The sequence below is a fragment of the Nanorana parkeri genome, unplaced genomic scaffold (genome assembly GCF_000935625.1).
Source record: "Nanorana parkeri isolate BGI_ZX_2015 unplaced genomic scaffold, ASM93562v1 scaffold88, whole genome shotgun sequence".
Taxonomy (NCBI): Eukaryota; Metazoa; Chordata; class Amphibia; order Anura; family Dicroglossidae; genus Nanorana; species Nanorana parkeri.
The window spans coordinates 1,475,853-1,532,636 of NW_017306356.1; the positions used below are offsets into that span (position 1 = coordinate 1,475,853).

At 41.1% G+C, this 56,784-nt stretch overlaps 3 protein-coding genes across 3 annotated transcripts in view; 2 read left to right on the top strand and 1 right to left on the bottom strand.

The window, feature by feature from the left end:
• Positions 1 to 4,845: 4,845 nt before the first annotated feature.
• Positions 4,846 to 17,560, bottom strand: LOC108783783 (myoneurin-like). The gene is made up of 5 exons (XM_018552432.1): positions 16,488 to 17,560; positions 14,197 to 14,366; positions 10,525 to 10,651; positions 6,581 to 6,689; positions 4,846 to 5,249 (listed from the first exon to the last, which is right to left on the bottom strand). Exons 1-5 carry the CDS (start codon positions 17,558 to 17,560, stop codon positions 4,905 to 4,907), a joined length of 1,824 nt encoding a protein of 607 aa, XP_018407934.1. The 3' UTR covers positions 4,846 to 4,904.
• Positions 17,561 to 21,984: 4,424 nt separating this feature from the next.
• LOC108783782 (THAP domain-containing protein 2-like) lies at positions 21,985 to 37,639 on the top strand. The gene is made up of 4 exons (XM_018552431.1): positions 21,985 to 22,131; positions 32,670 to 32,761; positions 36,166 to 36,361; positions 37,323 to 37,639. The coding sequence occupies exons 2-4, from the start codon at positions 32,694 to 32,696 to the stop codon at positions 37,611 to 37,613; spliced, it is 555 nt and encodes a 184-aa protein (XP_018407933.1). The 5' UTR covers positions 21,985 to 22,131; positions 32,670 to 32,693; the 3' UTR covers positions 37,614 to 37,639.
• Positions 37,640 to 50,025: 12,386 nt separating this feature from the next.
• The window catches only part of LOC108783787 (glyoxylate reductase/hydroxypyruvate reductase-like), a 20,006-nt gene continuing 13,247 nt past the window's right edge, over positions 50,026 to 56,784 (top strand). The window contains exons 1-2 of the mRNA XM_018552444.1: positions 50,026 to 50,236; positions 54,844 to 54,974. Coding sequence (XP_018407946.1) covers positions 50,070 to 50,236; positions 54,844 to 54,974 — 298 coding nt within the window. The 5' untranslated portion in view covers positions 50,026 to 50,069. The remainder of the gene's footprint in view (positions 50,237 to 54,843; positions 54,975 to 56,784) is intronic.

Here is a 56,784-nt window from a genome sequence, read left to right on the forward strand (position 1 = left end):
CCACCCCCCAGCTGCACATAAACAAAGGGGCGGAATTTGCTTGTGCTGACGTCATTGACTTTATATGGCCACATGGCCATATTAGGTCAACATCATTGACCCAATATAGCCATGTGGCTAGATAAGGTTAATGATGTCATTGCATCCTGCCCCTTTGCTTATGTGCAGCTGTGGGCGGGGAATTACCCGGCCATAGCTGATTGGGCGGCAGCAAAAGGAGCACCCTACTGTGTTTGGAGGATCTTAAGGTTGAGCCAGGTTCGGTCTGAACCTAAGCTCATCCCTATTTCTAAATAAAGCTGGTGTAGGAATGTCTGAACAATAAATTACATGTTTGTTCTATAATATTTTAATCTATTGGACTTTAAGAGTCCTTAGATGTGGTGGTTGCATTCATTTTCTTTTTTCAACATTTTCTGTAGGTACAGAAAAATACCTGTTGATCTTACAGAATGGAGATGAGATGAGGTGAGGCGTTTGTAGCCCAAACTAGAAGAGCAGCCTAGGATGATAGCACTGCTCCTCCATATCATACAGCGAGTGTTGCCACACTAGGACAGGAGGTGTGTTGCTGGCAGGATTCAAAAGTGGAAGAAAATGAAATCTAATGCAGCCACCTCATATAAAAACTAGTAAACTGCAGTATATTATCATTTTGCTTTAGGTATAAACATGCATACTTAGCCCATACTAGGTATGCGTTTTACATACCATGTTTCCCCGAAAATAAGACACTGTCTTATATTTTTTTTGGCTCAAAAAAAAAAACACACTAGGTCTCATTTGCGGGGTAGGTCTTATTTTTTTTTTACTGTATAACAATCCAAAGTTAATGCAAATCCAAATTAAATAATCCAAAATGGCAAAGTTAAGAATAGGGTGATCAGGGCAATCAGGGGTTTCGTAGCTTTCCAAGAGCAATTTGATAACCAGAATGAGCGAAGCGCACATTTACTATCGATACCTCACAGGCGGAGTGCATTTGGTATCACTCCGCCTGTGACAGGAGCTGGCGCTATAGAGGAAACATCGGCTTATGCGGCTGTGTTCCCTGCGCTGCCGCCTCGCTTCCTCTAGCGCTGGCTTCGTTGGCATGGCTGATTATCTTCCGCGACTCTTCAAGTTCCCCCTTATGCCACCACCGGACCTGGGAATGGTCACAACTAGGTCTTATTTTCGGGGTAGGTCTTATATTTTAGCAATTCCCAAAAATGGTACTAGGTCTTAATTTCAGGGTAGGTCTTATTTTGTTCTCACAAGTGATTATGCAGTGGTTGGATCTTCCAACTGCTATCTTCTGTCTCAGACACCTTTTGCACAAATCTGCTTCCTAAAATAATTGAAAATTGACCTCTATTACATGAGTCTTCTAGATGACAGCAAAAGTTCATAGACATCTCACTTTCAACTTATTTACGATCTGAAAAAAAGCCGACTCTTCTTCGCAAGGCAGAAACACGCACTACCAATTTTAAAGAAGGGGTTTCAAAGATCACCTCCTGCCAATTACTGCATTTAATTTGGACACTGGTAAATTACCCATGAAGCTGACCATGTACAAGCAAAGTGAAACAAGCAGCTAATTAATAGACTGGCCTGTCAAAACATTTCCATGTCTCTATATGAAATAAGATAAATGAATTGGGACACAGCAGCTTGGCATTATGCCACTGAACTAGACAAAACAATACTATAGTTTGGTTGAAGCACAGTCCCTGTAATTTATAAAGAAAAGTTATAGGGGAGCATTAGAAATCTGTCTCCCGTCAATGCAACTTGTGACTGATTCATGTAACTGTTAGTAAGGTGTATATGAATCTGTCGCTTTTCATTAATTTGGCACAGAACTAATAAGGCCATGGCACCAGAAAAGTCTTGCAAATACTTTATTAAATCGCCCCCTGCATACAGTATTTATCTTGTATATTGCACCACAGGTTTATTTTTGGTATAAAACAATCACTGCTTATATGAAGTATGTCAAAATTGGTTTGTAGAAAAAAAAGTTTTAAATTTTTCAAAAACATTTTTTTTTTAAGAGACATCCAAAATTGTGGACATTTACAAAAGCCTTTATAAAAGGGCCTTGCAGCATTGGCATCCCTGGTTCAAATCCCGGCCAGGACACTATCTGTGTGTTCTCGCTGTGCATGCGTGGGTTTCCTCCCATGCTCTAAAGACATGCTGGTAGGTTATTTGGTTCCTGTCAAAAGTATGTGTGTGTGAGAAAGGGACCTTAGATTGTAAGCTCCTTGAGAGCAGGGACTGATGTGCATTTACATTATGCAAAGCACTGCGTAAATTCTTAGCACTATATAAATACCAATAATAAATAAACTGCACCATGAAACTGAACAGGTCAAAAGGTGCAAAGTGGTTACAGAAAGTCACACTACTCTTCATACCACTTTTCATTATCCCGAACATGGGACTAACATTCTTCATTTATACCAATACCAATAATCTACCCGACAGTAAAAAAAACACAAAACAGATCTCAGATGTCCAGCACTGTATATTAACAGTATATGCCAACAGACAGCAACTTTCACTGTAAAACGGAACACTAATACAGCACACATAATTGCAAACACCAGAAAATAAATGTGCACTCGAACACACACAGGGCCCACAGTTGCTACACCAACCACCTCTGGCGTTGTAAAATTTAGAACAGTACTGTGCTAGAACTCCTGTATTGGAGGTGACAGGTTCAATAAAGAGAACCTGTCACCTCCAAATGCTATCACACATGGGGCTTGTTAGTTGTTTTAAGTAAATTAAAGTGAAGAAGAAAAAAAATGTAAAAAATAGGGATAACATTGGGGAACTTGGCCTTGGTGCAGCAGAGAGAGTAAATCCAGCCCTGCCTACCTGCCCTGCTTGAAACCCTCTTTTTAATGTACACTGTAAGAAATTATGCAATTTTAATACATAAGATGTGTCAGGCTGTAAGGCTCCCATACAGACTGTACTATTTACTGTCTAGCTGATGACAGACAGTAAATAGAACGAATAAGCTGATATGGATACATGAAAGAAAATAGGATTGGTAATTTGCAGTTGTACCCTCCTTCAACATACCAGACAAACTTCAAATTTTAGCAGTGAGCACATACAGCAACAAGATGCCTCTATGAGGCTTTTATAGCCTGACACTGAGCAAACAATTCTGATGGGACTGAGAGAGAACATAAGTGATTAACATTACATATGCCTATCTCTAGGAATTTGAGGTTACACTATTGTAACAGTGGAGTCGAAATTTACATTTTTACAAATGCCCAATCCTGATGGGTACTCTTTAACCACTAGCTGCCCAGAGCAATTTCTTACATTTGCACACACATGATAAAATCTTAATTTTTGGCTAGAAAACAGCTTCAGACCTCCAAACAATGATATATTTTCTGAAAGCAGAGGCCCTGTAGAATAAAAAAAATACTAGTTGCAATTTTTTATGTCGCCCGGTATTTGCGCAAATGTTTATCAAACCAATATTTTTAGGATAAAATACACTAAAATTAAATGTAGTGCACAGAAACAGAATGTAATACCCAATTTTTTGGTAAAATATAAACGATGGGGAAACTACAGTACTGTGTTTCACACATTAACAAAAGTTAACACAATAGTCAAAAGAGAATATGGAATGGGTTGGCAATTTTGGTAGGACTGCAAAAACTGGTCACCTGCTGGACAATATTCAGCGCTGTTCAGTGGTCATGCTACAACTTCACGCCTTGGCCCAGGCAATACTTTTTATTTGGGATCTGAGCACTCTAGTGCTGCAACAACTAATCGACATAATCGATTATAATCGATTTTGAAAATAATCGTTAGCTGCAGCTCTAGAGCACTCAGGACGTGTTCAAGAGTACCTGTATCTTGACCTGTCAAGCTCCATTGATGAACTTCAGAAATGTTTTCCTGGCATGGCTTTGCATTAGGCATCTGTCTCATGATGCATCCTTGGAATCTGGTATTTCTGGTTGCCCCTGCTTATGCCTTCCACCTAGCCTGATCTTCTGCTTGTCTACACTTGTCTTCTGCCAGCTCTGATCTTTAGCCTCTCCTGATCCCATCTCTGCTTAAAAATCTAGTACCTTGTGCTGGTATTTCATTAGCAGTCATTCTAGGCAATCCCAAGGGTAGTATCTGTCTGCAGTACTGTCAGCAACTCTAAAGAAGACCACAAAATGCAGGCGCTTGCGCCTTGGCGAAAGGCTCATGCTGACAAAGAGGATCAACCTAATCCATGGCAGCAGCACCATTGCAGGTTGGGAAAAGGACAAAGTTATTACCTCTCTCATTGGACTTCAGCAACATCTGTTCAAACTGGTGCATATATCAGGCACTGCTGAAGCATAGCTAAGTGGCTAATGCATGCCAGTGTTTAAAGCACTATTATGAAACCATTTTAAGGAGGGCGAATGTGTGGGTAGGGTGCCTTCTAATGTGCTTGTAAGCACCCCTGGGTCTTTGGCTGTCTTGTTCCTATATGTGATCTTTAATGATAGATCATACAAACTTTAACTATATATGTTTCCGGACCTACTATGTTCTTCAAACATACCTCCCCATGTGGTTAGGGCAGAGAATATGAATTCTAACAGCTTTATCTTGTTGTGAATGTATAGATTGAATTCAGCAATACAAAGAGAATTAAGGCTTATGCTGTAATACCCTGACTTACCCTTTTTGCTGTGTATTCCTAACGATCCAGGGTAGTGATCTGATTAATCTTCTTGGGGGCATGGTAGCATTTTTTTCCTCTTGTTTTGTCTTCCTGTGGACTATAGCTGCAAGGCTGAACTTAGTTAACATTAGTCTTTTTTTCAGTCTTATTAGATAGATAACATAACAATAACAAAATCACAATTCATTTTCAAATAAAGTCTTTGTTACACTGATCTGACAGTCTCAGATGATGCACTCTGAGTGTCATATAGGGTAAAATCATTGGCTGACTGTTCATCACCAGTAAAGATGGAGATGTAGGAAAGAGATAATGGAGACGCAGAAGAGTCTGTTTGCATCACTTGATCTACAGCTATACCAGACACTGGAATGGAGTGGTCAGCAGGCAGCACTTGCGCTTGACTAGAAAATTTAGAAGCTGGCCTCCTGTTCTTGGAGAATCTAGGGGATGCATGTTCTCTATTGATCTGCACTCGCATGTCTGCTTTGTGAACGGTACGTATGTGTTTCTTCATGTTACTCGGATGCCTGCAGCCCTTCCCACAGATCTGCAACACATAAATAACTTTCAGAAACCTAGCAAAAATTAGCAGAAATACATTCTATGGTTATTTGATAAAACAGTAAAAGAAAAGAAAACAATACTGTATGCATGTGAAAATCAGCAAGAACTGCAGAAGGAAACAAAAACTTGTTTTTAAGGTGAAGCTCCAAACCCTTTAACTTTGTGGGCAGAGGAGGCCCGGGTTCAGAGCTAAGCCTGCTTACCACTACCCTCCTATTCAGTGAGGTGGGAAAAAGCAGACGTTAGGACTTGGTGCTTAGAAGTGAACTATGGGCTAAGTGTTTTTCCCCATAGTTCTCTTGAGGGTCACAGGAGGACATATACTAGCGTCCTCCCGTGACCCAAAGCTCAGTATATAGCGAGCTGCAGCTTGCGGTATACTGAGACCGCCACAGCCGGGACGGATCCCAATATTACTGTCGAGATCCACCCAGCTGCGTGAGTGACAGCTGGCTCTGCCTATCTAAAGGCAGAGCCAGCTGTACCCGCCCCCTCTCCCGTCCGTTCCTCCAGTCAGCGCTGGAGGATCAGAGAGGGGAGGGAATCCTTGCGGGGAGCGGTGACTGACAATCAATGCTCTCTGCAGGGAGATGATCGAGAAGTGAGCGAGCGACGGTATGCGTTCACTCACTCCCCAAACTATTGAGCCGACGTGTGACAGTTTCATTGTCACATGTCGGCTCGAACTATGAGGATGAGTGATTTTTTACTCACCTCATAGTTCTCCTTTAAGTCACCAATTGGGTACCTGGTAATATTATGCTAAAGGTCTCAGATTTCTGTAAATACATTTGGAGTTAGAGAACTATAATCAATTACTTCAGTAAAATAAGAAGGGAAGTCTGGAGTTGAGAGACATAGTAAATCATCTGTATATACTATACACAGTCTGTGAAATTTGTTACCAACCTGTTCACCTGATCAGAGGGGGTTCTAGTTACAAAAATTATCTGTAATTTAAAAGCACCTGGATAATGTGCCCATGTGCTATGGGTGTAGAATGGATGCAGGAAAGCATGTGAGGTGGCAAGACAATATGTGATAGGGTGAGCCTCATGGATTCCCATTTCACCCAGTCGCAGGTCTTCTCTATATTCACAGAAAGCAGGAATAGTGGACAGGCCCCCGACTGGACACAAGAGCTCAGGCTTAAGACTCATGTCTCTCTTATGGGCATGAGGCCAGCATGATCTAAATGGCTGAGTTTCTGTTGGAATGGTATCATCCTGCTGGTCACATTTAAGCAAACAACTTGACATCACATTTCAGGACAGAGATAAGCCTATAGACGACACAATTGGTAATTGCACTTACTTTGCAACGATATGGAAGTTCTCCAGTATGTGTCCATGTGTGCCTCTTGAGTTCTGAAATCCGGTGGAAAGACTGAACACAGAATTCACATTTAAACTTCTTCACTCCACTGGCAAACACAGTAAGATATAGGGAAACAAAAATGATTACATTAAATGTGTTCAAATTGCAAAATCTACTTTGCTATTTTGGTGAAACTAGCACAAATAACCAAGCTAAGAACTGTTGGCCAACACACTTTTCCACATCCTGGTGTCTGAAAGAAGATGCATTGCCAGAAACATTTCAGTTCTTCCTGTCCCCCAGGGGACAAAGTGCATGTAGCACTTTGTGCAATTTTAATAGGTGCAGTGGATGCAGAGCTAGTATGGTGGAGTGTGTGTTCCCCTTTCCCCCAACCTGTGTCTGAACCGGCTACTCCGGAGACAAATTATTAATAAACTCTGATGAGTGGCAGCACACAGCAGAGGCGGCAGTGAGAGACGAATCACAACACAGAACACGACAATCTGCCAGCTGCTAGTAAACATGGTACAGTGATTTATGTGATCAGAGCTGCTCTGCTATATCAGCATTCAGTGCGGTGGCTGTGAAAGACAAATCATGTATCTAAATTCATATAAATGTCTTAAAGGAGAACTATGAGGTGAGTGCTTTTCACTCACCTCATAGTTCTAGCAGACCTGTGACAATGAGACTGTCACAGGTCGGCTCAGTAGATCGGGAGGTGAGCGAGCACATACCGGCGTTCGCTCAGCTCTCGATCTGGATTCCCCCCTCCCCGCTCAGATTCCCCGCTCCGATCCGCCAGCGCTGACTGGCGGAACGGACGGGGGAGGGGGCGGGTACAGCTGGCTCTGCCTCTAGATAGGCAGAGCCAGCTGTCAGTCACGCAGCTGGGCGGATCCCGGCACAATTGTCGGGATCCGCTTCTGGTGCGGCGTCTCAGTATATCGCGGTATACTGAGCCTAGGGTGACGGGAGGACGCTAGTTTGTGTCCTCCCGTTACCCTAAGGAGAACTATGGGGAAAAGCCTTAACCCCATAGTTCTCCTTTAAAACTCCAGATTAAAAAAAATGTTGAGAAGAAAAAAAAACCTGTTTATATATAGTGAGAGAATATTAACAAGCATGAATGGAGATGCCTACTTGCTTTTGTAAATACTAAGATATACCATTCCTTAACTACTTCAGGATTCTAAACATAGAATATACAGTGGTACTTCGGTTCACAAACTTATTGATTAATATTGTACAGCACTGTCTGTGCTAAAAAACACAAAAAATGCTTCACAGCAAGTGTGCACAGGTCTGTCCGCGACCGTGATCTCGACTAGAGGAAGCCACGACCACGTGTCAGAGCGGGGGAAGATGGCGCGGTCCTGTTTGTCACCCGATTTGGAGTTTGTGAACGGAACCAAAATTTTGCCGAAGCGTTCGTGAAACAAGGTATTACTGTACTTCCTAAAAAACTTGAAGTTGAAGTTTGTAGGACATATCTCCACCATTCAGCTCCTCTCTCACTGCTGCCACTTCTCTCACTGCCACTACAGCCGGGAACTGCTGTGTATTACATAGCAGGAGCTTCCGTCAAAATGCAACCTATTACATAGACAATATTGTCAACAGAAAGCATATTCTGTCCTCAAAAAACAATGTATGTATTACTTTGTTATCTTAAGTAATGTCAAAGTTATCACCGAATAAACAGGCTCATAGTGGAAATCAAATCCGTAAGGGGTATAAAAAGGTACAAGAGCTGAAATAGTTACACTGAGTGCCGAGTAGGAGGGACTGCCTCCTTTCATTACATCAAATCATCCATAGGGCATGAGGGTTAATCACCTGAACTGGAATTTTAGGGTGTCCTGTACACATAGTACTGTAGTTATGGTTACAAGTAAATGAAATTATTTTTGTCAATGAGAGAAAATCATAGCTGTGTCTCAATTGAAATGGAAAGGTGATTTTCACAACGTTACACTGCAATACGGCTATATATCAGGGGTGGACAAGTTGATATGGAATTCAGGAATTAGTCTGTCCAGTCCAGGAGCCAGCAGCAATTTGCCATGCGTTTCTTTAACTATAATTTCCACCTTCCTCATTCATTGCACCTATACATTATACACCAAGCTTTTTTTTTTGTACAAAATGGGCTTTAATTTGATTGCATATAAAAAAAAAAGAAAAAAAAACCAAACTAATTTTTCACAGTTTTGGCAATAATAATGTGTACATAATTAGTGTATCTAACAAAGTAATTCATAATACATTCTTTTATTTGTCCTGATGGGATTTCAGTTTATTTTGATATTTTGGGAGTTATAGGTCACAATATACTATTTTAATGTGGAACAATTTTAGAATATGGTATGTTTGTCTCCTAACTTTAATAACCACCTCGGCACTATCTTTTCCTATTTTTTTATTAAACATATTTGTTTTTTTCTTTTATTAAACTTTTTACAAACTTGAACACTGTAATCTCCTCAGAGATACTTTGTAGCACACTGATCCACAACAAAGAAAGCTGCATGGCGGATCAGTGGCTGTAACAGCACTGTGATCACTGCAATTGGCTATCACAGTGCTGGGACCCCTGATTTGCTGTTAAGGGTCTGCCTCAGACACAGAGGGACCCAGCAACAGCATTAACCCAATTAACGCTGGTCCCTCCACGGACCAGCACTCATTTTCCCGTATGACGGAATTAGCAAAGATTTTGAAGGAATTTTTCCATCATCGGTCGGGAAGGGGTTAACAACTAAAGAAGGCCTCAAAGGTGCCAGATGTAATTTTAAGAAGCATTTGCTCCTGGGATATATATATTAAAGCTGCAACTAATGATTAGTTTCCTAAACGATCAGTTGGCCGATTATTTTTTCAATTACGTGATCGGATAAAAACAACATTTTGAATAAATATCATCCTTTAATTAAAATGAAATACACAAATGCAGTGCTACAAACAAAGTTTACTTCAGAATAAAACTGTGTGCACAATTTTTTGCAATCACTCTGCACTGGAACGCACGGCATTGCGGTGCCATGCGTTCCAGTGCGGGCGATCACATTGTGGGTGGGAGGCACATTTGGGGTGCCATTGAAATGAATGGCTCTGCAACACACCTCCCGCAACAGAATTTGTCAGCCCGATATATATATATATTATACATACTATAGTTACTAATGCAGAATACGTTTGGTTTTCCTGTATTAACATTTACATTGTCCAATAATAATGATATTAATCACATTGCTAGCAAAAACTAGGTCGATTTGGTGCAGTTATACTGTAGTCCCTCCCCCCACAAGTCATATCTTCACCTGCCCCCATTACAATGGAATATCACCAACGAAGCCGCACACACTAGTTTGTCTAAATTGTTCAGGTCAGGACTCTTCATGTGCTCTGCACTCTAATTCAGGCATTTTGAGAACTGGACTATCTCTACATAGGAATGAATGGGAGAACAGTGCGTGTGTAGACCTGACTGGGAAGACAAGCTGCTCTGCGGCCCCACTGGGGATATCTCGCTGGATGGAAGACAAGTGAAGAAGAGACTAGCAGGGGGCTGGGGCAGGACAAGATATAATACAGATGCTCCTCGGGTTGCGAATGCTTGGTTTACAATTTTTCAACTTTACGATCATATCCGATAGCAGCGCACATCTACTGTATGCAGATGCTTCGTTTTGGGTTGTGTATATACTGTACTGTATATAGCCTACCTTAAACTTGGCTAAAACACTTATATGCACCTACAGATGGACAAAAGCCTACTGTATTTGATAATAAAGTGTTGAATATCTTTGCGATACAATCTCTTTACGATGGGTTTATCGGAACGTAACCCCATCGTATAACGAGGAGTGTCTGTATAAATGTAATTGCACCAAGCTGCACCAATCTTAAACATCAAAACAATGCTTTATCTGTACCTGCAAAAGATTTTATGGCTTTTGTAGTGCTTTACTGCTTGACCACAAAATTCACACAACTGGAGCAGTGGTGGTTTTCCTGTGGCGGCTTCTATGTGTTTTACTCTGACATGCTGAGTAAGATCACCTGCAACAAACAAATGCTCAATAACACCATTTTATAATGTCCATAACTCATATACATGCATGCTCATATCCTGTGAATGTGTAAGTTCTGTGACATGTGGCAATGGCTCCACACATTGGGTTGTTATGCCATATGTCTTCTGGTTTCTGGATTGTACTTTGGCTTCAACAATAATTTGAATGCCTGTAAAATACATCTTCAGTATTGTGTAGGTTGTAAAAGATCAACCTTACGTCTTTTACTTGTTATGCCATTTAACTGCATGATGAGTGATGAATACAGCTTCATTTTATTAAAATGTTTCCAATGTGTGTGTTTAGTACACTGAAAACTGTCAGGAAGCATAAATGCTATTGGTTGTAGCACTGTGCAGGGGGAATGGAGGACTGCTGCAAACTTTGTGAGCAGTGGTCCGACTGTCTAGTGTACTACCCATACAGAGCAGCTTTCACTCTACTACACACACATTGAAAGAATGAAGAAAAAAACTAAAACATATTCTTTTTTGGAGCCTGACTGTTAAAGGAGAACTATGAGGCGAGCGATTTCCACTCATCCTCATAGTTAGAGGCGACCTGTAACAACGAAGCTGTCACGGGTCGGCTCTATATATCGGGAAGTGAGCAGAAACATGCACGATCTGCTCACTTCTCGATCGTCTCCCTGCGGACAGCAGTGTCTGTCAGTCACCGCTGCCTGCAGGGACTCCCCCCTCCCCTCTCCGATCCTCCAGCGCTGAGTGGAGGAACAGACAGGGGAGGGGGCGGGGACACAGCCAGCTCTGCCTCTCGATAGGCAGAGCCACCTGTCACTCACACAGCTGGGTGGATCTCTACAGTAATGTCGGGATCCGTCCCGGGTGCGGCGCTTACAGTATATCGCGGGCTACTGAGCTTTGGGTCACGGGAGGACGCTAGTATATGTCCTCCCATGACCCTAAAGAGAACTATGGGGAAAAACGCTTACCCCATAGTTCTCTATTAAATACAAGTGGGAAAAAAACAAGGCTTTAACTGGGTTTTAAATCTAGTATCGGGCACATTTTTTTATTGGAAATTTCATTACATGGCATGTTCAAATTAGTCTCAACAACAGTCAAAAAACATACAAGGGTTTATTTGGTGGCAGCTGCCCAATATTTGTAGGTCAATGGGTAGGCAGCCTTCCAAGTGTTATTTTAGCATTTCCAATGTATTCAAGTGAGAAAATAAACAAGCACTTGCTATTTTATCTAGTAGTAGTAGGTTGGGATTTTTTCCTATCTGGGAGAATGTAAACAATAGTCTTGATTTCTAATATGGGAAGAGGCTGTCACATAGGTCCCATGGGAGGCCAAAGTAAGGGTAAAGAGAGGGGGACTCATGTAAATTCTTCCTTCTTTTTACAATTCACACTGAATTTCACAGAGGAAGCAGATTCTTTACTATGCCAAACAAGATTCCAGGTTTAAAAAAAAAAACTAGCATTCATGACAAGAGAATATCCCACGGAATTGACAAATGGAGGGGGAGGGGTAGATGCTTCCTTTGTCTTCGTGACTAAATAATGTCTGTAACAAAACCCTTTTTTATTTCTAATTAGAATTCACCCTTTCACCTACCAAATGTTCTTCTTAGACATCTGCAGTACTCAGATGAACTCCGACACTAAACATCTTGACAGCCTGTAATTGCCTTTTTTTTGCAAAGCAAAACGATTATTAACTTCTCAGTTCATTACCAAAGCAAATTTAATTCCTAAATATCAAAAAGCAGGCTTGCATATAACAATGAATTATTGTTTAAATAGGCAAGGAAAAAATAGATTATACTATGACAGATGTGGAAAAATAAATAGTCTTTAACCTGGACAATATTTGACTGTATCTAATTGCCCTTTGCCATGTAAATCTAGGCCGCATTTCCTGAGCAAAGTGAAAGACTTTTTTTTTTTTGTGTGTGAATCTATTACAATTCCGCATCCTGGGAGAAGAGAACAAATGCGGAGGCATTAATTCAATATCACAGGGTGTTCTAGAGGAAGTCATTTATGTTTTATCCGATTAACCGATTAATCGAACTTAATAATCGGCTAACTAATCGATTTTGAAAATAATCGTTAGCTGCAGCTCTAATATGCGCATGTACACACACACACTTAAATATATATATTTAAATATTACCTATCATCCACAAAAGTGTATAAACTAAATTGCTGGTAATTTGCAGGCTCTTTGTGTTCTCTTCAAATACCTCTGCCTGTCTGAAAATCAGTTCTATTGTGTCTGAAAAGGACCCTGTATACAGAGCCTCGTCTTTTTTCCAAGTTGAGATTATTAAATATTTATGTCACATGGTAAGTGACAGGTTCTCTTGAAAGTAGAATTCCCTCACTCACCATTCCCGTTGCTCTGTTGCTGCAACACAGCCTGCGTAAGCTCCCTGATTATTCAAGAGCCTATACAGGTCACCTTGTTCCACCTTCTCCTTAGGCCTAAGTACTGCATTCTGGGAGGAAGTCACATGCTCCTCCATACCCAGGAGAACTGGATATTTACAGAGGGCTCCGATAAGTCAGCTTAAAATAGTGCTAAAGGCCAGGCATTCTTTTTTTTTAACCTAAATGCATTCTCTGCATTAAAGTAAAAAAGGCCCAGCACCTTTCCAAGTTCCCCTGTCCCCCCCATTCACTTGTCACCTCTGCGGGGTCTGTGAAGTCTTCTTTGGCCCCTCTCTTTATTTACTTGCAATATGCGAGTTAGACACTTACCAGTGTATATGTATAACACTAAGGGCCCATAAACACTGGGGCAATCAGTTGTGGTATGTTTAAAGCACTTGCACTAATGTGCATTGTGTTACGACAGCCCATTCTTTTGAAAACCAAATGCATTGCAGCAGTTTATAAATCTGACTGCTGCATTTCTAGTTAGCGCAGCCCATAGCAATGCTATGCATAGCAACTGCATTACCGCAAAGCAATGGTGCGAATGGGCCTTCAAGGTGAACTGGTCACACAGGCTGCAATGCAAAATCCCCGGGTATTGGTCTATTTCGTTCATACTCCAGAGAATATATCAGAAGAAAAAAATAAACCCCGTAATCTAAAACTGAGGGATGAGGGGGGTGGGAGGCGCTTTTACACCTGTGTTTCCTGTAGATGGGATAGCCAATCATCTCTTAGGTTGCTGTCCTGGAAGATGATTGGGGAAAATAAATCCCTGTATTCCAGGTTTCAGCACTTTTTCTTGTTTATTAAATAGCAGCAGGGGTCATCTGTGACATGTCTCGTGCTGAAAACCCCCGGATTCTTTTTATCTTTTAGCAAAAACAAGTCCAGAAAACAGACAAAATCCACATACTGTATAAGCCTCTCTGGATTAGAACAAAGCACAGGCAGCAGTAATGTTCAGAAGAGATTGTAACCACAATTCTACCATTTCATGACCAAGAAAAGCATAACAGTAGTTGTTGGCAACATTTGTACAAAGTGTACGTTTCTACTCTGCAGGACAGCACATATATGAACACAACGTAGGATCAGGAAGCATTATTATGTATACATACTTTTCACTTTATAGGCCTTGTCACACAGATGGCATTTGTGAGGTCTGGCTTCGGAATGGTATGCAATGTGATCATGCAGCTTTTTCAGTGTACTCAGTCCTTTCCCACACTGACTGCACTGGTAAAACTTCTTATCATGCTGGGTTGACTGGTGTAAGGCCAGCTGACAACTGAAATGTATGTGAGAATAGAAACATAAGACTTTACAAAAAACAAAACTATACAAGTTTTAACACAATACCACTTTTTTATTACATCAAAATGACACCTGTTTCATGTAAGTGACCCAAAAATGCACAGCTCAGCATGACAGCCAGGAAATCAGTGTTTTCACAGGAGTCAACAATGACAGCCGCTATACTTTCTTAACCACGTGAAGACTGGGTGTTAAACCCCCTTCCGGCCCAGGCCATTTTTCTGTATTTAGCGCTGCGGTACTTTGACATTTATTCCGTCATGCAACGCTGTACTGAAATTAATTTTATTAATTTTTTGGGGGACAGATAGAGATTTCTTGTGGTGGTATTTAATCACAACTGGGGGTTTTATTTTTTACTATATAACAAAAAAAGTAACAACATTTTTTTTTTGAAACCTGTTTTGTTATGAAACATTTATTATCACCCCAATTTTTCTGTAAAATAAAAAAGACCGGGTCACGTCGGGTAAATAGGAATCAACTGAAGAAAAGTCACCAGCACACCAAAAATCCTTTCAGGATAACCATGTATTAATTTAATAAGAACCATGTCAAGTAAAAATAAGCACTTTTGGGGCCACGCAGGGTCCCTTCATCAGGCTTAACATTTATGACATCGTCAAAGTTAAGCCTGTTGAATGGACCCTGTGTGGCCCTGAAAAGTGCTTGTTTTTACTTGGCATGGTTCTTATTAAATGAACACATGGTTATCCTGACAGGATTTTTGGTGTGCTGGTGACATTTCTTCAGTTGATTCCTGTAACCAGAGGTGCCATCCGCAGTTACTACAAGCACCCTCCTCTGTCGATGGGGCACTCCGGTAAGGAGTGCAACAAGTTTGTTTCTATATTCTGACGTCAAGTAAACAGACACCAAACATGTCAAGCCTGAAAATTGCGCGCGCCTGCAAATATCGCAAAAAACTACCATACCCAAAATTGGCCATAGATGACGCTTTAAAAGCTTTTACTGCTCTTGAGTTTAGTGTTATCAGTGATTAATGGGCCTACAATTATTACTCTCACTTTGACATTCCCGGTGATATGTAATATGTGCGGCAAAATGGGTGCAATCGTCATTTTCGCACGTGGGCGCACCTGATACAGGTTTGCATGTGTGCATATAGGGGAGGAGACTGTCAAATTTTTTTACGTTTTTTTTTTTTTTATACGACTAATTTTTTTAATGCTTACATTTTTAAAAAAACTTTATTTTTGTTTTTTTTTACATTTAACTTTCTTGCTTTCACATAGAGGGCTAAGAAGCCACTATGTGATAGCCAATGTATGCAACAGGTCCTCTTTATGAAGACATCAGGGGTCTAATGTCACCTAGAGACCCCCAGAGAAGCTGGTGAAGCATCTGCTTCACTAGCTTCTCTCCGGCTTCTGTAGCCGGGAATGACAGTTGAATGCAGAAGTGATGAAATATACATCACTTTCTGCATTCTGACACCGGAGAGGAGATCTAAAGACAGATCGTGCACTGATCCCCCTCTGATCTCCGGTGACAGAGCCGCTGTGCCGGTCCCGGCCCACACCGAGCACAGCTGATCTCACAGCCGGTGGTGGTACAAGCGATCGTGCGTCTCTACAGACGCTGGAACAATTATATTGAAACAGCCATCGCTGGCTGTTTACATTTTAGACAGTTTCCTCACTCGTGCGCACGTTAAAGAAGAGCTCTGGGTAGAGAAAAAAACTGCACTGCAAGGGTTAAGTGCTAGTTTTTCCTAGGGGGTTCAGATAAAGCTGTATTACTCACCTGATCCTCTGTCCCACCAGCTCCCTCTAAGCTGCTAGACTTGTTCCCACAGCCTCTTCTCCCCTGCGCTCCGACGGTCTAAGGACCACTGAGGTCATCATGTCTAATACAGGTCTATTGGACTCTCATTGGGCCATACACAACATGTCTGTTCTCTACAAAATTAAAAAATCTGATTCGATGGGGGGAAAAACTGTAGTTGAACTCCACATAAACACTAACTGTAAAATAATAAAAGTTACTTTAAGAAAAACACTATTGAAAAAATTAATTAAATGCACCAATCCATATAAATGTTGGCCAGTTACCAGCAGTATATGGCTCTCACCTGTAATTGAATTGTTGATCACACAAGATGCAATGGAGAAGGTTTATTCCTGGATCGTCCTGGTGATTAAGAAATTCCGGATAGGGCAATAGCAGTTCACACCTATCACACTTGTGTACAACATCAGTAATGTTTCCATCACCATTCACTCTCTCCACCACGCCACCTCCCTGCAAGCCAACAATGGTGGTGTAAATCTTAGGTTTAATGGACTCCTCATGTAATCTTAAATCATTGAGCGCAATGGGCTCTAAACTATCTGGAGTGTCTGGCTCATCACATAGATTAATGCAGATATCCGTAGCATCATCATCTGCTTCTTCTGAAGAACCATCATTGTGGATTGTAATAGGCATTTGCCTGGTAAAACCAGGACCAAGAAAGGAGTTATCTCTAGGTTCCTCCACCGGACTTGTCCTACCCAGTCGTCCGCTTTTAGCAGATTGGTTATTCTTGAAAAATCCAGGGTTCTGAACCGCAAATGTGTCCGTATAAAAGGAAGGTCGTTTGTGAATCCTGGCTTTGTCTTTTAGCTGGCCCACTCCCTCAAACCTTCTTCTGTCCTCACTAAAGAATCTGTTGTTGATGTTTGGAGGGTTATCACTGTGGTGGCTTCTTAAAGACGAGCTGTTAACCTCTGTCAACTCTGACTCCTGGTCAGGTACCTCGTAATCATCATCGGGAATACAGATTTCCTCCTTAGTATTATTATTTGGTGGGCTGCTGGAAACAGAGACCACCTGACTAGTGAGAGGAAGACTAACTTGTAGCTGATGGCCAGCCTGCATAAAGTCCTGTACATGACAAGTTGGAATCTTGTAGGTATATATAAAATCAAGAAGATGACTAAAGCCCTCCAAGCTAACATTGTCGAGAACCAAGAACTGTTGCTGCTCATTTCTTTTCAGAGCTGCATAGAAGTATTCACTGCAAGCAGAGAGGACATTTTTGTGAGCTAAGAAAATTTTACCCTCCACCATTAAGGAGACATCACAGAAAAGACCCATCGACTTCTGCTCATTCAGTTTCTGGAGGATAGACCAACCATGAGCTTCCGGAGACATTGGATCCATCTTGATTTCTGTTTAGCAGCAATGCAAATAGCTTGCTGAGACGTTAATGTCACATAAAATAACAGTCCTAGGAAAGAAGAGAATATTACAAGTAATAAAGACCACGATTCTGCAGCCAACGCCATTTAAAGTCAATTTGAGTAAAATCTCAACTGTTAGTGGTCTATTTTTAAACAACTTGCATAGTCACTCTGAACGTTCGTTCTGTGTGAATAGAGGTAAAAAAACACTGACAGGGTTATTCACTAAAGGGTGAAGAGTCTGGAAAAGGCAGGAGAAGTGAACAATCTAGGACAACATAGTTGATTTGGAAGAATTCTCCAATTCAGCTCACTTTCCAGTTCAGCCATGTTGTCCTAGATTGTTCACTTCTCCTGCCTTCTCCAAACTCTTCACCCTTTGTGAATAACCCTGAAAATGTTTTAGTTTAATGTAATACCTTATTATGGCCACTAGATGGAGCTGTGCTGGGGCTACTAGATGCTCATCGGCTCCATCTAGTGGCCTTAAAGTGACACTAAACTCAGGAGTTAAATCTTAAAAATGCATTCAACTACTTTAAAGTAGAATTAAAAGCTCATTCTTTTCGCATATATCTACTGCTACCCAGCAGTAGATATATGCAAAAACATTTAAAAAAATTAAAAAGTTACCAAACTGGTAATTACTTACCAGTGTTTCTGCCGCTTACTCCCGTCTGAAGATCTGAAGACTTGCAAGGAACCTCCACCATGCTTCACTGTTGCCTGTAGACACTTTTTATTGTACCGCTCTCCAGCCCTTCGGTGAACAAACTGCCTCCTGCTACAGCCAAATATTTAAAATGTTGACTCATCAGTGCAGAGTACCTGCTGACATTTTTCTGTGGCCTTACAGCCAAAAAGCAGTATCTCTGACCTGCAAACAAGGCTAAGCGACTCAACCATGCACGGGGTGCAGAAAAATGGCAGCAGGTGCTCTGGACTGATGAGTTAGAATGTGAAATATTCGGCTGTAGCAGGAGGTAGTTTGTTTGCTGAAGGGCTGGAGAGTGATACAATAATGAGTAGCTGCAGGTAACAGTGAAGCTCGATGGAGGTTCCATGCAAGTCTGGGGCTGCATTTGTGCCAATGGAGTTGGAGATTTGGTTTAACACTTATTTCTGAAAGCATTCTTACTTTACAGCATTTTTTCACCCCGCCTAACACTTTTGCACAGTGCTGTATATATATATTATATCCTAAAAAATAGTCTTAAAATGATATGACATTTGTGCAAGTATCAAATGCATGAAATTTTTAGCAAACACAAAGCTCTGAAAAAGTCACTACCGTGCTCATTTTTGCCTTTGTTATCCTGAATGTTATCAGAATGTTACACTACACTAGCAATTTACTAACAATTTATACAAGCCATATTTCCCCCCCTAGCGTGCATCACAATGTAGTGCTGATAGAGGAATAATGCTCTCCTAAAATACAATGCATACGTTCACTTTGAGCTTTACCATTCTGCTTTCTTCTAGAACAATCAGCAGACTTTGCTGATTTCTATTTTTCATATAGAGATGTGCAAATGATGTGAAAATATTGTATTCATTTTTTTTACTCAAAGAGAAAATATATGTAGCAAAATTTGCTACCAAATGAAAGCTCTATCTGTTAAAAACTGGAGCAGACCGAATCTGGAGGGCCTGTGCACAGCAACCAATCAGCTTCTCTGTTTCATTTTTAAATCTTAATTGAACAAACTGAAGAGAGAAGCTGATTGGTTGCCCTTGGCAACTGCTCCAGTTTTTATAAATTCCCCTCAATGTATATTATTAGGGATGTACCGATACCAGTTTTGGTATCAGTGCCGATACTGGGCATTTTCATGAGTACTTGTGAAAATGCCCCCATACTAAAGTAGAATTAAAGTCTCAATTTGTTTTGCATATATCTACTGCTAGTAAGCCCTGGCCAGGTTTAGAAGGCACACAGCCCTGGTCAGACGCCACACAGCCTCCTGAGACATAGCACAGCCCTGGTGAGCAACACAAACTATGTAGCTTCATTTTTTTTTATCCATTGCTGTATAATGTATTGCTGGGATTTGTATTCTTCTCTAGCTGGTGGTATTCTTCATAGCTGTATAATGTATTGCTGGGATTTGTAGTCTTCTATAGCTGATGGTATTCTGCATTGCTGTATAATGTATTGCCGAGATTTGTAGTCCTCTATAGCTGGTGGTATTCTGCATAGCTGTATAATGTATTGCTGGAAATTTGTAATCTTGTATAGCTGGTGGTATTCTGCATTGCGCTGTATAATGTATTGCTGGGATTTGTAATCTTCTATAGCTGGTGGTATTCTGCATTGCTGTATAATTTATTGCTAGGATTTGTAGTCTTCTATAGCTGATGGCATTCTGCAGAGCTGTATAATGTATTGCTGGAATTTGTATTCTTCTCTAGGTGATGGTATTCTGCATTGCTCTATAATGTGTTGCTGGGATTTGTAGTCTTCTATAGCTGATGGTATTCTGCATTGCTGTATAATGTATTGCTGGAATTTGCAGTCCCTCTACAGCTTGGAGTCAGTGGCAGAACTACCAGGGGCGCAGAGTTTGCAGCTGGGACCGGGCCCTGGCCTCTGTCCTAAAATCATTAGTCTGTATTGTTGCAAAAAAAAAAACAGGTATCGGCGAGTACTTGAGGAGAAGTTGTTGTTAATCTTTTAAATCTGCAGCTTTCATTAAAGCTCAACTAAGCTTTGAGTAAGCCAAATAAAAACAAAAGTGCATCAAAACAAAAGTGCAAAGTCGTATTACATATTATTATTTTTTTTAGAAAGCAGTCACAGCACAAGTAGAAATGCCAGTGTGAGGCCAGAATGCCACAGAGAAGGACCCTTGCTCTTTGTGTGAAAGCAACAGTATCTCTTCAGAGGTCCAACTCCCCCTACTGAAATAGAAATAGAGCTATCCATTCAGATTGGATGTAGTAATGGGGGGGTGCCACACCTCTGCAGAGAGACCACTGTTTCCACAGAGAGAGCAAGGGTCCTTCTCTGAAGCATTCTGGCAGGGGACAGGCTTTTCGATCTAAAGAAATCAAACAGTAAGGGCTTGTTCACACCATGTCTGCTAAGCTGCGTTTTTCTGAACATCACCACACATGTACAGTGTGAACAGGGCACATAGAAAACTACTGTATTCTGTGCACACCATACATTTATGGTATGTGAAGAAAAACAACTTAACAGACATGTTGTTAACAAGCCCCAAGACTCTGCACACCTTTTGTTTTGATGCAGCTGGAATGTATTTAATGATTTTAAAGAATGATTCCACTTTCCTACAAAATTTACTTGCCCAGATCATTCTGCCTCCTCTGCCTGCCCCTGCTATCATACATTTTAGCTGCATGCAGCACCCCCTGAGCAGACCGTACACCACACTGCAGTCCTGCACTGAGGATCCAGCATAACAGGCGCAAACGGTGAACATTCATTGGTCATATGACCATACTGACCAATGAAATGCACGTCTTACTTCTAGGACTCATAAGTGCTTCTTAATGGTAAGTGTGGTCATGTAACCATGCTGACCAATGAGCGCTCGCCATTTGCGAGTGCCATGCTGAATCCTTAGTGCGGTGTAAGGACCGGGGGAAACAAGGGTTGGGCAGGTGCACATGCCGCTAAAATGTATGATTTGCGGGGGCAAGCAGAGGTGGTGGAATGGTCTGGGTACGTTTATTTTCTCACATTTTGTGGTTAAGTGGATTTACCCTTTAAAAAGTTTGAAGGGTTTTAGAGGAATACCCGGTGATCCTGTCATGTGGGTCTGCGTGCAGGCACTTCCTGTTGCAATGTGGGTCTGCGTGCAGGCACTTCCTGTTACAACTATTGCCCAATCATGTTCCTGCTTTGTCACCCATTACAGGCAGCTGTGCTAACTCACATTGCACAGGCATGGTCCACCACTGAAAAAAAAAAAAACCCATCCAGAGCAATTATGTGCGGCCATTGCTGGGTGGGTTGCATGTAGAAATAAAGTGGTTCGGGGACTGGAGGAGATCAGCAGCACTCGGATGAAAACCGATGTTTAAAAGAAAAATGGCACTTCTGACACACAGAGCTTCAGCAAACTAAACGTCATCAAGTTTGGGTTTATATCCACTTTAAATGCATATTTGTAATGTACACCTGCACGGCTTCTCCTCCCCCATATCACACACATCCCAGGTAATAAACTTACCTCTGCTCACCGTTCATTGCAGCCTCGCTTTCACCTCAGACACAATGATGTCATCCAGAAAAAAAAACACTGACTTTGCTTCTCTGTAATTACACAAATAAAGTTGAGTGAAAGGGAAAAAAAAGTTCGCTTGGAGGAAGTCAGAGGTTTCCAAACAGCTGATTGGCTGTAGTGCTGTGCGATGTGGTGAGGAGGTTGTTGCCCTTTCATTCGCACAGTTCTAATCGGGCTCGGACGCCATTTTGGTACACCCTGACCCTGCAGAGGGGTCCTTCAGTTTTGGGTACAGTGGGGATATTAAAAGAGAGCGAACGATAAATTGCCGTTGTGACACAATCTCGGAATAAAGGTAGGGATATATTGCACACTTTATGAAAAAGAAAATTTAAATATCGTCACAAGTAACTTAGGACGTTGTGTGAAGGTCCAGGGTCCACATAGCGGTGTCAGCACCGTAACCATGGAGATATATGTGAGGGAACATTGGTTGGTTAACGTGCGCTGTTCTTTGTGTACAATGATACCTCATGCTACACAAATCAGAGCTGTGTTTCTAGATGTCAAATCTCTGGGTATCTTGGATAGAGGGATGTCCGCCTGTAATCTGCTTTATAGGTCCATATTTAAGAATAGACTGCTGTGTAAAAAAGTGGGGAGTGTAATATTGAATCGCTTGCGGCAACCAAACCTCAGTCTAGGTTGACACCTTTTGCGTCTGCATTTTTCCGTGCGTCCTTTATGTGCATCCTAAGTCCCTTTTCTCACCTAAGCGTCTCGTGAAGGCCCACAAAATTGCACACTTTAATGTGCGTTTGTGAAACACATCAAAAACGTTAAACACGCTTGCTGTGCCATTACCAGTTAATACCACCCCAAACACAGCTAGAACCACTAATTTGTCCCGTGTTTGTGCGTGTTTTCACGTGGAACCCGTGTTGCAGATTTTGCTACATGCACTATTTTTCCACAGTTGCCACGTGTGCAGGGACCCATTGAAAGGAACGCGCATTTCCACTACACTCAGGTGTGAATGGGTCCTAATGCATGTTGATGCACTTTGCCAGATTTACAGGGCTATTCACAAAAGGATGAAGAGTTTGGAGAAGACAGTAGAAGTGAACAATCTAAGACAACATAGCTGAACTGGAAACATTCCCCAATTCAGCTCACTTTCCAGTTAGCTATGTTGTCCTAGATTGTTCACTTCTTCTGCCTTCTCCAAGCTCTTCAAACTTTTGTGAATAACCCTGTCAGTGGTTTTTTTTTTCCCCAACAATAGCTCTAGGCAGATTAGCAACAACTTTGCATTGGAGAAGTGTCATTTTAAAGCCATTCATTTTCAGGAATCATTACTAGTGATAAGCCTGGCGCTTGGGCACAGCCCAGTTTGCCCGCTCAAAACCGTGACTGCCACCCCCTCTTCCCGAGGGGAGCCAACAATCACATTTTGCAAAAACCTAAAGCAACACTGTTGGTTAGCAACCTTGGTACTCCAACTATGGTGAAGCCACAAGTCCTGTCATGGTTTTATGAGTCATGTCTGGGACTGTCAGTCTTGCAATATCTCATGGGACTTGTTGTTCCGCTACAGCTGGAGTGCTAAGGTTGCTTACTCCTATGTTAAACCAAGGGTATGCAACCTTGGTACTCCAAATGTGGTGAAACCACAAGTCCCGTCATGGGTTTTATGAGCCATGTCTGGGACTGTCTTGCAATACCTTATGGGACTTGTTACGTTACAGCTGAAGTGTCAAGGTTACTTACTCCTATGCTAGACGAAGGTTCGCAACCTTGGTACTCCAACTGTGGTGAAACCACAAGTCCAGTCATTGTTTTATGAGTTGTCTGTGACTGTCAGTCTTGCAGTACCTCGTGGGACTTGTTGTATTGCTACAGCTGGAGTGCCAAGGTTGCTTACTCCTATGTTAGACCAAGGGTATGCAACCTTGGTAGTCCATCTGTGGTGAAACCACAAGTCCCATCTTGGTTTTATGAACCATATCTGTGACTGTCAGTCTTACAATACCTCATTGGACTTGTTGTTGGAGTGCCAAGGTTGCCAACCCCTATATTAGACTAAGCCCACCCTATAATAGAAGAAGAGGAATAATACATTTTCCAGTGAGTAGCAAGCTAAATCATTGCTCTCTTCAGGAGTCATGTCTGCTCCTGCTAGATTCACACCTTTGCGCCTGCATTTTCCTGTGGGAATTGTATGCAAATTTTAACGAGCACTGATGTAATAATGCACTCTTAATTGCCTCACAGCACTGTTGCCTGACAGTGCCGTTGTCAGGCAGAAGATGTGCCCTGGCTGGTTAGGATTACAGGACATTGGTAAAGCTGTCATGACCTAAGGCTCTAGTTCTGATGCAGGAGCGCTGACATGAGGATGATAATGCCATTGCTGAATTGCAAGCAGGCCAGTAAGCATTGTCATCTTACTAAAGAGAGCCATTGTAGCAAAGGTGCTTCAAGCTGGTCTGTGGTTTATCAAATGTGTTAACTTCTTTGGTTGCCCGCCACAGACATAAGATGTAAATCTGACTGGTTCTGTTACTGACTTGCACATTTTGTGGAAAATTAGGTTAGTACTGTGTTCAGTACGACTCCCCCCATTTACTCCACACAGGAGTTCATCGGTCCTCATCGTCGCAATGCTGCCCCTTTCCACCTCCAGCTTTTGCCTTCACTTAAGAAGATGAAGAGAAAGCAGTCATGTTTTTGCATGATATTTTTTAAAGTGTAAATGGTCAAAATATCACTAATATATATCTCACCAGCACTTTGTTTATAGATATTGATTTTACATCTGCTTAAACCCTTTTACTGCCACCGACGTATGGCATAAGGCGGAACACAAGTTTCAGGATGACAGCGGCTCTGTGCGTGACCAAGAGAAGGATCCTCTGTGTGCAGAACAAACACTGGAGTGATCAGCTGATCCAATGTTTGTAAAAAACTGGGGACACATAGTACTGTGTGTCCCCAGTTATGAATGAACAGGAAGTGCTTTACATCACTTCCTGTTCATTCATGAGTTTCTCAATGGGGAGAAGCACTCACTACAGAGGCTTCTACCCAATCATAACTGGATGATAGTAAATATTTTACTATCAGCAGTTTCTGAATGAATGGGAAGCCTTTGTACTGAGTGCTCTCCATTCATTTAGAACAGAGGCTGCAGAAAAAGGGATTGAGGACTCTGTGTCCTCAATTTCTTTTTCTATTTCAAAAAAGGAAATGTCAGGGGTCTATTTAGAAGCTTCCCAACAGTAAAAAAAAAAAAATCATTATAAAAAATAAAACACAACCCCCACCCTCCCCCCACACACACAGATAACATACACGTGCAACAGTGTGCACCATATTGTGGTGTACACCATGCACATGCACTGCGTTGTGTTTTTAGAACATATCGCAGTGCTTGTTTTTTTTCCTTTTTAAAATAACATTTAACTGTGGCAGCGCGTGGCAAAGCATTTTGACGCATTGCCGTTTGTTGTGATACGCTGTGTTGCAATTAAATGTACACCTGTATAATTTTATCACAACACAAACACCAGCACAGCTCACAAACAATTTTTAACATAAGTTGCTTATTTACAGTTTTGCGTTCCTTCATTTTGGTTACCGTTTCGCAAAAAGGCGCAATTTAAAACTATTTGTTATTTATTAACTTCATACAGTTTTATCTTTTAGATTTAGGCGGAAAAGTTTTTGTGTGTGTGTGTGTACTGATACTGATTTTATTGCTTTATCTATTGAATTGTGTATTTTTATCGCTTTAATATGAATTTGAGAAACATTTGCACAATTATCGCAGGGCTTACAAATTTAGTAGCACCATCTTTTTATTGTACCGGGCCTGCGGTTTCAGAAAATATATGGTTTGGGGGGTCTTTTACAAACGCTAGCAACGCAGCAGTAGAAAATCAAAACAATGTGAAAAATTGCAAAAATGGTGTGGCCAGCAGAGGTGCAAAGTGTTCCGGAGGGCTTGGCAGCGAAAGGGTTCAAAAATTTTCACGTAAAGTTTCCTTACCTTTTTGTCCCCCACTCTCCCCCCTTAAACCTATATATTTTTCTAGATCTTAAAGCCAAGGTCAGCGTCATTGTGTACATCCCTCTCTAGGCCTCTTAACCTGATATCTGCATTTGCAGTTCAGCCACATAGACTTTTTTGCAGCTGGTAGACAAATGCAGTGAATTCATCAAAACTGAGTTAGATAAAATCTGGAGTAGCTGTGCATGGCAACCAACCAGCTTCTCTCTTTCCTTTTCAAATCTAAACTGAAGATAGAAGCCGATTGGTTGCCATGCACAGCTGCTCCAGATTTTGTCTGCTCTAGTTTTGATAAATTCCCCCCATAATGTTACCAGCACACCGAGGATCCATATCATGATATTAAGCCAGAGGAAGGGTCCATGTGTGGCCTCGAAACATTGCCATTCATGTGGAAAAATGTACATCCTTCAATGTTTGGACACTGATCCTCGGTGTGCTGGTGACATGTTGTATTTCTCTGGATTTGAGCGGCACTATTCGCAGCCACTTCAGCACCCAACTCACAATGAGTATACCGGTCAGGAGTGTGGGGGTGATGCCTACAGGACTGGTAGACAGGAAACAATTTGTCTCCCCTGTGAAACGCAGATGGCAATAAAAACTTACAGGAGTTTTAACCATTCCCTACTCTAGTCATAACATTTTTTTAAAAAGGTTTTGACTTCAGATATGCTTTCAGTTAAACACTACAATAACTGAAAATACAAAATATTTCAGAAAAACAATGGTATGGCATCAATAATGCTATAAATAAAAGATTCCTTTAAACTAAAACTTTGCTCCAGTTTCTAAAAGCAGATCTTTGTTGTATAACTTTAAAAGCTGTGTGCCTTAAAGCGAACCTTCCATGAAAATGGTAGGTCTGCTTTACTGACAGCCCCCCAAATACAACATGCCACCCTCAAAAGTTCAAAATCTCCAATGCAGAAGCGTATTTCAAACAAGCTTTCAAGCGCTTGGCTTTCCTGGGAGGAAGTACTGGCAATATACACTATATTGCCAAAAGTATTGGGACACCCCTCCAAATCATTTGATTCCGTTGTTCCGTGAAATTTCCTTGCTACTAAATATTCCACAGTCAACTGTTATTGGTATTATAACAAAGTGGAAGCAACTGGGAACAACAGCAACTCAGCCATGAAGTGGTAGGCCATGTAAAATGACAGAGCGGGGTCCGTGGATGCTGAAGCGCATAGTGAGCAGAAGTCGCCAACTGTCTGCAGAGTCAATAGCTACAGACCTCCAAACTTCATGTGGCCTTCAGATTTGCACAACAACAGTACGTAGAGAGCTTCATGGAATGGGTTTCCATGGCGGTGCAGCAGCATCCAAGCCTTACATCACCAAGTGCAATGCAAAGCGTCGGATGCAGTGGTGTAAAGCACACCGTCACTGGACTCTAGAGAAGTGGAGACGTGTTCTCTGGATTGACGAATCACACTTCTCTGGGAATCCGATGGATGTGTCTGGGTTTGGCGGTTGCCAGGAGAACGGTACTTGCCTGGCTGCATTGTGCCAAGTGTAAAGTTTGGTGGAGGGGAATTATGGTGTGGGGTTGTTTTATAGGGGTTGAGCTTGGCCCCTTAGTTCCAGTGAAGGGAACTCTTCAGCATACCAAGACATTTTGGACAATTTCATGCTCCCAACTTGGGGTGGGAGAACCTGACTGGCCTGCACCTGATCTCTACCCGATAGAACGCCTTTGGGATGAATTAGAGCGGAGACTGCGAGCCAGGCCTTCTCATCCAACATCAGTACCTGACCTCACAAATCAAACATTCCCTTAGACATACTCCTAAACCTTGTGGACGCCTTCCCAGAAGAGATGAAGCTGTTATAGCTGCAAAGGGTGGGCCAACTCAATATTGAACCCTACGGACTAAGACTGGGATGCCATTAAAGTTCATGTGCGTGTAAAGGCAGGCGTCCCAATACTTTTGGCAATATAGTGTATATTTGGAGGTGGGTGCTGTCTGTAGATTTTTACTTTTGGCATGGATTGCTCAATAGACCTCCCTCCATCTGCCTCATGAAATTTTTCACCCGCAGTAAAGGGCTAAGATCCAGACCAACCTAGCTCCCATGGTCAGACCAAGTCCTGTTTGCTTTCTGTGGAGGTCAGCATTCCTGTGAAATAGTTGCATGTATAGTATAATACATTTGAGGCAAGGACATAAAGAATACTGACCATACCAGGCGTACGCTCTCAGCTGCAGATACCATTATGCTATATGGTTATGCCTGGCACATTCCCTACTTTCTAACAGGGCAGTGGAGAGTAATGGAAAATTGGCAGCTCTGCATCTGTAATCTATAGTACCTTTTGGGAAATTTGTTTAATAGTGGGGATGAATTATTTGGGGTTAAATATCGACTTGAAACTGAGTGTAAATGGCTAGCTTGAAGGCCTCTGCATTGGGAATTGGAAATGTTTGCCCAGGAAGCCCAGAAAGAGAGATAGGTGATCTGCTGAGTGCATGTGAGAGGCACCAGTAGAGCCCATACTCATATAGGCCAAGCTGGGGAGGCACAAGTAATAGTGTAATACATTTGAGGCCTAGTAAGGTTCTGTTTTTTGTGAAGGGAAGCATGGAGAGACGCCGGTTACACCAAGATGGGAGTGGGGCCCTAGAGTTTGTGAGAGCCATCTGTAGACCTTCAGCACTAGGTGCTTCTGGAGCGGCATCTGGAAAAAGTCCTGCTCTGCTTTAGCATGATCATTGTCTACAGAAGACACCCCTTGTAATTCACAGGCTATATATGCTAGGCTCTATTTGAGTTGGACACTACTGAGTCTTCTGTAGCATAGCACAGGTTGTTCTGCCTCCGGTAACACAGCAGCATTCCCTTAGTCTTCTGGAATATCTTAGCAGTTATTCAGTCTCCTGTAACACAGCATCAGTTGCTCAGTGTACTGTAACACAAAAGCATATCTCCTATAATGTTGTAGTGGTCAGTCAGTCGTTCTCCTGCGACACCAGAGCAGGCTGTCATTCTCTTGCAGTGCCGCAGCGGGCAGTCATTCTGACGATCTGCATTTCTTTTCTAGCACTGAAAACTAACGGAAAATCTGAAGGAGATCTGTATGCTAACTCTTAACCTAACCCCTTAACATTCAACTCAAACCAAAAATGTGTCCTCCTGAGTCACAGCATGCGCTATGTGTATGATAGCGCAGACAGCTCCCATTCCCTACATGCAATATTGCTTGATTTGTACAGTACCCAGTTTACTTTACAAACTTGGGACTATATTAGAGATATAAGTGACCAGGGCTCTTGCTGCTCACTGTGTTGTCCCTTCCTTTTCTCTTTAGCCATTCACTACAGATTGTGAAGCAGCCACTAAAGAAGTGAGTCGATCATCCTGATGCCCTGTTTGTAAAGTAAACCAAGCAGTGTACACAAAAAAAGGAACACTGAATTTAGGCATTGAATCATCTTCTGACATGACGTACATGTCACGTGTCTGTAGCCACAGCTTTGCTTTAATTTTCATTTTGTCCCTAACACTGAACCATTTACCTAACCTTAAAGTCTATTTCCACCTTTGCTGATGTTTTTAAAAAAACAAACGAGTGTACATAAGCAGGAGTATGCAGCTGATGTATATGAACACACAAACTTACTTTTTTTGTTAGCTTTCCTCTTCATATTCTCATGAAAATGGCTGCCTGTGTTTTGAAAGCTCTTTCTAAGCTCTCCCATTCATTAGTATTTATAGTGGCACCCCCTTCTTCCCCTGGACAGTGTATTGTGTGCAAAGGCAGTGCTGGTGTTTACTGATCGTGTTCCAATGAATAATAGGGAGGGGGAGAACTGATTTCAGCCTGATTACAATCCAACCCTGGTGTCTGACTGATTTTCCTGTGGAGAACATTTTTAGGCTTCAGGCCTAATAAAATGTTCATTAGAAAATGAGGTAATGCCTGCCATGTGAGTCATGAAAATGTGCACACATACCGTATACATAATCACTGCACCTCTACATTACCACAATAAATGCTGATCACTTACAAAGATGGAAATGGACTTGAACCCATAAAGTACATCTGTCATGAAAAACTATGGATGCTGCCTTTGCTGACCTGAAGTTAGTCCCCTTGCTGTTCTACTGATGCTTTGACTTCAGTACTTTCAGAGTCACTGACCCAAAACAATTAGAGAGATAAGAAATGTTGGCTCTTTTCTGATTCAGATTTACAGTTTGTTCCAGGTATGTGAATGACATGTAATAAAGGGAGACAGAGACAAACAACAAGCATTTTCAAAAGGAGACCAGCAATAGCAGCCCCCACACTGAAGGGTGTACTTAAAACTTGAAGGGCTATTCGCAAAAGGCAGGAGAAGTGAACAATCTAGGACAACATACGGTAGCTGAACTGGAAAGTGAGCTGAATTGGAAAATTTTTCCAAATCAGCTATTTTGGCCTAGATTGTTCACTTCTCCTGTCTTCTCCAAACTCTTCACCCTTTTGTGAATAACCCTGTTAAACTTTAGTCATGCATGCAGCCTAACACTTAACTCCCTCAATCTAACTTTGAAGCCCTACCCTAGCCGAGTTTTAATCTGAATATTAAACCTTAACTCCTAACACTAAGATAAAGTTTATGTATAGCCAGAAAAGGGTAGACTTAAAAAACCTGAATCAATTTATTTTTTGCTGTCTCTTGGTGGGGAGATTTTCCCTCACTTTGTGTCCTGAAGACACAACAGAAATTGAGACAACATCTCTACAAAATGAGAGCAAATCCACTCTTAGACAGCAGTCATTCAAACAGGTGTCCCCATTGGCTTTACCTCCTGCTTCAGTGACAGCTATGAAATTTTGGATTTCCCATAATTTCCTGTCCCACTGACTCCGGGCAACGGGACAAATACCTGACACAGTTTCTACTAATCCATACTTATTAAGCAAAAATGGTGCAATAATACTTATTGCACCATTTTCTCTTTTTTTTCTCTTTAAACCGATATTTAAAAATCATTATGCTGAATCTCTGAATGCTCCAACTATAAATTAACTATGCCTTTGAGTAAAACTCTGTTACATTCCTGTCTGGGCATGGCAGCGAGTGACAGATCATTTATTTAAAGCCAGAATTGCAATAGCGAATGCTTTAAACACCCCCTTCCACTTCCATTGAAATGCGCAGTGGTGGCCTCTGTGTATGAGTGTAAAGTGTTAACTGCTCAGTTAAAAAAAAAAAAAACTCTGAAATACTTACTTCCTCTCTGGCACTGTCCCCTTCAGTAATTCTATTCTGCCATTCAAAGTCCTTATTCTTCCAGGATGGTTGACGCCCAGCATCATTCAACCATTTTGTGTAAGTGAAGGACATCATGGGCCTGCCTCCTTAGGGGTGTCACTAAGGCACCCTGCACTCTCAAATATAATGATGCAGAGAATGGCACTGATGTGATGATGTCTGTGTCATTCTCTGGATCGTTGAGGATGCCAAGCCTTGGAGAACAGAAAGAGGTCCTTGGGGTATCACCTCTAAAAAGGTAAGTATAAAAAGCAAAAACAAAAATATTGGCTTAGCGGTATCCAGACTGGGAAGTACATAGAGTAGCAGGGGGGAGGCCATAATTTGGCTGTAAAGTTGTGGTTTCAATACGACAGCCTGCCTGAAAGGAGATAACCACTGCTGTGCTACACCATGCTTTGGTAATGCATATATGAATGTATATACTTTACTGTGGAAAAGTTTTGGGCAGGTGTGAAAAAATGCTGTAAAATAATTAAAAAATAAGTGGTAAAAGTTTATTTTTTATCAATTAACAAAATGTAACGTAAATGAACAGAAGAGAAATCCAAAACAAACCAATATTTGGTGTGACCACCCTTTGCCATCAAACCTACATCAGTTCTTCTAGGTAGACTTGCACACAGTTTTTGAAGGAACTCGGCAGGTAGGTTGTTCCAAACATCTTGGAGAACTAACCACAGATCTTCTGTGGATGTAGGCTGCCTCAAATCCTTCTGTCTCTTCATGTAATCGCAGACAGGCTCGATGATGTTGAGATCAGGGCTCTGTGGGGGCTAAACCATCACTTCTAGGACTCCTTGTTCTTCTTTACGGTGAAGATAGTTCTTAATGACATTGGCTACATGTTTGGGGTCATTGTCCTGCTGCAGAATAAATTTGGGGGCAATCATGGATAAGTGTCTGCTTGTATTTCTCTGCCAATGGAGTTGGAGATTTGGTCCTGACCAAATCTCCATCTCCATTGGCAGAAATGAAGCCCCAGACTTGCAAGGAACCTCCACCATGCTTCACTGTTGCTGCAGACACTCATTAGTGTACCGCTTTCCAGCCCTTCTGTGAACAAACTGCCTCCTGCTAGAGCCAAATATATGTCACATTTTGACTCAGTCTGGAGCGCCTGCTGCCATTTTTCTGCACCCCAGTTCCTATGTTTCTTGCATAGTTTAGTCGCTTAGCCTTGTTTCCACATCGGAGGTATGACCAGGTGCTCTGGACTGATCTAAGTTATTGTCCTGTTCCTAAACCGACAGATGGCTTGGGTATATTAAGAGTAAATGTAATTGTAGATTTCTTTCGTCTGAGAATGATGTGTGTCCATGTAAATTCTTGTGTCAGGGTTGTGACACTACAGTTGTTTTGACATCTGTATATTTCTAGTTAAAGGTGATAACATTTTAAGCCTTCAAATGAGTCTCTTCTTTTACTAATAGCTTCCATTTTATGGAGTCGTAGATGTACCAGTTTTTCTGTGCAATATTTTTATTTCTGGATGCAGATCTGTGCTGTATGTATCTGGTAACATTTTTTTCTTAAATACCATTTCAGGTTTTTTTTGTATGGCATCTAACAATGCCCGCATGTGCTGCCATTAACTGCACAAGCCGACAAACGCGTGGATGTGGAAAGTCCTTTCACCGGTAAGAATGAGAGAAATTCAAAATTCTTGCATTTATTTGTTTGAATTTACTTAGATTGTGCTAACTTGTTCTGTCAAGTTCAAGTAAAAAAAGAAATGAAACAAGCCCCATCCTAACTGCTACCCTGTGCTAGATACTCCCTGGTGCCTAAAATTAACTAGCTCTATTCCTCCACAGTCACCCTGGCAATTATACGGAATACCCAGTATTGTCAGTAATGGACATGCCAACCCCCTGTACCCCAATCCACGAGACAGCTTTAGCGAATGGTCATTAAACCAATCACATCAACTCTCCTCAAGGAATTTATAGCCTGATGTCACACTTTGTTGGAAGGCACTTAAAGTACATTTGTAGTCACAACTTTGGTTTGGGTGGAGCGGGAAGGGTTAGAACCCCTGACAAGTCTTGGTTACTGTCTCTGTCCCTGTTGAGGACATTCACCCTCTCTATTTGTCAAGGTGACCTTTGTCACCAGGACAGAAAGTTATGGGTAATCCAAAAGCAGAACGAGAGGTAAAAAGACAATTTTTCAAAGTGTACAAGTGTTCCAGTGACAACTGTCTAAGAGGGTATTTCTCTAACTTTGGGGAGGGCAGGAAGTTAAGAGAAATCTCCCCAACAAGACACAGACCGTACGCTTTTCTATTCTAATGCCAAAATGTTGTCCTTTTTCGAATAGGTACACTTTAATGTATCAATATATATTGTCTTATTTTTCCCCTTTTGGAGAATGGCAAAAACAGATACAACAGGTGCAAATCCAAATAAGCTTGTGGAACATTAAATGTTCCTGCAGCTAAGCTTTTGTGCTATCCAATGTAAGTATTTGCTAACCATTCTTAAAAGAGAACTAAAACCAAACCTTTTTTTTGGCTTTACTTCTCTTTTGGCTCACAGGATTACATTTACTAATGTCCTCCCGTGACCCAAACTCCACAAATAGTGGGCTACTGCCTGCTTTATGCTGACAGCGCAGAGCTGCACTGCAGCATGGAAGGATCCTGAGAGTATTGTTGGGATTCACCCCGCTGCCTGATTGACGGCTGCCTCTCTATAGACACAGCAAACTGTGCCCGCCCCCTCCCCTGTCTGTCCCTTCAATGAGCGCTGGAGAAACAAAGAGGGGAGGGTGGAACCCCTGCAGGAAGCGGTGACTCACAGTCACTACTTTCAGCAGTAAGAAGGCCGTGAGCTGAGCGATCAGCATTTACATGATCACTCTCGGTGTATAGAGTCGGCGGGTTACACTGTAGTGTCCCACACTAGGCTCTAAGTATTGAGAAGACTATATTTTACTCTCCCAATACCTCTTTGTCGTAGGGCAGTAAGGATCTGATATCCACCTGAATTGATTGCAATGCCTCTAGTGATTTTGCTTGCATATAGTGACCCTGTGCCTATTTATACAAAAGGAAAGAAACATTTTGGATTTATCTAGGTTTAGTTACAAGTAATCCTATACGGTGGCTTCATACCTGGGATAAAGGAAAGCTCCAGTATCTGCCCTCATTTGTACTACTGTGAAATTTGCGACGTTGTAGACACAGTGAGGATACTACAGTGATTCATTATTTGTTTAATTATTACTAACCCCACTGTGACAGTGTTTTTGCCTTGTGATAAGTGTCATAGGTGCAAGGTTTTGGAGAGTTGCCTGCACATGCCATACCCTGAGGGCTAGTTCACACCAGCCCAAGGGGTCAATGGCACCGCAACCACGCCCTCCGGCCGCAGTGGGATTGCCCGCACCGGAACGCGCGGCACATCAGTGCCTGCATTCCGGTCCGGTGCAATCAGAAAGAATTGTGCATGCAGCATGGCACTGAAGTACCACGTGCTCCGGTGCGGGCGATCCCACTGTGACCGGAGGGCGTGGCTGTAGTGTCATTGACTTCAATGCATCACCACTCCCCCTCCCGCCCCAAAACAAAGTGAGCATGCCGGAATGCGATCCAGTGCGTTCCGGCACCAATCCGGCCAGGAACGCACTGGGGCTGGTGTGAACTAGCCTTGAAGGGTTTTTTTAAAGATGTTTTTTTATTGAATTTTTCACAAATATAATACAAAACAACACCAAAAAGAAAACCAATATACATTATTGTTTTAGACACCATGTATAACAAGGCACTGTATCAAATAAAGCAAATAGTATCAGAGAAAGAAACAATCAGCATCAACGGGAAACAGGTCACCAACCAGATATCAGGGTATATCAACTGTGGTATTGGTAGATGCTAGCCATGGGCCCCATATAAAAGCTGTGGGTTACCCCTCTGTTAATAAGTCAACTTTTACATACTGTGTTTCCCTGAAAACACTTTTATATTATATTTTTTTGGGCTCAAAAAAACACACTAGGTCTTATTTTCAGGGTAGGTCTTTTTTTTTTAATGTACAACAATACAAAGTTAATGCAAATCCAAATCAAATAATCCAAAATGGCAAAATTAAAAATAGGGTGATCAGGGCAATCAGGTGTGCCGTACCTTTCCAAGGCCAATTTGGTAACCAGAATGGGCGATGCGTGCTTTCACTATCGATTCCTCTCAGGCAGAGTGCATTTGGTATCACTCCGCCTGTGCCAGGAGTCGGCACTATAGAGGAAACATCTGCTTATGTGGCTCTGCTCTGCTGATGCCTCGCTTCCTCTAGGGCTGACTTTGTTGGCACCACTGATCGTCTCCCGTGGCTCTTGAAGTTCCCCCTTATACCACCACCGGCCTTGGCAATGGTCACAACTAGGTCTTATTTTTGGGGTAGGTCTTATATTTTAGCAATTCCCAAAAAGAGTACTAGGTCTTATTTTCGAGGGAAACACGGTAGACAAAGATTGATTTGCCAAACCTTTCCAGCAGCCGAGGGAAGGAGGCTCAACCACTCCAGGATAAAAAGATTGCTTTTTTAGCATTAAAAAGGAGAAAAAGAAGGAGACATTTAGACCATACCCTGAAAGTTTGGTGTATTTTAGAAGGATCGTGCAGCATGTCAAAGAGGGAGCTTGACAAGCTAAAATACCATCTGGGAACGCTATGTTGTGGTCTGTGCAGGGGGAGCCTATCTGGGCTTACTGCAATTAACACTTATTATAGCATGCATATTTCATATGCGAGGAAGCATTGGTTATAGCTACAAAAGTATATAGGAGCTGCTTTCCATGTTTGTCTTTTTTTAACCATTCTGCCTATGGTGTGTCTTTAACAGTTACTGCAACAAAGATACAGCAGCTCTAGGTTGTGGTCTGTCTAGGCTGACAGTTACAAATGACCCCCTCTGAAGCTGCCTCTTACATGCTTACTGTATATGTACTATGATGAGTCTCAAATATGAATTCTCATTCGATAGTTTTGCTGTTGTTAACATGAGAATGAAAACACTGATGTTAAAGATGAGTATCTTTGCAGATTTCCACATGGACGACCGGAGATTCTGAAAAAATGGGTTATGAATATGAGGCGTGATACATTTAAACCTTCCTCTACAGCAGTGCTGTGTTCAGATCACTTTGAAGAGTTCTGTTTTGACCGAACTGGTCAGACGATTCGACTGAGGGTAGATGCTGTGCCAACGTTTTTTTTCTTTCCTGGGATATCAAGAAAGGTAGTTACTGTACTTACAGTAAATGGTACTTGTATTTATTACTCTTCTGCCAGAAAATGCCAATGGCCTCTGCATATGATATGTACATATTGTAGGGTAGTCTAATGTCTACAGCTTCAGAATGCTCTCAGAAGTCTAACTACATTCTACTTACGGTTACAGACAATGCTATTTGTAAGTGTATTTAAGCTCAAGAACAAAAATGTAATATAGTGTAGCTTACTAGTAGGGATGCACCGATACCAAGTACAGTACTCGGTACAAGTACAAGTACAGATACTTTTCCAGCTGTCATTTGTAAGGAGCACACGGAGCTCTTGGGATTTGTTTATCTCTGTTTTAATGTATGATTTTGTTGTTATAAATATAAATAAAGGAATGCACCGATACCAGTTTTGCAAGTACAAGTACTGATACTTGGCCAAGTACTTACAAGTACGAGTACTGATACATTTATGTTTATTGTCATGTGACAGTTTTTCTAAAACAATATCGACTAATGATTTCAGGACTGTGGTGGAGCACCAGAGCCAGGTCCCAGCTGCAACCGCTGTATCACTTGTAGTTCTCATGAAAATGCCAAGTATCGGCATTGGTACTCGAAAAGTATCAGTGCATCCCTACTTACTAGGCCTTAGATGCGCCACCCACTTACACCCGGGTACTGGAAGTTTGTTATGGGCTATGGAATACTCCCCCCCTTTCCTCATCTGCATAACATGGGGGGGTGGGTAAGGGGTTGAATGCTCTGTAGCTCACAGAGGAGAACTATGATAACACTGCAGAGAACACAGAAATGTTCAAGCTCACTGACCGGACCAGCAGGTAATTTTTGCACTTCTCAACAGAAATAACAAAATGCTTTCAATTGTTTATTTAACAGACCAAAAGAGAGCAAATAAGAGACATTAAAAGTTGGGGTTTACATACACTTTAATATTTATTTTCTTATTACTTGCAGGATAGAAAGACACAGAACCCAGCTCCAGTGTTTGAGGATTGCTATGAGCAGTTTTCTTTCCCACCTACCTCAGTCCCAGAACAGATAGCCACACAAAACGTGGTTGAAAAACGGGTTACATTGGAGCACGACTATTGTATTATGGACAGCCCAAAGGCTCTGAAAAAACGGCTCGATGAAGCTTTAAGCACCCTTCACAATGTGAAAAGGAGACTGAAGATCACCCAACAAAAGTTCAGGAGGCTAAAATTCAAAGTACAGTCTCTTGATCTATCTGAAGATCCTGTGTAAGGGAAAACAGACTTTAAGATACTTTTGTACAGAATCGTGTATGTCAAAGTGCGTATACATTCATACGTATTCCTTAGTCAGACAATGTACATACAGAGTTTTATACTTGGAAGCCTTATTTGTGTAAGTGAGATTTCTTGAATATTCAAATGGAGAATATGAAGAAAGTGTACAGTAAGTGAGTGCAGTGATGGGCTTGGGGGGCCGCACCCATGGAGCCGCATCGTAACCAACTGCAAAATTTTCATTCCAATGTTGTTACCATTTGCTTAGAAAAAATAAATCTGCCTATACATGGGCTTAATGGGCCACCCACCTTTTTTTCTATCTTATCTGACGACAGCCGAATCAGTTTTGTTTATCCAGAATGAGGGCCCAACCTGTGAAATGTGGGCATCTTGTGTAAGTGTGGCTTTTACAAGAAATAGTAATAGAGATCTCTACAAGACCAGAGTCTCAAAATTCAGGTGTTTTTTAGAAAGTGGAAGTGATGGATTTTGGAAGATAAAATAATTTTTTTTTTAATTTTATAACTGTGTTGTCTTATAGTTCCACGTTATTAATATTGTCTGGGCTTGGCATTTTATCTGGAGTGTCAAGGGGTCAGAAGTCACCTCAAGCCTGATAGTTGCTGACTTTTAACTGACTGAGGTGAAGAAGTTAACAGGACAGCAACTGCCAGAATTCAAGTGACCTCTGGCCTTCTGATTGCCTCAGCAATGGCAACTTTCAAAGTTTCTCCCTGACATAATATATATTTTTCTCGCCATTTAACATTCAGACCAAGCCGTCAGGCAAAACTAAAGGTTACAGAAATTGGCACAAACCATATAACACTGTTGGGCATGCTTACTTTTTTACATCTGTAAAAAAATAAGTCAAGGCAACTGGACTTGCTGTATTTTTCTTGAAGATGTTTCACTGGTCATCCAACCAGCTTCACAATTCTGAATGACTTGTACAAAAAAATTGGGAAAAAAGTCATTCAGAATTGAGAAAGCTGGTTGGATGACCAGTGAAACGTCTTCAAGAAAAATACAGCAAGTCCAGTTGCCTTGACTTCGTTTTTACAGATACACCATGACCTGGATGAATGAGAACCTTCACAGACTTACTTTTTTTTACAGTTTAAACCTTTTTTCCAAAAATGAAAAACTATTGCTGTTACTGCTTAAAGAATATTAAAGTGACAATAAAGTCAAAGGGTTTAAGCTATTTCAAATGTTGATGAAATCATTTACAATGAATGCTGCTCCTTGATGTTCAAAAGTTTTAGCTTCCTGCAGATTCATCTGGCTCCATGAGCACTGACCCTGATATCCTATTTTAGGATGACTTCTTTCCCTTGCAGTGTCCAATGGAGCCACCTTTGTGTGTGTGTTAGTAAGCTGTTTGTCTCTACAAACACATGGGCACAGCAAGGCAAGCCACTTCCCAGCTCCTCCTTCCTCCCTTCTCTAAGCTAGTAAATAAACAATTGCTGAAGACTGTGCTGTCCCTTGTGATCTTGTATTAGACAGGAAGTTCAGGGAAGCAGATCCGAGATAGTTGGGCAATGTATATTTGTTTGATCTGGATTCATTATTGAAAAAAAAAGTTTAGTGGTTTATTATTAGTTTAATTGGAGTTGGTCTTTAATTTGTTTCTTACTTGAAAAAAAATAGTGATGCACAGATACTTTTCAGATACCAGTGCCGATATTTGGCATTTTCATGAGAACTACCGGGGTTGCAGCTGGGACCTGACTCTGGCGCTCCACCACTGTCCTGAAATCATTAGTCTGTATTGTTTTAGAAAAACTGTCACATGACAATAAACAAAAATGTATCAGTAAGGGTATCTGTGAGTACTTGTACTCGCAAAACTGGTATCGTACATCCCTTTATTTATATTTAAAATAACAAAATCATACATTAAAACAGAGATGTACGAATCCCAGGAGCTCCGTGTGCTCCTTACAAATGACAGCTGCATCCTAACTGTTACATTTTTCTCTAGTCTAGCCTTGGAGCTGGAAAAGTATCTGTACATGTACTTGTACCGAGTACTGTACCTGGTGTCGGTGCATCCCTAAAAAAAAAAGAATTATACTGGCAGGAAAGCTTTTTACTGCAGAAGAGTGATTTCACTGCATAGCCAACCATGGCAAAGGTGGTGGAAATATCTACTGGCAAGATCAACAGGTAATTAAAGTTTGATGCATTGGGGACTTGGGAAAACGTCTGTGTAAATGCTAGACAGACTGCAGCATATATGTAAATTAAAATTTTACTGCTTTTGCCTTTAGGCAATCCCTAAAGACGATGCCACCTCAACCTAACCACTCAACCATCAGATTCTCAAATAATTCATCCCCACACAGCTACCTCCTCATGTATCACTTTCCCCTCCCTTTTAGATTGTAAGCCCTCAGGGGCAGGGCCCTCCTTACCATCTTGTCTTGAAATGTATTGTGATTGTAATGTCTTCCTTATATTGTAAAGCGCTGCGCAAATTGCCACCGCTATATAAATCCTGAATGCTAATAATATCTCACTGAGGATATTTCTATGCTAATGCCACATAAAGTTACATTTCTAAATATTATTTTGGAAACCCCCCTCCCACAACATATTCTTGGTAATTTGTTATTTTTAGACTGTATACCTACATAGAATCTGTATACTGTATGTGCTATGTTGTATGGAGAAAACGGTACAGCATATGAAATATGACTTTGTATTATAGTGTTTCATTTTCTGTAATATATTGATTTTTATTGGGAACTTTTACTTGGATAATGCTATAGTCCAATTAAGAATGAATAGAACTGTGAGTTTGCCTAGTAAAGTATTTATTTGTACTTTTTTTTTTTTTTATGTTCTCCTTTTTTGCTTTTCATGCTAATTTTACACAAGTTGACATTTTGATCAAAAGGAATATATGTCATACGATATATGAAGAAGGGTTATAATAGACACAAAATGTAGTGAAGATATGCAGCTTTTCAATTCTTGATTGTATATCACAGGACACAGGGAGTTAATACTTTAGGTGACTGGACACTGACAAATCTATCAAAGCTCTAAAGGTGCCCATACACTTTACAACCCTCGCAAGACTTTTGTCTTGCGAGGGTTGTAAAGTACTTAAAAAAACGTACGATCTGCCCATCTTGGACAGGCAGATCGTACTTGCGATCATCGCAAGCCCGCCCCCCTAAGGGGCGGGCTTAAGATGACTGCAATGAGGGGCGGGCTTACGATGACTGCAATGAGGGGCGGGCTTACGATGACTGCAAACGGGCTGTGTGCGCGTGCGCACACCGGCCCGTTCGGCAGTTGTCGAACCAGCAGGCCACTAACTCGCTGAGAATCGTACGATTCCCGGCGGGTTTTCTAGCCTGCTGGTTCGGCGGAAGACGTGCGACCGTACAGTAGAAACGGTCTCACGCCTTCCATACACTGCACGATCGTACGAGAATCGTGCAGTGTATGGGCACCTTTAGACAGCCCCATAGAACCCCTCCCACTACCAGCCTGCCTGTAATATCCAAAGGTGATGGACACTTTCTCTCTGCTCTAAAGAAGCACACTCTTCTCTGCTACTGAAGATTCTTCTAGCAAGTTTTTCCTACTACTGCTCCCAGCCACTGTGGCACCTAACAGCAGCTATACAAATTGGTTTTCTCCTCAGCAGAGCCTTGACAGACTGTACCCTGTCGGAAGGAAGCTATGGGGCTGGGCTTTAATTTGGAGCCTGCAGGGGCCACTCTCTTCGGCACTTTGTGCAGCGTATGTAGTTGCCACAATGTGTTTTACAGGTATAAAGCCGTGGTCAATTGTGGTGGGGCCCTGTGCCTAAAGACCCACTATCGGGGCATAGGCCCATTGAGAGGGTAAAGGACTGGATGTGGAATGTTCCTTTTAAAGTGACATGAAACTTAGGAGTTTAATCTTAAAAATGCATTCAAGTACCTTAACTATGAACAAAAATGTATCTTATTTGTGTATCACTCGGCTGTAGATCCTCAAATCATCTCTGAATTCATGCTGACACGGTTTTTCCTTCTGGAGTCTGGCTACTTTTGTTCTCCATGTCCCTGTGTGTGTTGTAAAGTAGTCACAACTCCAAGCTTGCTCCCGTGGTGGACTAGAAACTCACGTTTAGTTTACTCATTTATATTGAGATTGTAGTCCATCACTGGAGTGGTCTTAGAGCAGGGGCTACTTTACAACACACACAGGGACCATGGGGAACAAAAGTAGCCAGACTCCAGAAGGAAGGACAGTGTCACATAGCACCAATTCAGAGATGATTTGAGGATCTACATTCAAGTGATACACAAATAAGGTCCAGTATTGTTAATACTTAAGGTACTTGAATGGATTTTTAAGATTTAACTCCTGAGTTTAGTGGCACAGTTTAGGTGACTGCACTGCCAAGTCAGCTGCCGCTCTGGGGGTAGTTAGTGGGGGGCTTGTCCCTACTCGAGTACCCAGTTCGCCGCTTACTTTATGGGTCCAAAATGTAGGGTTCCAGTGGCAGGACAATCTGACAAGGACACTCTCAGCCTTCCCCTGTCAGAGATTTTCCATCTTGCAAGACAACAAAGTAAGACCAGCAGACAGAGCAATCGTCACTGGGGTTGGTTAACTCCTCGGCTAACCCTTCACATACACAAACATCGTTCCCAGCAAATGCTGTGACAGTTACGACCTTAAGCATTGCCTGTGATACTCTCTGACCCTCCTTCCCTTCATAGAAACAAGGATTCTTTCAATTCTTATTTAGCGCATAGAGATAAAGATTAACAGGAAAAGGAAAATGGTGCAGAAAAATATACAGAAAAGATATTCCAACAGAAAAGGGACTAATAATTCAACAGCAAAACATAAGAATAAGACCTGTCCGTCTAGCTCCCACTCTGACTGCCTTTAGGCGATCCTTAAGACTCATCTCTTCAGGGAAGCCTATCCCACTAAGAACCCTATTTAGCCCTGGGTTCTTTGGGTCAAAGCAGAGTTCAATCAATGGAGCTTAAAACCGATCTGCGAGTGGCTATCAAGAAACAAGTCTTTTGGCAGATGTTCTTTTATTGATGTTAGTTTTCTAGACGGCATTATATTTTTATCATTGACAGAATATTTTTTTTATCACATACAGTCTGATACCCTATAGATTATTGTGCATCAAATTGTGATTTGTTAGAAGCCAAACTTAATAGGCATTGGCTATATGGATTTCTCAGAAGTGGTAATGTGTGCCATTTAGCCCTCTGTACCTCATAAGACGGGGTGCATGGTATGTATGTGGCCAGTATTTTCTGACACATTTGAATATACTCTTATTACTGTTGCACCCACAGGTCATAAGTTGTGGATTTTGGTAATTGGCTTTGTTAACGGTCATTTATAGGTCATCTTACTCCTGACTATCCATGTAGATTGTACCTAAATAGCTTAACAACCCAATTCTGTTCTATGCTAGGTTTTATTGTCTGCCAATTGATTAGCAATTAGTGTTCTGGCTTGCCCCACTAAGTGCTAATATGACAGCCATTAGGAGGTTTTACAACCCAGGCCTGGATAAACATGTTTTCATGGGATATATGATCGGTCTCTCTAGCAAATCTCTGGTTATTATTATTATTATTATACAGGATTTATATAGCGCCAATAGTTTGCACAGCGCTTTACAATATAAGGAAGACATTACAGTCACAATACAATTTAAGACAAGATGGTAAGGAGGGCCCTGACCGTGAGGGCTTACAATCTAAAATGGTTAGCAGTGTTCTGCTACTGAATGTTATTACAACCTTTTTAATGGCAAATAATGAGGTTGAATTGAAGCCCTTTGGAAGTGCACAGACGCTGCAAAAAATGTTTAATCTGTAGGCTGTTGCAAACTGTCGAATTCCAACAGATAGAGTGTGTATTGGGGTTTCCTGACTAAGTTTTGGGATGCCCAAACCTCATTGTCCAGGAAGGCTTCGCTATTCTCCTCTAAATGAGAATTTGGGACTTTTCCCTGGGGTTCATGGGTAACCTGGGAAGTGGCACAGTGCCTGTGCAGCCTCCCTCTGGGGAATGCTACTGCACATACACTCGCTGTTTTCTTTTTGAGTGTGTGCTGAATTGGCTACACAGGCTGTACGTGCTACTGCGACTGTGAACTGCTGAAGGAGTCCATATCTCTGCCACCGCTACATTGAGTTACTGCTGCTGCCTATGGTGTTCTGCCGCATATGGTGTTAAGGTATCACCTCCTCCACTGTGACTACCAGGGTCTCCTCCCTTATGCAATGGCAGGAGAAGCATGGGTGTCTTGCCCTTTGTGTCTCTGCCCTTTGTGGATGTGGTGCGTGATTGTTTACAGTTAAAGCTGCCGGTGTTGACCTTGCCAGAAGTCACTAGTCTTGGTTCTCCTAAAAAAAACAAACCTCCTATCACCTTCTCTGTACATGCACTGTGTGATGTTTGGGGATATTAGCATATATGGGGAGTGCTTTAAGGATGCAGTCCACTCACAATATCTTCTTTTTAAGGGCTTGGTACCCCACTTTTATTCTTTATTTATAAAATAGAACAATATTTCACAAACACCACAAGGCAGCGACAAGAAGATGGAGAAAGAAGCAAATAAATACAACATAAAAGGTGATAAAGAGCATAAATAGTAAATAAAATAAGCTATCCAAGTGTCTTTTCATACAATGTATGATGAATTCATCGCTTTGGAACACCTAGGACCAAATAGAGGTCATGAGCCACATCGGAAGAGTATAATCGTGGTTAACTAGAAGTGAAAAAAATATTCAAAATAAGCAATAACACCAATGGGAAAGAAATAAAAAATTAGGGGTAAAGCTGTTCAGTATAAGGAAATGACAAGTCAAATGAAAAACTGGGTTGTGGGGTTCAGGAGAGAAAGGGAAAAAGGGGTAAAGGATGGTAATAAAAGACGATATCTCACTTAGTAAAGGCATGGAGGAAATCGCCCTAAGGCTCAGTAATCGTATATCAGACATAATAATCTCCAAAGAGTACCACGTTTTAAAGTACTTTTTGTGTCCGTTTTGGGATGTAAGAACCAGGTCCTCCATTTGCTGAATCTCCACCCTGTGACGGAAATTATTATATCTTTGCACTCTCATGTTTCTGTTGCCTGTCGTTTATTTATGTATAAAGCGGCTGGGCTTGATGGTACCCTCCTTTGAGGCATTTTTCTGTTCAGCATTCTAGGTGGGACAAACTGGCTCAGTCCCTGGACCTCCCCATAGATGAAGCTAGCCCTAATGTGGTGAATCTCGAACCCGGTGTCAGAATTTGGAAAAATCCTTCCTCCGGATCGTCTGGATGTTACTCATGACAGTTTGTCGGACTGGGTAGAAGTCCTTGGGAACATCTCAGTTCAAGGAACCTGGTCGACAAATGGAATCTCCCAATGAAGACTGCACTCCCATTTACAGGGCCACCCCACCAGACTTCAGCTATACAATGCCACAGCCATGCCTTACATCCATTAGGGAGGCACAAAGGAACGCAGAACCGATCCTGGCTTGGGTGGCACTAGTCTATTTAGAATATTGGTTTAAAATGAGGCATTAAATGACTAAATATTTTGTGATAAATAATTGAAATTGTATACAGCCATGCTGCAATTGCATAGTAACATAACACTGGCCCTTTGGCATGATTTATTCTTAATCCATCAGAAAAGGAAGTACATACCAATAGCTGCAAAGCAAGGTAAGAAGATCACTATTAACAGTGGTTTCTAAATTTGTGTCGCCTTCTAGTCAATGTGAGCCAGTGTTTTGAAGAGGTAGTTGTAACAATCATAGCTCTAGGGCTCCCCAATTCAGTTTGATTCACCAAGGGGGATGTTGAACAGTTGCATTTTACAAATGTAAAATGTAATTGTCCTTGTTTTGGCTATTAACAAATGCCCATAACAACCCTTACCTCTATTGTGTTTATTCTGTTATTACATGGAATCTTGCCACTCTACTCCTCACAAAGCCCCCATTGTGTAGAATCTAATCTTTCTAAACACATGGCAGACATGTAATTAATACAGAGAGGTGACGAATGGTGCAGCTACAACAAACATCCATTATGCAACTAAAGTACTAATGTTGTTATTATATTTTCCTATACAGTAGTCCTTATGCAAACCCATATACAAAAAAATCCATCTTTCAAAGTAAATATTGCAAATTTGAACTCAAATCACCCTATAAGAACCGACTGAAACAGGATTCTTTGCGATGCAACTTTGCACAATGCAGTGTCTTATGTATGCCTGCAATCTACAGCTATTTTCTGTCTGTTCTCTGATTCCCGCACTGAAAAAAGACTTGACAGCTGCTGTATTATTGTGGCTGCATAATGTATTTCTCTGATTGTTATAAAAGGACAACTGGCTTATGCCAAAGAAGCTGTTAATGTTATGAATAAATATGCATGCAAAATTTTAGGAACTAAGGGAATGTATTTGACATGGGGATTGTGCAAGGCATGCAAATACTTATTTTTCAGGTATGATGATCTCAGTGTTAATTAAAATAATCATTACATCTATAGGTGGCAAATAACTGTAAACTAGGATGCGTGTGTTAATGAACTCTGGCTCAGTTAGGCATTTCTAACCTCCGAGGGATTCATAACACACTCATTATTGCCCAATTAAACAATATTTTGTTGTGGATATGTGTTATATGCTCAAGTGTGCCATCACACTCAAACAGATCAAAAGGGCAGAGTAAAAACCGATAATGGAGAGGGGGACCAGAAGAGGCAGAAAGGAAACAGACTATAGACCACTGGGAGAAGAGGCAGAACAGGAGGTGATGAAGGACCATGAGGCAAGAAAGAGATGGAAGCATGGACGTGTTAGGGGAATACAGAAGTCAGAATGGGTGGCATAGAGGAGGCAAAAGTGTAAGCTGATCTTGGCAGGGGTTTGAGGTGGAGTGATAGCTTACCTTGAAAAATTTGAGGAGGCAGAGAACACAAAGTAGGAACTAGCCCCAGAAGAAAAGATGCAAAGCTAGAACTGATTATCAGCACAGTGAAAGAGAAGAGACAATGGGAAAAATATCATGAATTGAGGGAAAAGAGAGGACACGGAATTGGATTTGAGAACAGAAACAGGATATAGGAGGTTGAGCTTGATCTGATCATTGATAAGAGCATGAGTGAGGCTGAATTTCCTTGAGGAGCATATGAGAAGATAATTGTGTTTTACCCCAATCACATAGCTCTCTTATAAGTAAATGAAAATAAAAACGAGAACAATTGAAACAAAAATATACAATGTGTAACAAAAATGTCCTTAAATATTTAGATCCAAAGTCCATAACAGTCCAACAGTGTGATTATTAGTGTTTATCCATACCACATAAATTAAAATCCATAAATCATAAAATCCCAGTAGACACCAAAGTGGGTTCCACACGATCCACCTTCACTGTGCCTGTGATAAGGGAGCCTAGGAGAAAGTACATATAATAGAATCTAATTGTGAATAGGGGAGAGGGAAGCCAGGGCTGATTGTTCTTGAGGGGGTAAATGGAAAGCATAGTAGCAAGGAAAAATGCATTGCAGTGACTAGTCACATACTGGACGGTAAAAGAAGAGTAGGCAGAGAGGATAGGGGAAAGTGTCATGTATGAACTGTCATACCTCCTTTCTGAGGGAGGAATGACAGTTCATAGCCTTTTTCTTGATGTGTGTGTGTGAAGTGATAGTGCCACTAGGACACACTTCTGACAAGGGGTAGAACCTAGTACATGTAGTTGAGGTATCATACAAGCACTGGGGATCAGGGATCATGTATTCCTAAAAAACCAGATGATATTGCGAAGAGTGATGTGAACAGATGCGAGATGAGCAGGATCTAGAGTGGGCAGTGGGGGGGGGGATTTTTCAGAAAATTATTATTATAATCCAGGATTTATATAGCGCCGACAGTTTGTGCAGCGCTTTACAATATAAGGAAGACATTACAATCACAATACAATTCAAGACAAGATGGTAAGGAAGGCCCTTCTAGTGTGAATAGGGAAAAGAGGGCTGTCAAAGAACATGGTGCAAATGGGGGAAGGAAGTGATGGAAAGCTCAAATAGAGAGTTAACTGTAGACGGTGTAGGAAAAGCTGCAACAGAAGGTAGAGTAGAAAATGGTGAGTAGAGGGGACAAGAACAGTAATCATAAAAAGAATGTCTCTACCAGGACATGGGCACTACTGATTGAACATTTGTGCAGAGAACTTGTCAGCAGTGCAGTGGTCAGAAGGGGTTGGATCATTCATGGTACTAGAATCCTCCAGCAGCGAAAACACAAGTTGCAATCTCTATACTACACATGTGAAAGGACTGAGACTTGCATGTCCCGTGAGGAGCTGATTAATGCTGAAAATCACAGGGCTGATTGCGTAAATTATAGCTCTACTATATGCACTGAGACTGAGTATTTGAAGGAAACATGGCAGAATCAATGAAAACAGGACATTTTCTTGAATCCCTATTGATAATCTGTTTTAATAATCTGCCGGGTGTGAAGGATACTGCTTACTTTGTAACTAAAATCGGTATAATTTTCTAGCAAACTGAAAAACGCTGCCACACAGGAACCTAAAGCCATTCAAATAATTTATGTACAATAAGCAAGAAGATGGGCTGCTAAAACAGCTGTTTGTATGTTGGAATATTTGAAAATCAACACATTTCAGTCTATCAGGGTTATTCACAAAAGAAGAAGAGTTTGGAGACAGCAGGAGAAGTGAACAATCTAGGACAATATAGATGATATGGAAAAAGTCTCCAATTCAGATCATTTCCCAATTCAGCTATGTTGTCCTAGATTGTTCACTTCTCCTGTCTTCTCCAAATGCTTGACCCTCTTGTGAATAACCCTGTATATGTCTAAATATTTTTATGTTGTAGATACCGCTATTTTAATAAATGCAGACTGCCACAAGAGACTGGAAATGCAGCCCACCAATATCTACTTATATTAAAAGATTATTATGTTCTTTATATTAAAACAAACAGAAAAACAACCAATCATACTTATGAGACAAAAACTCAACTTTATGGTCACAATCATAAACTACACTATGCTATGTTTGGAGAGGAGTCTACAGGGCTGGGAATAAAAGCAAACCATCCCTACTGTGAAGCAAGGAGTTGGATCGCTGCTGTTATCGGGGTGTATGTAAGCTACAGAAGGAATTTAGTCAAAACTGATAGCAATATGAATGCAGGATATTATCAGAAAAGTTTGGGGGAAAATGCATTCATCACCTCCAAAGCCTTGCATGGGGCGCACTTGGACTTTTCAACATGACAGTGATCTGAAACATAAAGGCCAAGTTGACCCTTCATGGCTGCAGCAGAAATAAGTGAAGGTAGTGGTGTGGCCATCACAATCTCCTGACCTCAACATCATTAGGCCACTTTGAAGAGATCTCAAACATGAAGTTCAGGCTAGACAGGGAAATAATATACAGGACCTGGGGGCTTTTTGCCAAGAAGAATGGGCAGCTTTACCACATGACAAAATAAAGGACTTCAGTCACAATTATTACTCAAAAACTGCAAGCCATCATTGATTCTAAAGAGGGCAATACACAATATTAAGAACCAAAGGTATGCAAACTTGACTTTATTCTTCTCCTTCATTGCAAAGGTTTGTTTAATTCTTTTGCTATTCTGTGATACTAAAAAGTTCATTTGAACCATATTACAAATAAAAAATGTGTTTGGCCCGATCACTTGTGTTTTCTTAAAAAATGGTCTACTTGGTAAACATATGAGCTAAACTATATGGAACACTAAATCAAAGTAAATACATCTCTATCAGCTTTGCATATCTGGACACTATCAGGCCGGAGAAGTGAACAATCTAGGACAACATAGCTAAACTGGAAAGTGAGATGAATTGGAGAATTTGTCCAAATCAGCTATGTTGTCCTAGATTGTTGACTTCTCCTGCCTTCTCCAAACTCTTCACCCTTTTGTGAATAGCCCTGTATAAATTTCACAATTTATCTTTGCAAAACTGCTTCAGCTCTGTCCGGTTGCATGGTGATTGTGAGTGAACAGCCTTCTGCAGACACAAATTGTCTATTGGATTAGGATCTGAATTCTGACTTCAACCCTTCCAGGACATTAACATTGCTGTTTTTAAGGCAAAAATATATAAAAGAACAAAGCCAAACTAGTTATTTGGGGACCAGTTAAGCAGACAAGTAAGTAAACACTATTGACTTGTGTACCACAGCTTATTAATCATCTACCAGTACTAAAAGGAGTTCATGGGTGTACGTAGGTCATGTAGCTTATCCATTGGCCATTAATTTTAATGTCCTCCCACTTTCACTGTTTGCACAAAATTCCAGACTTGCTCATCTGGCACAAGTGCTATCCAAAGTCCTTCAGAAATTGTGCTATATGTCACCTTAGCATGCGGACTTCTTATTATTTAAACGTTCTGTTCAGGACGCTAGTTGGAGGTCATCACATCTGCTGCAGATCTCAAGCTATGAAGGCTGCAGGAAAACAATTACCAAAGGTTTATGTGACTAGAAGAATTCCCCCAGATGGGATCAAGATTCTCCGACAATCTGGCAGGTAAGTGAGCATATATAACATGTACATAACAAATTATCCAGCCAGTGTCTGCTTTAATATGCTGTTTCCCTTGGCATTCTCTCATGGATTCTTTAGCTAGAAATCTATGGAGGAATCTGCAGTTTAGTCATGATCTATATTGGTCCATAAAATCATCAATTAATACAGAAACACATTAAAAAAGAATGACGTAATAAGTAAGCATTTAAATCTGCACATTTGTAATAAATACAGCATACATATAGTAAAGTTATGGTCATTTGGTCCACAATGATCCAAACATCATATGTTTCTTGTTTTATGTATTATGCTCATCCACCTCTCATCTGATAATCCATGTACATCCTGTAAAGTATGTACTTCAACAGGTAATTTACATAAATTCCACGGACTTTAACAAACGTAATAACAGAGTCTTAACTTTGCCTGTTCTAAAGAAAATTATGTTTGCTCTACCATGTGCTTTTCCAAACTGACTGCTAAATAGAAGGGTCAGCTTTCATGGTCACCACCTGAGCAACCTCTATGTTGTAATGAGAAAAGGAACAAATTTTGTGTATCTGTGACGTTTTAGAAAGTATCTGAGCAAAAATTAAACACCTTTTGCAGGGAATACCTTTCATTTGACTCCCAGTTTTGTGCAGACTTTGTTAAAAGGAGGGAATGATAATTAAATGAAGCAATATACACATTTTAGAAAATCACATCAGGATGCAGAATGAAATAGAAAGGTAATGTTTAATAATAATTTACAAAAATGGCTTGTGTAGAAAATTGGTAAATGCTTGTTGATATGGTCTACTTCTCGATCTAGCAAGCTGGAACAATATTTATGTACTAAAACAGTGCAGGATTTAGAGAACCTGGATGCTGCAGATAGAAACTGACTTTAGGTACAGGTTCCTGGAGGTGGCTGCTGTGTTGACAGCAGCATTAGGTAGGCTTTGCTCCTTTCAGGTTTAAATGCTAATATAATAATCGATTTTAAGGGTTCAGATACATTGGTGTGCTGGGAAAGGTGGGGGTTTAGCAGGTCAGACTAAGGTCTGGGGTCAGGACATGGAGATCAGTCTTTTTATTTCACTTTGGTATTAAACACTATAGTACCTGGTTCTCCTTTTTAAACCTAAGGTACTGTAATCTCTGTACTAAGCAATTCGATTGACGTGACAGTTTCTGTCAAATACATTATGCTCACAGCACAGTTTACATGAAAAAGAATAAAGGACGTTTCTTGTGCATTGTGGGAGTAAAGCATTTGCTTTCCTGATTCTGACCTGCTCTACAGTAACATTCTGATGATGGGGAGTCACTAGTATATTACTCTTTGTGCCATGGAGTCCTCATGATTAGTAAGCAGTTTGTTTAAAAAATGTTTATTTTTTTTAAACACTTGCAAGTTGCTACTCTGAAGTGTATGTAAACTCTAACCATTAATGTGATATTAAAGTCAAAAGGTTTATTTCAAGTGCTGGTGAAATCACTTACAATGGATGCTGCTTCTTTATGTTTAAAAACAGAATCAGCTGGTCCCCTGAGTACTAGCCCTGATACCTGTTTTAGGGTGGTTCCTTTCCCTTGCAGAGTCACACTTGTGTGTGCTAGTAAGCTGTGTGTGTCTTCACACACACACACAGGCACAGCAAGGCAAGACCCTCTCTTCTCCAAGCTAGTAGATGGACGGTTGCTGGAGACTGCTCTGTCCCTTGTGATCTTATACTGGACAGGAAGTTCAAGAGAGCAGAGCTGAGAAAGATGGAGCCAGCTGATTGGAAACATGATGACGGTGTTTGGGCAAAAATATAAAGAGATACTTTGTTGGGCAATGTATATTTTAGGGATGCACCAATACCGGTTTTTCGGTATCGAGTACGAGTACCGATATTTTTTTTCCGGTACTCGCTTGTACCGAGTATTGATATCGGTGCCGTGTGCCCCAATTATCACGAAGTCAGGTGGCGGATCATGACTCACTGCCCGGCTTCCTGATTGCCTGGGAAGCCCGTGTTTGCTTTTGAAATGAGGTGCCGTCCGGCTTCCTGATTGGCTAGGAAGCTGGCTTCACTTGTTGCTAGGCAGCCTGGCTTCCTGACCAATCAGGAACCCGGGCGGCACGTCATCACCCACCTCCCGGCTTCCTGATTGGCTAGGAAGCCAGCTTCACTTCTTGCTAGGCAGCCTGCCTTCCTGACCAGTCAGGAAGCCAGGAGGTGGGTCATTACATGCCGCCTGGCTTTCTGATTGGTTAGTAAGCAGGTTGCATAGGAACAAGTGAAGCCGGCTTCCTAGCCAATCAGAAAGCCAGGAGGAACCCACTGCCTAGCTTCCTGATTGGAAAGCAAGCCAGCTTCATGCTCTCTCGGCACTGCCGGTCGGAGGGAGATCACCCTCTGACTGGATGCTCCGGTATTGGAGTTAAGTATCGAAACATTTACATTTACGAGTACTCGCCCAAATACTCGGTATCGGCACTAATACTAAATTAGGATCTGAGTGCAATTCTAGCACATTAACAGGTATTTTCCTGTATTTGCTGCATCTTTAAAGAGATAAAACATGGGAAAATATGCATGATGTTTGTTTTTTTAATTCAAGATAATCAGATGTTATGTTAGGGCTAAATAAGAAAAACGTATCTTCCAGTTCATGTACATTTCTCTGTGTTTTATTCCTTTAAAATGCTGTAAAGTAAAAGGAAGATACCTGCTAATCTGCCAGACATCCAGTGAGTTAATAACTTCCTGTTTGGCTGACAGCACTGTGTCTCTACTGCACTGAAATCCCAATGACTCTTTTCTTCACTGCCTGCTGGAGTACCGAACTGCATATGCCCTTCACCCATCTCTCTCCCTATACACATACATACATTAAATTCTTTACCAGCAAACCAATGCTGCTGTCTTGACTCCCAAGAGCCTGACCACACACTGTGGGAATTATACGAGCCTGGTTATGATGTTGCATAGAGTAATACAGTCTGTTTTTCACTTGTTTGCCAACCTCAGACAGGAATCTAACAGAGTTTACAATATGGTAGCTTATTCAAAGAGGCAAAAGTAATTTAATTTCAAGCTAGAGCATTCAGGCATTCAGCTTAACAATTTTTAAATATTGTTTTAATGAAAAGATCAGAAAAATGGTGCAGAGAATATTTACAGCAAGAAATGTTAGAAACCAGATAACATATACGCAAAAATAAAATAACAGCGATAAAATTTTAAAAATACTTATGTAAAGTATGCCTGGTTTCATGCAGAATTAAATTCACTTGCAGAAGTCTAATCTGATGTATCAGAGTCACTGGAAATGGGACTCTCTCAGTATCCTTAGTAATTTCAATGTTAAATGAGAGCTGTCACATGCAACAGCATTTTGTTGTCCGTGGAGAGGGTGTTCTAGATCTAATAACACCCAATAAAAGGGTCTGTGGGGTGTGTCGAAGGGTTTGCAGGTGTATTTTTATTATGCTCACTTTATGCTCCCATATGCATAAAGTGAGCAGCATATGCTCTCTTCCAGCTGATGTCTTCTTCAGGGAAGGCCTTGCATATTTCAGGAGGACAATGCTAAAGAGCATACTGCATCTATGACAACAGCATGGCTGTGTAGTAGAAGAGTCTGAGTGGTAAAATGACTTGTCGTTGGCACTCTAGGTAGCTCCTCTAATTTCGACTAACCCCACCTTCACTCCTGGTTTTAAATACATAGGGAGATGTTGTTTTGTACTTCACAGAAGGTGGCTGGTAAAACTGATAATATTGAATTATATATCAGTTAAAGCACTGGAAGTTACAAGGGAAGTACATTTCTGGCTAAGTAAATAGTTACTACTCTGTACTTGCAGAACATGTACTTAACCTGAAAAAAAAGGAAACTAATGCAGCCACCATGTCTAAGAACTTGTAAGTTGCAAAGTATTACATTTTTGGTCTTGGGTTTAAATATCCTTTAACTCTGTGTCATTTTGCGTTTTGACCATGCCATTGTCCCTGCATCATTAACACAATGATCCATTTGATATGGCATTTTAAGCTGGCCATGCACACTTGGCAATTTGGTGGAGTGATTAAACTTTCTGTCCCATTTTCTGTTGAAATTACAATGCAATCAAAGACATAGAATGGTGGTTTTGATCAACTGCAAGGAGATAGGATTGAGATGGCCCTGATTGAATGCAAAAGAAAATTTCCATTTGAAAAACATTACTGTAATTTATTTTCCTGTTTTCGTTCATTTTTTAATACAACCATTAAATTAATTGTATTGAAGTGGTCAATGTATTGCCCAGCTTCTACTTCACAAACAAATAAGTTCTTGTGGTCAATCTCAATTTATTATATTATTTATAATATTTATGATATAATTATTTATAATATATATTTGAAGTAATGCAATGGACCTATTAATATTGTTCTAGCTATTAAAACACATATTTATTAACAATTAGCTTCTTGAAACAGCAATCTATACTTGAGCGTGAATGATCCACGTATATATAAGTTGTATCAACCGCAAGCGCACAAAGTGCTATGGCTATAAAAAATAAATAAGTCTTCTTATGCTGGGAACATCCACCGCCTAACTGTACAATCTACCTAATGTTTCAGTTGTGAAATTGAGCAGTGGGATTCTGATGATCCAGTTCCACGCGCTGAACTTCTGAAGAAGGTTGCTGGAATCCAGGGCCTTTATTGCCTCTTAACAGAGAAGATTGACAAGGAATTGCTAGATGCTGCAGGTAGGCTTTTTGAGGGTGTTTTACCACTTTCACTCCAATGTAGTCCGATACTCTTTACTCTCGAGTGATTTATAGTAGCATATTGCCCTACTACAATCTCATGAGATTGATCTCTTTGTATGTATCACATTACTTTTAATGCGAGCTGCTACATAGAAGATTTTCTGTAGCATGATTAAGCAATCCATCTACTATGATTGCGCAATGCCACAATTTAATAACACAATAATTCATATAGGAGATTCCTGGGTGATTTTTTTCCATTCAGTGTACACCATGATGTTAATTTCATGAGACTAATCTAACAACTGTCCATTAATCTCCTGAAGCAGCAGTGATTTAAATTTAAGATTTTTCAGTCTCATTTTCCATGTAGCCCTAGGATTTCTCTACCATTGTATCATTTTAAAGTCACACTGAACTTGGGAGTCAAATCTTAAAAATGCATTCAAGTATCCTAACTAGTAACAAAACTGTAACTTATTTGTATATAACTCGGCTGTAGCTCCTCAAACATTGCCCTTCCTGCGGGAGGGTGGCTACTTTTGTTCCCCATGGTCCCTGTGTGTGTTGTAAAGTAGACACTGCTCCAAGCTCTCTCCCATGATGGCCTACAATCTCAAGTGTACTTAGCTAATTTGTATTGAAATTGTAGTCTATCACGGTAGCGAGCTTGGAACTGTGGCTGCTTTACAACACGCACACGGACCGTGGGGAACAAAAGTAGCCACCCTCCAGAAGGAAGGACAGTGTCAGCACAAATTCAGAGATGATTTGAGGAGCTACAGCTGAGTGATACACAAAGAAAGATACATTATTAATGGTTAAGGAATTTAGCTTTAAGATTTAACTCCTGAGTTTAATGTCACTTTAAATCGGGTCAGCCATCACCAAGTTGAGGAAATGTGTTCCATTTTTTCCAGTAGAAAATAATCAGAATCTATTTGTTTCCTTTTTATGGCGGCTTTTTATGAACTAAAATCCAAAATTATGTTGTCGAATAGGAATTAATTTGGTAAATGACGAGCATTTGTATACAGCATTAATACAAAGAAAGCGGATGCAGTTGCATTGGCTGCCAAAACACAGCACAGAGGTTGCTATACTCTAGTATAATGTTCTAACAGTAAAGTGGATGCAGATGGCGATTTATGATAGTGGGACCATGCTACTAAAACTGCCTGTGATCATCTGTGATTGATATACAGTACATCAACAATGGAGTGTAGCATGTAGTAGTGATTTATCACTAATAATAGCAGAGTACTCCAAATTTGTGCAATCGATCACTGCTATTTTGCAATCACTAGCAGTTTAAAGTATTGCGATTGCACTAGTAAAAATTATCCATGTATGCCCAGCCTTACTGTATGTTGCTTGGTTGTAGACTGTTATATGTATTGGCCAGTACTGCATGTCATTTGTCAAGGTGTCTGAGGAACTGATTGTCTCAGATTGCCTGTATAATTTATGACAACCTATCATGTTCTACATAAAAAGGGAAATGTGATTGGTTCCTATTGAAAACTGTCCCATTGTATAATATATTTTACCGTATATACTCGAGTATAAGCCGAGATTTTCAGCCCATTTTTTTGGCTGAAAAGTGCCCCCCTCGGCTTATACTCGAGTCAGCGCCAGCGCGTCTTCTTACTTACCTCGCCGAGCGTCGCGTCACTGCTGCTCCGGTGTGCGGCGCTCCGAGCGGGGTCATCTGGCAGTCTCCGGGTCCTAATTTAGGTGGCCGGAGACTGCCAGATGACCCCGCTCGGAGCGCCGCCCACCGGAGCAGCAGTGACGCGACGCTCGG

Bases quoted from the DNA above. Each gene is read 5' to 3' on its own strand.
- LOC108783783 (XM_018552432.1), bottom strand. From the start codon at position 17,560: ATGGATCCAATGTCTCCGGAAGCTCATGGTTGGTCTATCCTCCAGAAA. The intron at 14,367-16,487 runs GTGAGAGCCATA...CATACATTTCAG, and splicing joins GATCAACAATTCAATTACAG to TTGTCAGCTGGCCTTACACC. The intron at 5,250-6,580 runs GTAAGTGCAATT...TATGTGTTGCAG, and splicing joins AACTTCCATATCGTTGCAAA to ATCTGTGGGAAGGGCTGCAG.
- LOC108783782 (XM_018552431.1), top strand. From the start codon at position 32,694: ATGCCCGCATGTGCTGCCATTAACTGCACAAGCCGACAAACGCGTGGA. The intron at 32,762-36,165 runs GTAAGAATGAGA...GTATCTTTGCAG, and splicing joins TGTGGAAAGTCCTTTCACCG to ATTTCCACATGGACGACCGG. The intron at 36,362-37,322 runs GTAGTTACTGTA...TATTACTTGCAG, and splicing joins TTCCTGGGATATCAAGAAAG to GATAGAAAGACACAGAACCC.